Source organism: Anopheles ziemanni, chromosome 2, assembly GCF_943734765.1.
Source record: "Anopheles ziemanni chromosome 2, idAnoZiCoDA_A2_x.2, whole genome shotgun sequence".
In the NCBI taxonomy this organism is placed as follows: Eukaryota; Metazoa; Arthropoda; class Insecta; order Diptera; family Culicidae; genus Anopheles; species Anopheles ziemanni.
This window is the reverse complement of record NC_080705.1, coordinates 81,946,885-82,018,973: the sequence shown is the minus strand read 5'-3', so window position 1 is coordinate 82,018,973 and position 72,089 is coordinate 81,946,885. Positions and strand designations below refer to the sequence as shown.

Below are 72,089 nucleotides of genomic sequence, written 5' to 3'. Positions count from 1 at the left end.
TAGCAGAATCAGTTGATAAACGAGAGAGATCAAACAACAACAACCATTAATGCGCCACGGTATCGCAGGAATGTCATAATTAGCAAATAGCAATGGATGTTAAATTAATACACTATATCCTTTCAGGCCGACCTTCATTGACCGCAATATGACCTGCAATATTGCGAAGCAAATGAAGCACATTCGAGCACATTATCTTTTCGAAACACGTTTTCGAGAGCTCAATCGATTGAGGGTTGCCCAAGTAGTTTGTTGCCATCCCCCATGACCACAATTACAGGTTGGCGATGTAAAACACACACACACACGCACCACACTGACCAAGAGTGGCACATTTAATCAATTAGAAACGCAAACACTTCCAATCACACCCGGACCCGGCATGTCCAAGTAGTCCATGTTCAAGTATTCCAGTGCGTTTTCGTGTGTTCGAGCCGCCGCTGGTGGTGTCGGATGGTGTGAATAAATTTTCCCGTCTGCCGACTGCACTATCGATTATGCATCATGCAATTATGCAAGCACGATTGCTGTAACAAAATGCATCGATTTGCATCGCAATCGGGTTGGGCTCGGGGGCTGCGTTTTCACTGCACACCGGAAAGGATGCTGTAACATTATGCTGCAGTTGATCGCCCCCAGCTGCATGGTTGGATGGTGGAATCGAAAGGTTAACAAACGCCCAGCATTAGTAGCCATTCCAGGCAAGGAAAGTAGGATGGCCGGTGGTCTTATGAGGGCGTACAGGTAAAATAAGTTTTCATCAGTTTGCGTAGCTGCAATACTAATCCAACTTACTTGTACTCGGATTTAGTCTGTTTGGCAAGTTACGTTTTCTTATTGTTTGGGAACTATTCGCTTAGAAATTAAAATGAAACAAATAAAAAGAAACAATTATGGTGACAACTAAGGGATGAGAAAATAAACATTTTATTCCAACAGAGTGTACAGTCTATTTTAAATCACAGTAACTGTCAAATGCTCTAAGATCCTCAACTCAGCGCTTGTTTGCTCTAATTTGTATAGCAACCCTGTTTAGATCTTTCGTAAAAGTTATCGTTGTAATCCTGTCAGCAGTTTCCTGTCGTTGATCATATTTGGTTATGTTTTACTGCATTCGAGTTGAACTGAAGGTATTATTTTATTGCATTGGAGTTGAATTTCAATAAATTACTCCACAGTATAGTGTTGTTTTGTTTGAGAAAGTAGCGAGTCGTGTTTAAATGAGTTTAAATAAGATGTGAATGTTGAATGTTTTCAATAATCGCAATATCTAATCGTGTCAAAAATTTACTTTCGAGTATACTCGTCAAATTAGTTTATGATTGCACGATCGTCGTCCTCGAAAACATGGAGTAAATTTTCAAATAAGACCATATCACAAATGCAATAGGTTTGATAATCGATCAGATACCATTTGGAGTATTATTTTACCAATTTCATCTGCCGAGTACTGACAAATTCGATGTTTGCATAATCCATCAATTCGATGTAGCGTTTCAAGAAATTCATTTGATGATGAATAACATTTCTGTTGTTATTTTCTACAACATGGACTTGAGCAATACAAAACAAACAATCCCTTACACTAACGAAGACAGATTCAACTCTCCTGTCAACCACAAAACCCGATCCTTCATGCAAATAGGCATTTGAAACTAGTTTTTTTTTTAGGGATACAGTGATCGATCGGGCTTGCCTCATGCCATTTCGAAAAGCTAATTTTCAACTCAACTAACGGCGGGCACATGTGGTACAATCCTCTTTAAACAAAACACGTGAGTTTTGATCGATCTTTTCATGCGCGTTTTTTAAGAAAAGTAAACCTGTCCCGTCCGAATATCGGCCTTTTACGGCATCGTAAAATATGATAGATGGTACCGCATAAGTGGCCCGCGTTGGGCCCCGAGGCAGCTTTTCGGGACTCGATGCCGAGCTTTTCGGATGTGCAGCCACGGTCGAACCGTATTAAGGGTTGATTGATGGGTGAAATGTGTGATCCATCGAACCAGGAACCTGGACCGATTCATCAGAGCAGCTGCAACCCTTTTTCGCTCATTTTTTCAATGTGCTTCGCTCCATCTTCGGCATCGAACTTCGGGCCTAAAGCACACAACACACCGGCAAACAAACAAAACATTACCGCAGCGAGCGAGCTGGGCGTGGAATCCTTTTCGCACAGGTTAATCAGGGAAAGCGTGGATGCCTCCAAGGAGTCCGAGGTGGGGGCTCGGCCTGGAGTCGATGTTTAAAATGGCCGTACAAAACCAGCACCGAAAACATGCTTCCGTTGGCCGATTTACCTTTACCGTTATGGTCGTGATCGTGCTGCAACATTGCCCATAGCCTCCCAGGTTTTCTTCCGAGAAAAACTAAAGAAGGCAATAAAAGGAAACTACTACTGAATATAAATTCAGCTCGCACGGCCACACTGCGAGGAGTGGCAAAAAGTGAATTATGGTCGGCATCTTACCCAGCTCCGCTAAACGGCCGTTGGCGGAAACATGCTGCTAACTGTGGCCAAACGGTTGGCTAGCTGGCTCAGCTGGCCAACAACCAAGACGAACATCGGATTGCGGACGGCACTCGTGTCTACATTCTGTGGAGATTCCACAAGCAAAGGGAGGCCCGGGACCGTGGTTGCAGCGAGGCAAACTTAAGGCGCTTGCTCTCAAAGCAAAGAAAGAGTTATATCGGGTAATATCTTTTATGTGCTTGCTTATAAAAAATGCAACGGAAGTAACGCCGGAATCCGGGAGTGTATGAACCTGCCCCACCGATTGGCCGCACGGCGCACGATGTCGATGGTTTTTCACAAGCGGCCACCGACCGGGCTGCTGGAAACTTGCCCCATCGATGGAAAACAGCAGTGAAAATGCAGGAAAAAAAGGGGACGAACACCTCACCAGCGTGAACGTCGGACAGTGCATATTAAAAAATAAGAAGGCGCTTGATCGGGAGCGAAAGGGCGAAAGATAAAGAGAGAGCTCACGGGCAGCTTCCGGGAAAATGGCAAAGCAGGAAGGGCAGCGGTATGCCGGTGGCTGGACTCGTTACGATACCGCATGGTTGCTGTTGATTAATGGAGCTTTTATTCCCAGATGCCACATTCCGAAGCGGGCCCAAATGCGGGCACGCTCTTTGGCATTTTCCTCGGCTCGCTTTTTCCTTGCTCGCTATTAACCTACTTAGTGCCAGTCTCAGACAGCTTGATGTTTTCTTTCGGTTCGCCTTTCGGTCTATACTCGGGTTGTGGGTGAGCGGACCGAGGAAAAACCTCAAGAAAAAGCTGCCTCCGTGGTGCTTGTGGCGTGCAAAAACGGATCAAACCGGTTCGACGAGAAGGTGTTTTTTTGCTATTTCTTTGCTGTATGTATACAAATAGAAAATAAAGTTGTTTATTGATTATGGACCAGTTCATTTCGTGTTGTCTCAAGCAGATAATTAAAGTTGATAGACTGTCTTGCGCTCGAGCAAAGTATAGATGATGATTGAAATTATGCGTTGGTTGTGAGACGCAAATTTCCAGAAGCTTTTCTCATGATAATATAAATAAACCTACCTAGGCGTAGACTTTATTCCTATTATAGAAGATCAATATCTTTCGGAAAGATGAAACACAACAACGTGTGTTTATTTTCAATGTTTGTAACATATTATTTTTATTTTTGTTTTTATTTATGAATTGCTTTTAGGTAGAAAAGAATATATAATTTCAAGATTATTCTCAACTGCGCTATGACAAATAATGTTTTATTATTTATTATTATTATTACAAGTACAAGAGTACTTGCACTGGAAAATCAACTTTCATCGGCTTGTCAATTTTTCACTCCAAAAAGTAATAGTAAAAAAATTCCTTTTGCCTGTATTTAAAACGATATCATTCTACGTAGAAACATCCCGAAAGCCGTCGGTATTTATAAACGAATTGCATTGCGAAACTCCCAGTTCGGTGTTTGTACCATAAATATTCACACGTTCATTAATATTCTATATTAGCATTGCGCAGTCTTCCATTGAACATGCAACAAACCTTCACGTTCTGACGCACCATTGCTTATCCTAGCTTACCCGATATCCATCGATTTGAATTTCCGATTCACTTTGTCGAAGAAAAATAATTGTAAATAAGTGGGGGTTTGGGTTGAATTTGTTTAAATTGGTTGCCGATATTAAATGACAATCATATTTCGCTTTCGTTTCTTTGCACTATCCTTCGTTCGTTCACTTTCTCTCTTTTGTGCGTGTCATCGAGCGTTTCTGGTTCGCAAAATTTCCAATCCGAACCGAATCCAATCAGACAAGCCCGCATACAAAATGGGACGCGGCTGCTGCAGCAGCGAAACAAAAACCAATGCCCGGAATGCGATCCGCCGCATCGAATGGTTGTATGCGAAGGAAGCGGAGCGCCTAGTTTTGGTTCGCCTAATCCTCCGCAAAGCAGCAGCAACGACGCGGCCAAGCTCGCCCCGCCGCTAAAGTAAATCCCCCTTAAGCGAAGGATAATGGAACCTAATCTTCTGACGCTAATTTACTTCCAACCGCAGCGCGGACGAGAATCAATAAGTGGCCAACGAGCAGGAACCCGCAACATCATCGCCCCGTCTTTCGCTTGAGTTGTTGCCTCCGTTTGGCTTCAAATAACTTTCAACGGCCGCTTGCCGGGCATCCTCTGCGCTCCAGTGCTCCCTTTTCCTACCTCTCTCCACACACAAACGGTCTCCCGGATAGACAACAAGAGGCGATAAACTTCCGACATCGAGTCGGGCTTTCAGTCCGGCGCGGCGATGGCTTCCGCAACCCCGTTGGTTGAAGTCAACATTTGAGCACGCCATCAAAGTTCGGAAAGATTGTATATTGTTTTGGGGGCAGCACGACGGAAGAGAACGAAAACGAACAAAGCACTTTCTTCCTTGTCCTGTTTTTACTTTTTTTAGTTTTTCCTCTTTCACCGAAAAGCATGTTGTGTGTGTTTTAACGAAAATATTTGTTTTCTTAAGTTGATGGTAGGTTTTGCCGATGGCGAGCGATTTTTGTAGCTTGTTGCAATTTCGGATGGAAAACAGGAGTATATTAGCTTACGAACGATTTTTGCTTTCAAGCAGATTTAGGGTAGTTAGTCATTATTGCCAAATACCAAACAAGGCGTTCGGTTAGATGATCGCAAGATACGAAACATTCTGAAAATAGTTTGCCAAATATCAGAGATAAATTACAGTTTCGATTTAAAAAAAATAAAACCATTCGGAAAACAAAACAGTATGCTATATTGAACTTTTAAAGTAGTTGTCACTCTTTATTAAAACTGTACAGAAAACTTAATTTGTTCAAATAACATTCACTATCATGATATGATTTAAATATCGGCCCTGTTTGAGCCAAAACTCCGCTTCCTTGACGCAACACCCGGCTCCAACTGCAAACATGCGTTGACGAATATGTATCACGCATTCAAAACCTATTAGGGCGTGTACTTGCGACCTCGTTGCTTCGACGATAAATAATCAAACATCCAGTGGGCAGCAACAAAGTTTGCCCGAGCGAGCATCTTGCAGCACCGAGGCGTAGATCGCAACACACACTAATGATTCGAGAAAATGCGACAATCAAATATGAATCACACACAACTTGCGAATTGGCGTCGGTTCGCCTTGGCGACTGCTGGTATGCTAATGCCGGCTATTAATTAATTTGTTCCTTTGGGCTTGCGTTAGGCGTGTTCGAAATGACCCCGAACCGGACGACGACCGACTTCGACGACGACGGCGACGACTCTGACTTGGTGCCACCGAAGTGATTACAAATTCGATTCCAAGCACCGTTGCCATTATGCCCCGGGGGTAGAATTGATGTGGTTTCCTGATCAAAGAACTAATCGCTTTACTATTGCATTTGGCCGGTGATTGGGCAGTACTGTTGCCGCAAATGTGCATTCAATCAACACGAATTGGTGCAACTTTGGTTGGTTTTCCAATCAATCCGGGCCGAATGGGTGGAAAATGAGTATGGTTTCCAAAGTGCTTAAAACTTTTCAATTGTTTTGCCACTACAAAAGATAGCACCAAAAATATAATAATGTGAACACTAAAATACAAAAAGAGTTTTAAATGGAAATATTAACCTTTGTTAGTATTGACATTTTGTGGCGCCTGATCAAACAATAAAATGTATTCAACTAGCTTGATGGCCTGGCGATACTCAGTTATGAAAGAATGGAGAAAAAAAAGGTTTTACTCTTTGCTTGAGAGTAGTGTTTTTCAAAGTAATCCTTTGAATACTTCCAGGAAATACCGTTCGAAATCCTGTTCAGGACACAAATTTCTCTTTTGTTATATTTAGTTGTGTTGAGAGGATTAATTCAATAATTACAATTATGGCATGTTTAAAATGGTTGATATTTCATCGATTCCCTAGCTGCTGTATAACTTTCAATGAATTGGATCATATTAGTGGCCAGAAATGCATACATACGCGGTTTGAGAGTATGGCTCCAAAAACTACCGAAAGCTGTAGACAATCTTTGGTTTGTGCTACACAAATTATGATTTTGTGTATTTTTATTATAAGCTGTATTTGTTAAGTACCGTAAAGATCTATTATATTTGTGCTGTTTGTGTTAGTAAAACTGCATTTCAAATGTAAAGTTTAGATGTTTACATTAAAAAATAAAAATAACTCACACCCAAAATGTGCCCAAACATTAGTGTGTTTCCAGATTTTCTACATGATTTGGTTTCATTTTCAAGTGAAATTATGATCAACTACAATTTTAATTTATAAAAAAAATATCTGTAACATAAATGAAAAAATCCCAAATGAATGTATGACATCCTAATTGAACTGACAAAATGACTTATAATGCCTGTTAACTCAAACAACATAAATATTTGCACGACACACACCGTTGTTACCATTTTTCGGTGTCTTGTTTCCTCTTTCGCCAATCTCTACCGCTCCATTTGCATGTGATTTTCACACCCCAAACGTCACTCCCGTTAACGAGTGCTCCGGTTTATGGTTTAAACATATATTAATACCCATAAAAAAGTTCAATCTCGGCTACTATTAGCACCAGTTGATGCGGTTTCGTAACGCGACGCATGTCGGCATTTTTATGAGATGAGGAAAATAGGACTCAATTTCCGCCACCGAGTTGCACAGATGGGTGATTTAAAGCCATAAACCATCATTACATATATACCGTGGCATTCTTTATGGCCATCGTTGCCTCGTCTCACAAATCACGCAAAGTTTGGTCGAACATCAAGGACATTTGCTGGAAATTTGCATCGATCCATCTCTGTCACCGGTTGGACAATAAATCTAGAGTGAATCCACTTTCAGCGTGAAACATTCGAAGTATGCACATGTTTTTTTAAGTTTACGATAAACAGAAAAATACTTAAGTTGATGAAGAGATTATCAAATAAATCAATAAACTAACGCGTTTAAAAAAGCATAGGTATTTATATGAAATATGCTGTTTATTCCTTAAGTGAATTTTGTATTTGTTTCAACACCGAATTACATCCTTACTGCATTCTCGGACAATGAAAGCTAGCTCTACCAGATCTTTATGAACCACTTTACGTCTAATAGAGTTCCAGTGAATCCAGTGTAATACCATCACATTCCCAGTACCATTAATCAAGTAGATTTTCACCATGCGAACGTTACAGAACTGTCCGCCAAATATGATGAGCAATGCCGGATTAAGCGCCTTCATTAGATCGTGTATCGTGTCCGCTCCTATCAGGTGGCAGGGCCGATGGGTATAGTGGCGCTAATTTACCAACTCATTATTGCCCGTGATGGGTTTAATCGAAAGCTATTAGGCTCGGTTTTGAATGGCAGTTATCGCTGGACGCATCGTGCAATCGCTGCGGCAAAGCCAGCGGGTTGATGAAGCAAACTCGCCGACCGCCATCAGCTGCGTTTCGGGAAATGGTGGGCAAAATAAATCTATACTGACTACCATCGGCTCACCGGTGTGCCTAATAATCCAACTCGCCACATCCTTTGCCATTATCAGATGATCAATCTAATTAAATTTTACATTTGGCCAATCAAATCATCACTACCACACCGCTGTGCCGCTTGCTCGAGGCAATAATTTACAATTTCTGTCTACCATCGGTGTATCGGTGTTTGGAAACACCGCAATTTTTCCCGCAACGCACACGGTTCCACACCGTTCGGGCCGATCGAGGAAGTGGTCGGTGGGTTTGCCGCAGGTGAGAAATATTGGCAATGAGTTGCATTTTAGGCATTCGTTGTCCGATGACGTTGTGTAGGATATTGTGAAACCCTGTTACCTGTTTATCAATGGGTAATAAAACCGAAACGGAGCCAAGCGGATGATTATCAACCGGGAGCGGAATATCGATGTTCTAAATCGTTTACCTGACGGAAATAGGGAAACGAAAGTAATGAAAACATTGTCAATGCTTCCAGAAATAGAACATGCAACATAGAATCCGGTACGGTTTTAGGAAAAACCCTAAAATAGATTTGTATTTCTAGCCTGGCTGCATTATCGATGTGATGTGAAAATGAAAATCGCTACGTTTTACCATAGAGCCGTGTTACCATAGCTCATGAATTATTAATTTTTCAAGACAAGTAGTTTCATTATCAAATTGGTTAACCTCATGATTTTTGCCTTCTGGCTTCACAAGTTTCAAGAAAGTGCTAAAAATGGGTTTTCATTGATTTAATGTATGAGAGGGAGTTTGGCTTTTGTATGTAATTTTGGCCCTAATTGAATGATCATCAATTATCACACTGATTGCAAATAAAAGAGCGCCCTTAACTTTTTCATTGTGTTAATATCGATTAATTTTAGTTATTGTTTTTAAGCGATTGTACCAGCATTTTTCTATGAAATCGTTGAAATCTACGACGATATAAACCAGCAACTGCGTAAAAAATCTGAATAAACGAAATACTTATGCATTCTGACGATGACAGCGGATTGTGAGAGACATTTTAGGCGAAAATACAATCTTCGTTCAAAAACGCATAGGTTACTGTTAGAAAGTGTTCTAACATGTGCAAAGGAAAGATAAAATAAGAAATTTAATCGGAATTGCAGTGGAGCGGAAACCAAAAAATTAGTCTTTATTTGGTAACTGTTCCTATTTGCACAATGATCGATTGCGCCCAAACACGCCCTATATATCCTTTCTAGCGCCGATGGCCGACGCCAAGGGTCATCGATTCTCCCGACAGCCGACGCGTCAGCTGATCGACGAAGTTCCCTTTCTTATCTTAATGCTATCGGGCTGTCTGTTCTCAGCCGAATTGGCAGCTGGCGTTAGAATCAAAAGTGTTTCTAACAGTTACAATAGAAAATTAACCATTCATTTTTATTTATTTATCAATGATAAAAGTTTATAACAGTTTCATAATAATTTTAATTATTAGCTAAATCATCAAAAACATAAACGAAGTATATTTTTTTGTGTAGCCAAAACTAGTACGCAGCTGAGTCCAAAATAGAAAAGAGTAAAGCTAAAATAGCGGCTCAAAGCGTTTTGGAAATTGAAAATTTTAGAGTGGAAACATCTGATGAACTGAAATCTGTGAAATTTAATACACACTGCGTAGTGTCGAAAGTCTTACGCAATTAAGGGATTGTCAATGAAGAAAAGAATTTCTGTTTGCTATGGCAACGTAGGCATGCTTTCTAGTGTGTGCAGTGCTGTAATGTGTAGTGAGACTGAAGCTGGCTGTAGACGTCACATATTAATCTTTGCAGATCTTTGACGTCTACAGATTTCCTTTGTTCTCTCGTACCCATCGTCTGTCAAACATCCCTCCAGATATCCCGAATATCTCGAGGGATGTTGGAAATAGCTAAGGAAAGGCTGTAGACGTCAAACATCTGTGCAGATTAATATGTAACGTCTACGGCTTGCTTGAGACCCTCCCTGTACGAGAGAACATTCTATCCATGTAAAGAAAAGAAGAAGGTTAGGAAGTTCTCAACAGGTACGTTTGACCAAAGACGGCTGTTCCGCCAAAGAAGTAGTATAAGAAGACGAAAACAAACGGAAAACAAGAATTGAAAACTGTCTAGAAAGAATAAAACAATTCGTCACTACTAATTTAGTTAAATAAACCCTTACACAACTTTGAATATTGATGTTGGTTAAATGATGCTCAATTTAATATGAAGAACTAAAGTCAATGCTCTAGCACGCGTACCTCTACCAAACGCTTTAATAAACACCAATCGATCCCAAACGGTAAACTCACGTCGCATGAAAGAATTTACCAATGTTCGATATCGTGCCCAAAACTGCCACCTCCTCGTGCCGTGGCTTTCCGTGCGCTCCAAACATCGTGATGCCGGACAAAAAATGCATAATAACAACCATAACAATGATGCTTGATGGCGAAACGATTTGCTGAAGGTTTCCATTTCCTAACCCTCCGATCCTCGTTTATTTCTCTTCCTTTTCCACACTCACACATATCGCCCACCCCCAGCTCGATGTCGATCCGGGTCAGTATTTGACCGGAATGGTTCCAGCTCCTAGCAAAGGTCGATGCGAAACGATGTGACAGCTCAACGAGCGGAAAGGACTGGCCCGAAACGGGTCCAACCGTCGGGCACGGAGCGTACCCGAATCATGGATGGAATAATAAGCAATTTGTATAATTGAAATGTTCCAAGTAATTAAAATTCATTAGCGTGGAAAATGGTGGACACATTTCAAAATCGGAGTCGCGAACGAACCAAACCTCCGTTCGAGCGCGCGGTGAAGAGTGATTTTACTTTTTTTCCCAAGCCTTACGTTTACGAGACGACTTTATTGTTATCGTTATTAAAATAAGCAGCCGACCGTCGAGAAGGTAAACGATTTTGCGAAAGGAGTTCGGTTCCACTCAACGGTCGGGGATAATTGCATGGTTCGATGCAAGCAAGCTAGCGCGTTTTGGCTTGGAAAAACATGGCCAAGGCAAAAACGAGGCGTCCACAACTCAAGACACCGAAAAACAGGACGACGAAAACAAGCTGAGCGTACGCACGCTGAGCGACCTCCCGCGAGCGCTTTTGTTTTTCGCCAAATGAGTGTTTGACGGCCCGTGAAAATAATTCACCCCAAAAATCTCCGCGCCATGGAGAACTCGGGCGGGCAATATGGTTTCCGGGAAAGGAAAGGGACAGGAAAAAATGGCAACCGGAGAAAAACTGAAACACCGAATCAGTGATCTACAGTTTGCCGATGGGAGAATTGTGGCAATTGAATTTAGCTGCCATGAATAATGTATCGCCATGCGATTTGGAGTTGTTGGGCAACTGAATAAATTGTAGCGGATGTTGCAGATCCGTGAAAGAGTTCTCCTTTCCAGGAACTCGGAGGCGCAACAATAACGAAGGAAAAAGGGGGAGCTGGTTTATCCACGAGAAGGTTAATGAAATGTACACCAAGTAATTATGAGCTAATGGGTTGATGTCAATTAAAGTAGCTCAACGCTAGAAAGTCTAACATGAATGATCTCGCACTATCCGTTTTCCGAGGATCATAACGTTGTGTTGTTAAAAGGGTTTTGTTGTACAATCAAATTCATATATTCATAATTACTTCACAATTTTACTGAAAGAATCCTTTTTGTCACAAACACAAACTTTCTTTGATTATCTAAGGAATACAAGAGGTACAATTGTTATCATATTTGCTTTGGTGATAATATATTTTTTGTTTTACTTACAAAATATTTATAAAAGATAATTTTGGGCTGACATACGCAGCATCCAAACCAACATACGCGTTTCTCGGATGAAAATTATCCTTGTGATTCAAATTTTCATGAATCAAAATCGGTTAATACTATTGTACAATGTGCTTGAATTGATGTGGGGGTCCGCGACAACCGAGCGGTAGCGCCGGTTAGAAAATCGGCCCATGAGCGCCGGGGCTCAACAACTCGACGGCGTGGGTTCGAATCCCAACCGAGACCGGACCCTCCCCTGCACGAGAGGACTGACTATCCACGAACAACAGGGAAACAAGTCTCGTAAGCCCTTAACGGGGCAGGCATGACCAAGTGGTCGTTACGCCAAGAAGAAGAATGTGCTTGAAAGTGTGTTAAAAGTTGTTCAAATGCTCTTTTACAAAATCAATTTTAAATTACCAGCACATTACATCGACAACCAATCATCGGAAACAAAGACTGTCACTGAGCGAATATTATCTACCAGCGAATACAAGCAAACAAATGATCGCAAATATTTGTAACCTGTTTTAGTGCGTGTTTGAATTACAAAATCGCGCAAAAATTACATTGTAGAGTTTACTGCCCCGCGTGCACCACGCTTCATGAGCGAATAAATGTTTACTAAACTCAAACATTCCTCGAATCGAATCGGAAATGCAAGCCGGATCGGAATCGGAAAATGCAAGCCGAACCAAACGCAACGCGTCCCGGCGTGTGAATGGCGGACACAGTTTCGAAGTGCACGTTGCGCAACGAACCATGGAAAGCAAAAAATTATCGACCTGCATGGTATGGACGCAGCCCCAAACCGAAACCATGATGGCGAGCAGAAACCCCAAACGGCGAAGAAAAGTTCTTTGTCAATCAAATGCGCGGCGGATGCGTGAACGAAGGAAATGATGTGATGCGCTGCATGCGTCATCCCATTTCCATCCATTTCCGATGCAGGCAGCACCTAGGGGGGAGGGAAGGGACCATGGTTCGACCGAATGCTGCTTAGCCCGGGAGTATACATTTTGATGCAAATGCGAAAAACCCTCCCACCCCACCGGACAGCTAGTAGGGAGCGAGGAAGTGACAGCGATTTCCGTTTCCATCCCAACCGGTTCGGATTCGTTCGGGTGATTGGAACAATGTTTACATTGTGTCATTGAAGTTTGCAGAATTCGGCAACGCTGCACATCGCGCCACTGCATCGGCCACATGCAAATAGTTCCGGTGGTTCGGTTGGACAGCAACTTGTGGCAAGCACTCAGGCACGTACTGGATGCAGATCGGGAAGAAATGAAAAAGACATTCCTGTCACTGGTTTACAATGTGATCTTATGTAAATTTTAATTAGAAATTGAAAGTTATAAATGCAGAACGCAATCAAAAATAATCCTCATTGGGTCGGTAATGTTAATACGAATATTTATAGACTGAAAGAAATTTAAACGATTTAATCAATCTGAATATGTCGATCTTAGCGTACTTCCAGTTTTTCAATTAACTGACTCAAAAGACTGACTATATTAAAACTCATCCTTATGAAATCATAAATCATGTCTCCGCCTGTCATCAGCACGATAAGAAACTGCTCGGCAAACAATGACTGTGTGTGGTGTGTTTGCCTCGACCCGACGGTTCTCAAGACAGTTCCACCACCGAGCTCCGAGGAAGTACCACATCAGGGCCCCTTCCACATTGCTGCCAAACGCAGCACCTTCACACAAACACACGTATTTATTTCTCCTTTCACACCTTACGTGCCACTTCAGCACAGACATGGTAGCTCTGGCAGGAACAGATCCGATAGATTAAAATTTATCTTTGACTGTTTCCAGGTATGCCGAGGGCTTTTTGTTTTGCGTTGGTTTTTTTCCTTACTTCTTCTTGCTAAAAAGGGTACAACACTGCAGTACCGCATTAAACTCGAACACCAGGTCGAGATGCATTTCGATAAATATTTCAAATGCCTCACTCGATTACACAGAGGTTCAAGAGGAAGGCGCCCACCATCAGGCTCCAAAGGATGAACCGATTGAAACGATAGTTTGTTTGTGCTGGTTTGTGCTCAGTAGAAAAAAAACGACCAAATGGTTTGAAAAGATGCTCCGACGTTCTTGTAGAATAGCGGGGTTTCCTTAAGGGAACTAAAAGGAAAAGGGATGTAGAAACGGTAAAGAACGATTCAGTCCGGATGAGAAAAGAGCAGCATCACCAGCAAAGTTGTGAATGCACTCCCCGTTTGAACGATGCTCAGGGCAGAAAGTGTACGCGCTGCGTCTTGCCCCGGCACGGAAGCGATGGAAGTAAACTGCTACACTGTCTCTACGCGTCCTTCCAAGAGCCCTCCTCCGGTGTCCCAAGTGTAATAAAAGAAGGAAAAATAATCCCGCACCACATCCTCCGATCCTAATCGGAGTACGGGCGGGGTTTGCATCTTTGAAAGAAACCGGACGATGTTTTGAAAAGTGTATCTTCATCGTTTACAGGAAATTTATTTGCCTTTCACTGTCAGGTGCACTTCTTTCACTCCATTGGCGCCGGGCCGCTGGCCCTGTCTCGGCTCGATAAAGTTGTTTATGCAATATTTGCTAATTGAAGCGTTACCGGGTACTGCTTGGCACGGACGCTTGGGGCTGTGTTTTTGCAGCCTAGGACTGATTTCTGCAACGGAAAGATCTTTTGTTTTTATGCCTTTCCAGCCTCAGAATTTCTAGTATTTTAAGCAAATTTACAGGATGACTCACAAGATGTAAATATAAAAACTAACAAATTTGTTCAAAGTGTAGAGTCCTTTGAAGCTAAAAATATGCTCCTGAATGTATGCAACATGAATGACATGGAAGTTATGATGAAACTATCGCTGAGATTGACTTTTGAGCAGCAATTCTGACTTCTCTACCCAATTAACTATACACGAATATAATGGCCTACAGCATTTAATACTAAACATTTGTTTTATAAACTCAATTTGAAGTTTAAATTCTACGGAACGGATTCCTAAATTTACTTTTTTAAATCCTTCAGTACACTGTTTCCACAAATAAAGTTTCGTGGAAAGTAAATATTATGATATTGTAAAGTATTTTTTTCTTTAATTTCTGCCCCTTCCGATGGCTGCATGGAATGATGGATCTTTCCAATCCATTAATCTGTATCAAAAATCACAGACACGATGAGACATAAATGGAGCTCGGAGAAACCATACCAATGAGAAGTTACCGGAACACCTTTCAATGCGTTTTATAACGTGAGACCCCGTTTGTTTCGCTTCCATTCCGTGTTCTGTTTACCCTCAATCGACCCACGCCATGGGACCGACAGATCAACCTGGCAACAAACCACAGTATCACACACAAACAACCGGTATGATACGATCGCATCGTGCCAGCTCCGAAGCCCAATTCATCCATCGGAAGATTTATGGAATAATTGGCACATGAATTAACATTTGCGCTCACCCTGTGTGCACTCCATGCACATTGTTTTTCCACGTTGTTTCGGGAAAACGTTACTTTTCCAGGCCAGGGTGCACGTGTGAAATATGGAATTCGATCGGTTGTGAGTGCTGCTCCAACCGGGGGGCAAGGGGCGGTGGCAAACGAACGAAAGAAAAATCCATTTATTAACGTAGTTATACATCATCCATTTATTTTATTAACCCTTTCAACTTGCTGTCCAGACACGCCCCGCATGGATTGCATGTTTTAAGATGGATGGTCCAAAACCCCAGCTGAATGTTAAAAGGACGTAGAGGAGAACAACCTGCCAGGCAAACCGTCCCGTGGGGTGCTCGAGCTTTTGACCTCGAACGGCTCGAATCAAAAGCCAGTTCGGTACGGCGCTGTTTTTCCCGTGACCGAACGCAAAAGCCGCCGTTTGCGAACTCGAACCATTAGAGCGGCTTGCGAGAGGAAAACGGTTATTGAATGACTTTATTACCATCTTACATGATTTATTGCCATGCGGTGCCAGTAGTGGCATAAACGCGAAAAATTGTGTATGGCAAACAAAAAAAAAAAACGATATTCGTTTGACAACGCTATCGTATGTGCTCGTGTAAATTAGAAACAAACATAAATATTTCATGACATCTGTGAAACATAGAGTGCACGTGGGTTTATGATGGGGTTACTAATGTAGTATGAAATGGTTGTAAAATGTGCCACACATAAATTAAGACCAACGCTTCGGGCAACCAAACATGTTGCCGAATTTGATGGTATTGACCACGTTTGCCATTTGTGGAAATTAAAATCGTTATTTATGACAACTTCCCATTGAATAACAGCGATACTCTATGGAATAGATCAATAATTGACCGCCAATGCAAAGCAGGGTTTTCTTCGCAGCATCGATAGTGGAGGCGCCTGGTTCTTTATAGCATTGGTTCTTTTTTTATAAACCATTTCCTTATTGGTTGCAACCTCTTTCACTGGTGTTGGTGTAATAAAATTGGATCCTGCTTGCATTTGTATATCAGTTTGTGACAACTTAACTACAGTTATCATATATTTTTATTTCATTAACTAATGGAGGCGCCTGGTGCTTTGTATTTTTTCTTGGTACACGCACAGTAGACAAAATCACGGTTAGTCCCGAAAACTGCAGCAAGTTTTGAGCAGCAAGCGCCCGTAAACAAAGCTAATAAAATGCATAAATAAGCTCATTATAGCCCTTTCGTTGCTCATAGGTGTTACTGTGACCTTATTGCATCGATTCTATTATTGATTAATATATTGCTATTGCTGGTAAACAAACTCAATATTTTCGGAATTATTAAATTGCATAAAAATTATAAAATCCAGTGTGCAATCAGTTTGTAAACAGTGGAAACTGCGTGTGATCTGTTTCAATTGAAATGGAGACGCCCGGTGTTTTGTATTTCCGGGTACACTAGCGCACGGATTGGTTCATGAATAAAATTAATTATTAATTGTTTTAACAACTTTTGGAAGGGGTTCGTACATGTCATGACTATTATTTAAAATAGTTGAATTTAACATTTTGCTGCCAGAACAATTGACGCTTTAATATCATTCTGCTGCCACAGCTTTTGCTTTGTTCAATTCACCTGTTCCCATCTTTGTTTTCGTGCTTTTTTTCTTTTTCCATTCGCGAAATAACAAAAACTACGTCTTATACTTACCATATTTTATTATTAAACACAGTAAATCATCAAAATGTATACCTTACAATATAAACGCGTTACAACCAAAACCGACTATGTTTGGTCAAAACATTGACAGAAATGGCATCACTCCAACATTATGTAATCGGCTGTCAATGAACATGTTTTTGGTCTTCATAGTAAATTCTCCGGACGACAAGCGATAAGCCACACAATAAGTACATATGAATCCTATCTTTGCAAATGAAACGGTTTAGGCCTTTATTGCGTTTCCTGCTTAGCTGAATCAAAGAACAGTTTATCCTTTTTTTTGTTTATAAACAGTTCGAAATATTTTCAACCCTTTTTGGAAAAGGATGAGTCTCCCAATGCTTTGCTTTTTTCTGCTTATTTTGTTAGAAAACTTAGGGGGAACCGTGGGCCCCCCTCATACCGCACCCCTAGGTTGATTGCGTTGCCGAAATAACGGTACACTCAACGGTTCAAATACTCGTAGGTCGATATTTATGAATTGATGTACCACCTATTGCATGTACTCAGTTACATCGTCGTTTATAAGGTCGAACGCCACGAACGGAAAAACGAAGGCCGGGGCCTCATTTACTCTTTTACCAAGATACGTTTGTATATACCTTCATCAGCAATAATGGAGGCGCCTGGTACTTTGTATTTTCAGTTAATTGGTCAATTTATTTATTTATTAATTTTTCAGAAGGAACGGCCTGGCCTTACTGCTAATTAGTCAATTCAATAATTTTAGATTTGTGGTGTATAATAGTTGTTAAAATATGCAACATATGTTAAATTATCAACAAGTGCTTTTTACGTATGAAGTATTGTTTAATTTTGGAGAACTAGTACCGATCCTTGCTTTGCACGAATATAATATCCTCGGTACTGTCTATCCGATGGAGCCTTGGGAGACTATCGGTTGCCTTACGTCGTTATTATCCTGTGTCGGCTACCGATATTGACGTTGTACTAACAATTATTTCCCACCACTCAATCCACCCACCGTTCAAGGGCCATTCATCAACGGCGCACAAGGGAGTGCTTTACAATTCCTCCAAGACATGCACACATACGAGCACACTCGCACACACTTGAGTGCAGCTGGCATTTATCACCAGCGACATTCGATTATGCTCGTCTCCGGCGAACAAAGCCGCCCGGGCGAGATTGTGCCCGTCGTGCGATCGCCGAAACAAAAGGACGAAGGCCCAAAGTCGTTAGAGTCCATCGGCATCGTGGCACCATTGCGGTCTTGGGAGGTCGAACGTCGCTTTACAGGGCACAGGATTTTTGTCCCGTCCGCATGCCAGCATCCCAAAGGGCCACGGCTGGACGTTTCCACCGGTTCTAGAAATCATCTCCTAAATCCTATTTAAACTTTGCTCGCTCAGCACTTCACACTGCGCTCCACATGTCATCGTGAGTTGTCCGTGCGTCCATCGGTCTGTACGGCAAAGGGTTTACTTACGGTAGGGCAATGAAATTCACACATACACACACACAAACACACACATGAATGACCTGTCAAGAACAGCTGCATTTCGATCGGTTCACGGTAGGAGGAATCCACACGGAGGGCATTACTCTTCGTTATCGTCACATCGAGGTACCTGCGCATTGCATGGCCCTGTCCAATCCACGCAGCCTCCCTTTGGGAGGTGTGAACGGTGGCGTCGATGATGGGCAGCCTCCGATGTGATCCGATACTCCCGACCAGTATGTTGTTCTGGTGCTCCTATTGGATTTGCATACGACCAAAATTTGACGGACTCGAAGTGCGAAGGGTAGGCGAGTAAGTACGCAACATTGCTGAGCCACTTTCCCGTAACCTTTGACCCTCAACGTAACCGTTACCCATGCTAGCCCCAACTATGAAACACACAGAGATAGAGAGAAACCTTACCTTTTGGGTGGAACGGAACAGTACCAACTGCCATTTTGTGTGCACAATGCCCGCATTTGATGCATGCTTTAGTTGATTATTTCGATGTCCATTCGAGGTCTCGGCCATATTTGGTGTCGTTACCTGAGCACTATACCTTTTTCATGCCACGCCCCGCGTTTACCAAGAGTTTGTAATTGAAAACTCAATAATGGAAGCACACAGAGAGCACACCCACGTAAGAACAGAACAAAACAAGTGTGAAAAACAACTCGGGTTTTGGGAACGATTAGAGCTGACCACTCTTTCATCAGAACGCATTTATCTAGGAAAGGTTTCTGTTAACAATGTGGCACTCAAGGAAAATATTTGACTGAAAATTTAAGAACATTACGTAACACAAAGCAAAGTTGTTATATATTTTCTAACCGCTAAAAGATATGAGGATTAGTTAACCTTCGACGAAACAGCTCTGGAGTGTAATTTATGATTCTGAAACTATGAAGGAGTGTCAAATTTGCTCGATGAAAGAAAACTTTGCTTGAATATCTCATATCCAGTGATTTTTGCATGTTTGACTTTTCCTACTTCATGGAAAGAAGAGTGAGCTTGAAGTTAAACCATGTTGCTAATACTCATGCCCAATCACAGAATAATTTCACCAAAAATGAACCTATTTGCGGGAATGGTCTATAGGTATGGTATGGTAACTAATAAAGTGTAAAGTGTAGTAAATTAGTGGAATTACCGACGAAATTTGTTTTCAACACTAACATGCATATAGCGGTTATTGTGATCGCTATGCTATTGTCGATTTTAATTCCTCAAAAACAACTGATTTTTTTATTCATATGAGGCTTTTCATAAAATCCGATATTCCACCAATACCGAGAACCAAATTGTCTAGCCCTCTTTTTAACAAGGTATGACTTCAAAATTAAAAAAAACATTCATATGCACAAACGGCTAAATTTTGGTATTTAAATTGATTATTATTTGACATAGTAACATTTTCCTCCATCCATCAATTTACTACCTCAGTATTATTCGAAAATTAAAATAAAATGAAGATCGAATTTGAGTTTTTTCAACCTTTATTTTTTCAACAAGAAACGAGAATTATTTCTCGTATTAATTGATTTCGTTTCAATCGTTATGCGACTTTTTTTTTGTATTTCACATTAGAAACAAATGGCTTATTGGCTTTCATTAGAAACAAAGCTTAGAATATGCTTACTTTTTTACTTTAGTCAACTTTACGAAACCGATTGCTGATTTCGCAAGCACTTGACAGTACTATCTCTTAAAGTAATTATTTATATTTTTGAACGTTGACATTTTGCAATCTCATCTAATTTCTTTATTTCTTCTAAAAACAATTAAAGGAGTACTGAGAATACAAGTTTTGCAATTCCAAGAAAATATTATTTAAGAATTAAAAGCTAGACATGATTTGAAGTATGCATAAGACTTCAGCTACAGAGCGAAAGAAGAAAAATAAAACTATCGCACGTTAGAAACGGTAGATTAATGCTATTACTTGCAATCGATACATCTTCCTAAAATCACCACCACCTTGGTGAGCTTTCACCGCTGCTGACCTACTCACCGTAATAACCAGACACCCAAAAGTCATCCGTTTTCCCGGCGCGCCCCGCGTGTATCCGAAAAAACAAATCAGTAAGTGGTTGCGATCTCGAAAGCCATAAATATGTTGTATTTTTCCATTTCTACTCCATATTCTTGCCACAAGAACCGTTCGACAAGCGGGGCAACCGATAGCCGTAAGCCATCGCCGGCAGCTAGAAAGTGTGGAATCTCAATTCCAACTTACTCGCTCGTTCGCTGGTTCGCCCAATTTGCTTTCCACGGCCCAACACTCCGACGCCCGGGTCGATTCCAGAACGGCTGCCAACAACTAGCGCTGGTGCTCTCGGAATTAATGTTTTATTTATGTACTGTGGTTTAAGAGATTTAGATTAATGAACTCTTCACTCGTTCGGCGGCTGCCGGTTGCTCACGGGATAAAAGCTTCACTTTTTCTCGACCACCCTTTGCTTGCTTCTCTTCCCTGCCTTCGGCTCTTCGGTCCTTGTACGATTGAAAGATTGGCCATCGCCATCGCGCACCATCGGTGTCTGGCAGGAACGCTGCGCCAAACGAGGATGGTGCAACTGGAAAAGAATGAGCCCTTCCATGTGCACGGTATTCACCAGTCAGGCTAAGGGTAACGGGGCTTTTAAGAGTGATCCACATACAAAGCCACACATACACAAACGCTTTTTCGCTTTCGCACTCTAGCGGGAAGAAAATCGCTGCCAGAGAAAAACAAGCACCATCCAACTGCTTAATTATTCACCTTTAGTAAAGTAAAGTTCTCGTGTTGCCTTGCCTGCCACGGGGCACTTACTGGGAGTGGGCAGGTTTTTGAGGTGGAGGGAGGAGGGGTAAGTTTTTAAAAATGTTTTCCACCAAACTTGCCACTAAAGAGGTCGGTAATGCCGCGGCCTTGAGAGGCGCCGGCACGAGCCGTTTATTTTGAAGTTTCCCATTTGAAGCAGCGTGCCGACTTTGGATCACTTTCCGCACGGAAGCGGTGGCTTAATTTTCTCAAGTAGTTTTAACTTCATCTTCATCTTTTTATCTTTTACCAGTGTAGTCTGATGAAAATGCGATGAATAATTAAAACAAAAACACCATTTCATTCGATGATTGCTGAATGGATTCGGATCACGAGTGGAATGGTTTCTCAAGAAGTCTAAAGTAGTCAATCGATGGCATGGATTAAGCATTCAACTGCCCTGCAACTACCTCACGGTGCTTCCTGTGCGCAACCGATGCTTCCGGTCGAAGAAACTGGCATTCTCACGAGCTTGGAAAAGTTGTAATCCAATCAATAATATCTAATTAAAGTGCACTCACCCCTTCGGACACCGAAGGGCCAGTGCATTTTCGTTCACAACCATTCGACCCGTGGCGTGCCCCATTAAAGCCGCATTTCCCAGACTACCCTTGGATCGAACGAGGCTACAGGTTCAGCGTACGGGAAAATCCAGTCCGAAGAAAAATGACATGGAAATGCTTTCGGGAGATACTTTTCCACCTTCGGTACTTTGGTTGGGAAAACGGGAAAAGGCGTGTGACGCGTGTGAATCTTGGTTCGTACAGCTTTGGTTCGCTGCCAGAGCGAGCCGCCTTCTTTCCACCGGGCGTCTTTTTGCTTTTCTTCTATCTTTGCCAAATGCCAAACTTTCACTTGAAATAAACGAACCTTGAAAAACTCGTTTCACTTCGCACCTGTTTCTTGGAGGCGAATGGCATCGTAACGACCTTTGTAACAGAGTTACTCGAAAGGAAAAAAAAACAAACCCACACATACACTCACACAAACACAAACATGGCACAAGGCACAAGTGGTTTGCTTCCCCACGGCTCCGCCTTTGCATTCAATTTTCCGATCCCGGTTTCATTGTTCCGAACAGATTTGTTTTTTGATTTTACGCTGGGTTTTTTGTAGTTTTTCTTGTTGCGTACATTCGATGCATCTCTCGATGGTGGGGCTGGTGCTTGCAAAATGATGGTCGTCGTTTTCCCCTCCTTCCTCTTTACATGACTGCTGCCAATGGATTTGAATAAAAAATGGAACAGAAAGCAACGAAAACAAAATCACTGTATGATTTCGATTTAATCCAACCTCGTTATCTGACACACTATTTCCTTATTTTGTATTCCTCGGTGTTGAAATGATATTTTGAATCGTTTATTTAAATTTAATCTCCACTTGTTTGCCCCGTCCTTCAACCTACCAACGAGTGTGTAGCGTTTCGTTCCATCAATTCGGATGACCTACAGATAAAAAACACACAAATTCTCAAACTGCAAGTTCGGTAAAAAAACGCACAAACAGAACATGATTATTTTATTATGTCAAATATATTTCTAAATATCTGCAATCATTCTTGCATGGTAAGTTATGGCTGCTGACCCCTCCTGCCAAATGTCTTTTTAGTGCTTGAGCTAATTAGACAAAAAACTGTTAACATAACAAATAACCTAACAATACCGCGCAATCAGCTAGTACTTACACCCTCGGGTACAAGTTATGACATTCCCTTTATTTTATGGTCATCTTATGGTTTGTTTTCTTTTGTTTCACTTTCAATTCCGATGGTCCACTCGGCATTGCACCATGCTACTTGTTGCGCGCTGTATTTAAATCATTTGGGGCTTAAAATATTTACACATTCCACAATTTAGCGCCACGTTTTCTTTGCATTTCCATTTCGGTTGAAAAACAATTATTTTTTTACTTTCTTTCTATTTTGCTGCAGCTTGAGCTCCTCCTCCATAACGCTATGCTGCGATCAATTGACCGCCGAATAAGTGCTCTTACGCTAAAGTGTTTTGCCGTTTTTGCTCTGCTATAGTTAACAAACTCGCCATGAGTTAAGCCATGTCGCTATAATACAACGTTCGCCTACGGGTTTTGGTTTTGCTTTCTTATTTAGATTCGTGATATTTTTCCTTTCTGTTTGTAAAAGATGCGAAAATAAGCATACCATCAACTGAGTACAGGCGTAATTTACATAAATGCCTTACGGGTGCTTGACGTAAACCGTGGTTCTTACTGCTGCATCGAAATGTTTAACTACATCCATGGCGAACTATGCGCCAGACTAAAGCCTAAAATAACGCCACACGTTCAATCGTAAATGAATCTTGGCAAAACACAACCCTTTAATCAGTTTTTTTTTTTACTCCACCGTGTTCGCGCACAAAAATTGTGTATTATCGTTTATTCCCTTTCCCCCGGGCCCATCTCGCCTCTAAGCATAAACATTGTGAAATCGTGAGTTTTTTACAGGTTTCTTCAGCCTTTTGCAGCGTAACCTCGCCGGGGGCGCCCGTCCTTTGATATGAGCAACTTGACTGATATGAGCGACCTCCGCGCGGAATCAACAGTTTCGCGTCCTTTCCGAACGAAAGCGTGGAAGGTCTTCTTACGTCCATGTGGCAACAGAGTGGGAGTGGGGAGAGTGCATCTCCTAGTTTTCTTTTTATTTATTTTATTTCTTCTGCCGCTTAGTTCCGCAGAGCTATGCTTACAGCAGAAGTCGACCCTCGATGCACTGATGATACAGCACGACCAGCAACGATGGAAGGCCGGCTACGGCGAAGGAAAGCAGCGTCAGCGTACCGAAGCTCCGTTGAACATCTGCAAAACCGGGAATGTTGGTTGCATCATGGATGAAGAAAATAACGAGAGAGAGAGAGAGAGAGAGAGAGAGAGAAAGAGAAGAAAAAGAACCGTACATTAGTGGTCGCCGAGCAACGACGTCCTTTGCAACGCCTGCTGCTCAATTATTCAGATTTCAAAAGGGTAAAGTGACGTTTGCCTCAAAGGCGAGGCTGTTATCAAGGGTTCTTTGCGCAATGGTTGGGAGCGGGGGAGCATAAGGAAGGACGCTTTGGAAGGGAGCTGGGTGTTGGAAAAACGGTGTTTTCTCGTTCGTTCATAAATAAAAAAAAAACCAATAAACCAACAAGCAAAGGGATGGATGGTGCAGATGAACTAACACCAAACTTGAAGCTCGGCTAGCACAAAAACAAAAAAACCACGCACACAAACCAATTCAATCTTCCTCCACAGCCCCGAAGGGCGTAAAGTATCCACAAAGTGCAAGCGAACGAGTTGTGAGCAACTTATAACGAAAACCCCCGTCAGCGGGGGTGGGGGGGGGGGGAATTGGAGGTTGAAATTTCAACAGCGTCAAGTCAACAAAAACACACACACACACACTTTACCATTAGACACGCCGAACTCCTTCGGTGGCATATCGGTGTAGGAGAAACTTTGGCCGATAGCGAGCGATCCCTTGCGCTCGAAGGGGATCCCGTTCGGTGAGCGCTGCGCGTTGCCATCGTCGGTCTTCATCGGAAACAGGAGCTCGGGCTGGTTGGCGACCTTAATGGTTTCATTACGTGACACCACGGCCGGGACCGCTGCACGGGAGCAAAAGTTTTCGTTGGTGGCGTAAAAGAAAGTAGAAAAACAGTGAACAGGGAGGGGAATGAAAAACACGAAAACCCCGGTACAAAGTACACACTCAACTTATCGCACAAATTAATACACTGCCGAGGGTTGGTCGGGTGCGAACCGTAAATGTGTTGAAAAAGTGAGCAAGCGAAGGTGAAAAGTAGAAGAACGTTTGAAAAAAAGAAGAAAATTATAAACCAACCAAAATCAAACAGACGTAGCATAAACACGGGATCGGTTTCCGAAGGGCGCAAAGTCAACAGCAACACCGACCAACCCCGACAGGAGAAGTGCACAAACAGATCGGGCGAGAAGAAAAAACACAAAAACTAACCGGTTCGCAAGGACAAGCACACCTAAAGGCGAAGCACTTATAATTCAATCTACTTACTCTCCTTCGGTTCCATTACGTGGGTAATTTGTTTCGACGGTGTTGATGGGAGTGGAATTTCTGTGGGATGGGTAAAAAGTGGTGAGAAATTTGAAAACGATAATTAAGACCACAACACGAAAGTGTATCACATTTGATGGGGTGATTTGAAAACAAAAACACGAAAAGGTAAAAGATCAGCAGCACGATACCGTTGTAGATAAACGTCTATCGCGTGCTGGCTCCGGGGCGACCAGGTTTCACCCCGAAATATTCTAAATTAACTGCTAAATAGCTCCATTGCACCGTTAACGGTACGTAAAGCAATTAAAGCCCATCCCCGAAGGGGGCGTTTGACTTACCGTACACGCGAATGGAACCCTCCGTTTCGCCCAGGGAGTTCTTCGATATGCATCGATAGTTGCCAAAATCGCCCACCGATAAGCCCTTGATGGTGAGCTTCATGTGCGCTCTGTGGGAAAATGGGCCCCGTTTTGGGGGGAACGGTTAGTGAGCATTCGAAGGGCAGCCTGACGTGGTTCGGTGGGTTGGAATAGCTTACCGGTAGGAGTTTTCGTTGTAATCGATTATGTACTTTTTACTCGGCAGCACCATCACCGAATTGTACACCCAGTAAATGATCGCTCTGGAAGAAATGAAAGTGAAAGATATAAATAGCACACAATAGCAGTGAATGAAATAAATACTGTGTTTAAAAGATAATTTCTCCGAACTAAGTTACCACAACAACGCAATTGACTATTTTTGATATCAAAAGCAAAAACTCGTCAATACATAGAATTTTCCTCCTGTTATCTGAAGCCCATAACCATACAACCACCATCATAAAGCATATTGGTAATATGGCTTTTGAAAAGGTGATGTGTGATAGAAAACTTCAGTAACGCTATTTGATTTTCATTTTAGTTTTGAGAAATCAAAGAAATATTCAAACTCCGATGGATTAATAAATTGTTTGGAGTAATTGGATTGGATTAATAAATTGTTTGGACTTTTGCTCAGAAAATGGCTCAAATAGCCGGATATAATGCACGCCGTTGATAAATAATAAATTAGAGCTATTTATCGACACTTGATAGATTTTTTGTTTTTACAGTTTCAATTCAAAAGTAAACTATGTCAAAAAAATAAGTTAAATGTGCTTTCAACGCCAAATAAAACTTCATTTTGTTGAAATACATTTTACATCATATATTTCAATAACTAACAAACACCGATAACTAATCATGTGTACGTTATAGATGCAGAATACAACCTTGCGCTAAGTTAGTCATACAGAATAAATTTGAAAATCTTGAGCCTAACATGTGAGGATATTTTCATTTTTGTCTCCACAAGGGTTATGAATCCAATTTAGTTCAGTATTAGTTAGATAACATATTGAGGTGAATATTTGACGAGTGTCTGTTTGATTGCAATATTTTAAATTAACTCTTGCTATAGCTTATATTATCGTAGGAAAATCGTAAATGATTTCAAGCATAATTGACTATGTCCTGTTTTCTCTAATGTATTTTAATTTGAAGCCGTGAAATTAACCTAGGATGTATTAGGCACCCCAATGAACAGATTCTATTACTTCATTTTGTTTCAAATAGTTGGATTCAGCTCTAATAGTGCAGCTGCATTTTATCACCCTGGGGCGTCTTGCTACACTTTCCCTTACCTTAGTATTCTATAATACAGAAAAAATTAACTAATGCTACTATAAGGAACGAACCAAATGCCATAGACAAACATATCAATAAACATGTCAATCGAACATTTTCCCCTAATTCTCCCAACCATAGCAATTTCATTAGCACGCTGTTACTTACCTAGGGTGTGCTTCCGTGTGACAGTCGATGGTAACGTCCGTGGAAAGCGGTGCCCCGACCAACTGATTCGGCACCCATATCATCGGGGAAACTGGAACGAGCACCAAAACGGAGGATGAGTAAAAAATCACCGAACCATTCTCAGGCATCGACAGCCACCGACATGATGCTGTCAACGGTAGCATGAATCGGACGAAAGCGCTGCGTAGAAACTGACATTTCTTGCCGCCCGCAAAGCCACAACGGCGGCTCCTAGCCCCGCGGCAGGGTAATGAAATTTTCCCGTGAAACACTAGAAACCATTTGCCGGCGGGAAAGCACGGCCCACCCTGCCGTAGGGCCGAGCTGAGCTGAGCAGGCAGTTAATGGAAGATCTTTTCACGCTGTAATTGCCGCAACGGTGGTAGCGTTGGCCCGCGGGCCTAAGTTTGCCGTATGAATTTAATTTGCTAATACACTTATGAATAAATAAAAGCATACTTACACTCAACATCGAGGATAATCCGCTTAGACACCGACGGTGGCACACCATTAGTGGCAATGCAGAGATAAGCGCCCATTTCGTTGCGGCTTACCTTCGTCAGATGGAGCACCTCGCCGTCGTATACCATCACTTCCGGTGGTGTGAAGAGAAGAGAGAGAGAGAGAGCGAAAAATAGACAAACAGAGACGGAGAGAGCGAAAGAGGAAGGGAGTATGCAGAAATTAAGTTATTTAGAGATTAGGTCGTATTTTGCAGGCTTTACTTTGGGCGAGCATGGAAATGGATCGCTCGCAACAGCATCGTTGGGTGAGATGGCGGATTTATCGCGGTCGAGTTGTTTACTTCAGTTTGTGAGTGACAAACAAATCCGTTACAGCTTTTGCAAACTTATCTTTCACAAGCGTGCATCCTCTAAAAATACAGACAGTAATCCTTTCGCTACCCCGTTTTATGGTGTCCATTAGTATTCCAATCCTTCACTGTAAACGCACGCAATGACGTGAAAGTTATCTGTCAAAAGGTTCACAAATACTAAAATTCCAGGCCAACATTCCCCCGATATCGATTAGAGTGCACCAAGGAACGTAATCTCATCGCCCATCTTTCCCTCCCCCTCTCCTCCCTTCCAGCGGAAGGCCATTCCGTCAAATATCGATTGTAAAAACAATCAAAAACCCATTTATCTTTCTACCCGGGCACTTCGGTTTGCTTCGTGCCGGCAATTCTTTGTGTATGTGAGTCTGATGTCATCTTCATACCGTTCGATAAGCTTCTTAAGGTAAATGTACTGCTTTCGACAGGACCACCTCAACGACATCCTCCCCGTCTGCTCCCTTACCTTTCTTCTTTCGCTCGACGGTAATGCTCTGGCCGTCCTCGCGTCGCCAGATGATCTTGGGCGTGGGAAACCCATCGGCACGGCATGTCATGTTGATGTTTTGATTTTCTCGCACGGCCACCGACGACGGAGTGCTTTCGATGTCCAGAATGTTCGGAGGCACTGGGAGGAAGGAAGAGAGCGAAAATCGAACTGAAACGATGTATCTACAACATGTTATTTCCACACCATGGTTGTGCGGGTGGTGAGCTTTTTTCACTTTTGGAAAGAGCACTGATGTTGATTGTGCACGTTCATGTTTTGATAACGTTGTTAACAGCAAGAAGTGCAATAAGAAACAAAATGCTGAGATTTCAATTTTTATATTTTTAAAACGACCGAATGATTAAACAGATTTATTACTGACAATGTTGACTTTATCTTTACAAACGAGCGTCAAAGCTTTACTTTGTTATCATATCATTGATCCACATTCTTATGCATTCTATGTATAAACCAGCCTGATCAATCAACCCCATTGAAACATCAACTATAGCACAGTTTTCAGCGAGAAGTTTTCAAATCAAAGCATAACTATGTTCATTATACTGGGTATAATACCACCAACGGATTCAGTATCAGGAAAGCGGCTTCCAATGTGTGCTTTAATGTAATCACCTCCAATGATGGAGCACAACAAGACGAACAAATTACATCCGCTTAGAATCAAGCAGTCCCTCCCGACCATCGGGAGAATAGTGCAACTTTCCCAGCTAGTCAATGTAATCGACACGCCAGCACCGTGAGTAGTGCAATGCGCAAATATCCGTCCAATGGTGGTGCCTTGGCCAAGAAACCATAAAGCTCGTCGGGAACGGCAAAGTTTTTCACCTCCGGTACGTAACCGGCAGCTTCCGGTAGGAGGAAAAGTGATTCGGTCGGATCGGATTATGATTATGCATATCGGTACGATGCCGGGGATACGGGAAGCAGCCCATCGTGGGGCCAATTGGAGCCAATACTCACCGACAACTTGCAAGTAGCCCACTTGGCTAATCATGGGATTTGTGTTCACTTGGCACATGTAGTAGCCCCGATCGTCCTGCTGGGCCTGGCTGACGTGCAGCAGCCATGTGTTGGAATTATCGTACGTCACACTGTACCGCGGAATGCGCGATATCACATGCCGGTGTATCGTCAAAATCATCTGCCGATCGATGTGGATCCACGCGACCTGTCGGCGGATAGAGTGAAAGAACGTTATCGAGCCATGCTCCTCAGTTAGGGCAACGTAAAGGGATTAATATACGCGGTACAGGATTTTCATTCAAATGCAGAAATGCAAACCAATCGAATGAGTGCAAAAACGTGTGTAATCCACATTGTGATAATGTCATCGTTCAGTTTCGTCGTGCAGTTTCGAGAATTATTCAACATTTTATTCGTGAAGGAAGAGAATTCAGTGAGTGGATACAATTTTGAAATCATTTTCACTGGCTATAAACACCATGTAAAGGTGATTTGCCCTTAACTAACTTATTTATTTATTCTATTTTCTAAACAAATAGCTTCACATATATTTACATTTCATTTTAAATTAATGTTACATGTTACTATCTTCTGTTTTGTGACTATATTTTCTTGTCGGCAATTATTATAAATAATGAAGTAATAAAGTGCTTAATGTTTGCTCTATTTTTCTGTTCCAAGACCACATTGAATTTTTCTATGCTAAGAATTGTAGATACAACGGGAGTAAAAGGAATTTTCTAAAGAGTTTGTACTTGGATTTACTGAATTACATAGTGTAATGATAGTGTATCTTATTTAAAAAAATTAGCTTAATGATTGTTCCAAAGGTGTGTATTTTTTTAAACGATTGAAATTTAACACTCTTGAAGATTTTACAAGCATAAACACACTTTTGTTTTAAAAACAGCCCCAAATAATTTTAAGCGCTTGGTATGATAATACGAAAACCAAAGTTTATGCTTCAATAAAATTAAAAAATTAAACCTGCAAAAATATTTCAAAAGTGCATCTTTGATTTTATAATTTTATATTTATCATTTGAAATATCCTTTTTAATCTGACATTTGTGTGAAACGCATACACAGCCAGATATAAAACATGTCGAAACATTAACTATTTACTTATTTCAGTGGCAATAACTAAACTTAAACTGCTTCCGAAGCTGTCAAATAAGATATGGAAAACAAAAACGATGATATAATAATTCTGAAAAGCGAACCCTTGTTTAAGGCGCCCCGGACTTACCTTGTACGTGCCCAAATGCTCCACGACACACGGCAGGTTCGCATCGCGTCCCACGGCAACCGTTACGTTCGGGATGGGCTGCGCAAATCTTGGTTCATCCATCATCACTGCGAAGGGAGAGGAAATAGGGAGAAAAAAAAACATCAACGAACGGATAAAACCGGCCGGAACGGAAATAAATCCAACAACGCCCCGGATGAGGATGGGGTGAGAACAGCAACATATTAAAGGTCGCCGATCGTTTTCAAATTATTCGGCTTCGCCCGAAAGTTTGCCCATCGGGCCAATCGATATCGATGCGGAGGCTGTTTTATTTTGTGGATGATTTTTTTCAGCCCTCCACTTGCTTGTCATCCCCTTTGTGCAGTTGTTTCCACTTTGGTCTCGGTGGGAGGATAAAAATCCATCTGCCAAACCCGGCGGAGACAGGTAGGAAAGATAAAACATTGCCCAACCAAACAGATGGTGCTCGGGTAACGAACAGCACTAGAAATTGTTGCCATCCGGTTAGGATCAGAAATAGAACCGGGAAAGAAACGTCCATTTTGTGGAAGGAAGATGCGAAGGGGAGGGTTGTGTGCATGGAAATCGCAAGATGTCTTTTTCTACGCCTCAAGAAGGTTCTTTTCCATAACTAACAACAACGAAAACAGTTGATTCGAAGAAAGTGTTGGAATAGAACTGGGGTGTTCGGGTTCCATGTATAAACGGCGTACTGAAAGTGCTGACACCGGACAGTAACTATGTTGTATGATGGGGTTGCAGCCCGTTTCGGGCGCCTCCCGGCCTGTCATCTACACCGGCAACATTGGCCGGCTGACGGACGAACTTATGCTACTGTTTCGGGAATGATTTATTTAAAGTTGTTTTTCACTGTTCGTTCTCCACATCAAATAGTTCTCCTCGCTCGTCCAAGCCCGGCATGCCCACAGCGTTACAAGCATTTCTCCGCAAGGGGATGCCGAGCGTGCCGAACGGAGCGGGCTGCTTTTATTTAGAGGGCTTTTCCGTGCGAGTTCGTTAGGTGCATTCGAAAGTGCACTGACTGACGGTCGACAGCATCGGGAAGGGTCTTCGGGCAGGCGATGAGGAGTCGTCTCCATTTATCTTCCGCCGGAAACCAACCGATTCCTACCCCGAAACGGCACGTCGCTGTGGGGACCAGACAGACAGAAAGACAGCGCCAATGGAGCACATTGCGGGCATCAAAATGAAACAACAACCATGTCCATCGCCCATCGCCCAACCCTCCCTGGTCTTCCAGCGAAACCGATGATGCTGCAGGATAATTTCATCCGTTTATTCAGGTTTCTATCCAACCGTTTGTCAAAGCGATGTGACATATTTCGGCTTCGTTTTCCATCACGCCCGACAGTCGCTCGTGTCGGTTCGTTTGTGTTCTGTTCTTGTTTCCCCTCTTTTATTTGTTCTCTTATTTTCCTAATGTTTCAGTTTTCCGAGTATCTCAACGTTGTTTAGTTCGTACCCGCAGGGCAAAGCTTTCCCTTTTCCCAGGATGTGTTCTACAGTCTGAAGAACTGTCACATTTCAAAACGTCACCGTTTCCAGCACGGTCCCGACAAACGGTCATCTTTATATGCAAAAGGTAGAAAGTTTTCTTGGAATCATCGATTCAGCTAAAACATCCTCCATTTCGTGTTCCAACAGAATCCTTCCAGGTAGGGTTTTATGAATGTTCTGGTCATATCTAATTATTTTTTACTTTGTTTCAATTTTCGATATTACGTTACGAAAACAGATTTTCTATTTTGACCGTTTTATAGCTCAAAAGCACAAGATTTTATATTTAAATAAAATGGACCAAAACCAAAATGTGAAGCATCAGGATTTATCGTGGTTCGATAAGTTATGCATTTTTTGACAGCCTTAAGCCTTAAAAAGGCTTGTTGAAAGTGATGAAATGATACATCTTTAAACATTCTTAAACTTAAGAAGTTTTCAATCTAATATATAAGCACTTATTGTGACATTTCCAGGATAATAGTTTAATTATTTCAGTGCGTAAATGTTGTTTCATGCTATAATCTTTCATTGCAAATCTCCGGAATTTCAAGAGCTGAACAAAAAACAAACGTTTTTTATGATTCAAAATTTCAACACTACGGTGCAAATCATATAATTCATTAATTTTAATATAGGAAAGAAATTAAATTTACTTCTTTTCTAGCTTGGATATAACGGGTGTTGCCATATTTATTGCTGGCTTTTATTCCAAGATTACTCGGTTGAACGACAATTATAAACTTTAATCATACCAAACAGTTAAATTTCATGTACTTTTATTAAAGAAACCCAATTTTAATAATATTTTTCAAACATTTCTGAGCCAGTTCTGATGTTGTAAAATAATTTTGAATTATGCAAACATGGCTAACCATAAACAATAACGGTAATCTATGAAAGGATGCATCCCTGAAAGGAGCTTCTAAAAGCAGGTGGCTATCTTTTCAATCTGCGGTAATCCCTTTCGGTAATAACTCGGGGTTGAGAAATCACCGCCACATAGCCATAACAATGTCTCCCTACCGGAGCTCAAACGTACCATAAAAAGAGAAAGATCTTAATAGAAGCATGGGCGGGGGAGTTAAAGATAATTCCTACTGCTCGGAAAATGTGCATGCACGCGCCACACAAACCGACAACCGATAGCTAAGTCTCCTGAACAATTGTTCATTCGTGGAAGCTGAATCATTTACGGTTGATTTGAAATTTATTACGCTTCTTAGCTGCAAGATAAGGGACCATTTTCCGCCGCTCGCGTTGCGCCTGCAGCCTTCGGGCGGGCCGTGGCTGGAAAAACTAGCAATCGTCAGCTGCAGTGTACCGGGACATGAAAATCCAAAGCCGTGCTTTTATCCTTCGGTTGGATCTCCTATCTGCATTCTATCTGGATTTTATTTTTAATTCCCGGTAATCAAAATAGATTGCATTCCTAGCAGTTTTAGCGTAGGCTTCATGATATCATTCGCTGGCTAATTATTTAACGTGGCGTCTACAAAGTGATTATCAGAAACCGGTAAGCTGCATACCTTCAACGTCATTGCATTTCACGCTCATCCGAAACATACAGGATTCCAAAGGACCTAGTGTTGTCGGTTCAATTTAAGGTACACCCATTTTTCCCCTTATAAATTTGTGTATCACTGAAACTTTCCATGACATCCGACCAAAACTTTGGAGCGTGATATACTGTCAAACTTTTGCAGCTCCTTAACCTTATTGTTAAAATGTAGCAAAAACTTGCCACCCGCTTAACCCTTGTGGTTCATCCCCCCGAGGGGACGGGGAGGTGCAAAAACATGCACGAGAAAAAGCAAACGTGGATATAATAATCGTTCACCGGGGCCACATCTGACATCCGGTCGGGTTTTCCACCATTATCTTCTGCGTTGTTCTTCGTGCTTCGTTGCTCCCACTGCTTTTTTTTGGCGAACGCGTCTGAGGCCCACATTTAACGGCCTCCGAGCTCGGTCCCAGGCTCCAGAACCCACGGATTCCGATCGGTAGCAGCTGCTCTTTATGGAGTGTACGTGAGAACCATGCATTATTGCCGCGTTTTGGGGGCGGGTGGCACATTATATTACGGGCGCGCTCGTGTCGCACCCAAGGATTACACATTTAAATGATTATCAAAGGAAGTGAGGCGGCTGGTAGTGGTTCCGGAAGCCGATTGTCGGTGTGTCTTCTTCATACGTGCAGTGATAAAGTGTAGCCGCTAACTTCGAGCCGGGAAAACAGAGCTATTACAACGGAAAAGGAAAACAGCTCGTGTGCTTTAAGGTGGTCTTTTCTATTTCCGCTTTCCAGTTTTCTGTTTCAGAACGGTCTGTTTTAGGAATAACCTAAAAATTTGGGCACAGTGCAAATTCCCTTCAAACGAACCATACAGCCTCGGTGATCTGTGGATAAGAAATCGATAATTTCCAGAATACATTCAAACCATACCAGTAATCTACACCAATCATCAATGGTGAAGTGTGTGAATACGAGGTTCGAACCGTTGCGCTCAGTCCGGACAAGAACCGGTTTTCGATGAACAACGCATAACGTGTCAGATTACCGGAAATATATTGCATCTCGTAAAGTCAAGCTGTATGATTTATGTACTCCGATAAGGATCTGCGTCGGTTTAGCCCGCGTTGGGGCGTAAGACGCTACGAACTTGCGGAAGGCGGAAGTTCAAGGTGTCCGTAAGGGTGAAATACTCTGCTTGCAGTCAATTCCATATATTGATATTGCTTTTACGGCTGCATAAACATCGTCCTCGTCGCTTTTGGAGTCCTTTCCGCTCCCGTTTGTGAGGTACGCAAAGTGTACGGTCGTATTTATCGCACGTGGAAAAGCTGTTGGGCGATACTTCCTTCGCGCTTACATAACTTATGTGCAGCGCAGCTCGAGGCGTATTGGATTTAACACATAACACGGTTTAATGGTGTTGCATGCTTTTGAAATTGATTTTCAAGCTCCGTGTGAACTGCTCAATCATGCAACGCTTTCCAGAGTGATAATAATTAATCGTAGTTAGTTGTATGTCAAGGATAAAATGTGGTGGAATGTTTGTTGCAACGCTATTTTTTAATAATAAAATTTAAAATGTAATTTTAACAAAATAATTTACCACAAAAAAAACCATTGAATCAATGATACTCAAATATTTTCATTCTCGCTTGAAACGAGAAGGACTCTTTTGTGAATTGAAAAGATTATTTGTCGCAAACTGAGAATTTCCTCTAGATGCGCTTTTCGCCATTGACCCACTTCAGGTCGGCCACAGAAGAACCTGAAGTGAATGAAAAGGAGAAAAGAATAAAAAAACCATTCCCGTTGCACAAACATAAACGTCTTGCAAGAATGTTCATCCGTCTTTATCAAGCCGTACCGTGGGGCGTTCTTGCACTTAGCTGCACACAAAATGGCCCCCCGGCAAGTGGGCAAGAACAATGGCTCTCCTGCCTCGTGGAAATGAACAGCGCGAGAGAAAGGGAAGAAAAGTATAGCCTTCGATTGTTGCTTCCCTCCGTTTGCGCCCGTTTTGTTGAAGTGTGTGTGCGCGCCCGTCATTGTGACTGCCTGAACAATGCTCGAGCGCCTGGAAGATAGTCAAGGTAAATAAAAACCTCCGTCACGAAACGGTGGAAGGGAATGAACTGAAGAGCGAACGTTTTCTCCTGGCGGTGTTCTATTGTTGTTTATTTGGCGAAGCTTATAATCACGCTGTATAAACTTTTGTGCGTTAACACGGGTATCTTTGACAGTTGCCGGGACACCTCAACAAGTACACGAAACGACAATGGGGTGGTTGCGTTTCCCAACATGCGTTAAAAAAAGTTCGTTCTCCAACTCCAGAGATTCGTGTTCTCCATTGCAAAATGTCGCTTTCCACTACAGAAACGCATCGGCACAGCTGGGGATTTAATAATGCAAATTACCTTATTTTTTCATTCCGTTTCCCATTTGCATTCCAAGCCTGACATGTTTTCTCGCCTAGTAGAAATTAATTCATACATCAATCAGCTGCCACTTATGCGGGGCTTTCCTGTGCTTCTCCGTTCTCGTCCTGAAAAGAAACGGCTCGTTTACGCGTTCATCCGATACGATAGATCCTCTTGATCGCCCGTGTTTCGATAAGACAAGCATTACGAGTTGCGAGCTGATGCTACTAATTGCAATTTAAATTGAAAGATGCAATCAAAGGATTAATACATCAATCAATTGGTCAATGAGATTGGTTTAATGGCATGGATAAATGTACTACTTTATATAAAACCCGACGGGAAAGAACGAAAACAAGGATTTAAAAATCAAGCCAGTTGAATCCTTTTCTTAAAAGGGTTATCTGTAGTACTTGTTTTCAGCTTTTTAACTATTTTATGATACACTTTGGCTCATAACATAGATGTAAATGGTAATATTGGGTAGCTTATTATAAAAGAATGAAATAATTTATCTATATCCCATCATGTTTTTTAAATGTTATCTTATTTATTTGTGATGCTAAGTTTACATGAAGCACATAAGACTACAAATTTACGAGCAAATACAAATTATGCTGTATTTTATTACTTTTCGTTTTTTGATATTCGTTAGCCGATAAAAATAAAATCACATTCGTTGTTGATTTGCATGTTTAATTTACAGTAAAAAAAACTGCAAAGTGGTAATGTTTTCACCAAAATCTTATAAACAATTCTCTGTAAGTACTTGCACGAAGTGCGCAAACCTTTGCAATCCGTATTTATTGTCGATTAAATAGTAAACCATTATGAGAACTGTTGCAAATCGTTTAAAACATTAAAAGATAAATTTTGGTCGCTTGTGGATGCGCCACAAATTTAGTGCTTTATTCACGATTATTCGATTTACAACTTTTAAATGGGGCTTGCCTCTACAATTCTCCCGCTTATATACGCAAACCTTGGGTCGGCGTAATCCTAAATCGGTGTAATCGGTGTAACTACACCGTAGTTTGCGCCGGCTGGTCGACGAATATCAGCAGTGTCAACCCTGCCTTGTTTCCATTCGTGACATTGATGATGGTAGTGCCGGCGAGAATAACAGTTAGGATTCGGAGTCATCGCAATGCAGCATGGATCCTGTGCCGATAGTAGCAGTTGCTTTTGTTGCTGCTGCCAATGGTCATGAAAGGATGTCCAAGCCTTCACTAGTTTCGGCCGCAGGCGCCCATGGAGCTTTGAAATCAATCGCGCTGGCTGGATCGGTCGTACTGGTTGGGCTGATCGCGCTGGCAATTTTTGGTAAGTGCCAACTCTTTTGCCCGACACTCGTAGTCGTCTCTTCTTCGTCGTCTGACTGCAGTGAGATAGTGGGCTCGTACTGTCCAAGGGAAGCATCGATCTCACTAGTCGGTTTTTTGTCGCAGGAATCCACATATGCAGGCTTGGCGAAGTCGATCGCGCAGGGTCCGAACACCGTCCAACCCAATGGAGTTTGCGTCGCGATAGGTTTATCCCAGCCTCCGTCGTGGTGCAGCAAAGCCTTGCCAAGATGGCAATTATCAGCACCTTTGGTAGCGTGAACATTTGCGCCGTTTCGTGAACGCCGGAGATGCGCAAGGAAACTGCCACCGATTCCGCCTCCAACCTGGTCGTCCCTCCAGTCCAACTCAAGCAGAACGGACTAGACGCTCCGCTCAACCCCAGCCGTTCAATCAACTCCTGATCGACAAGTGTTGATGAAGCTCCTTCATCGAAGAAGGCAAAAGTGTCCACGGGTTTATCCTTACCGTGGATTGTGATAGGTACGTACCGAAGCAGCACGCCATCGTTGGCCGTCGTATGAGTGTAACAGTGTTTAGTGGGTGCGATTTGTGTGTCGATGAGTTCGCGTGTCCGTGTGCCCGTGTCGTTGATCTCACCGTGAAGAAGACATTGATGAACATCCGCGCATCCGTGTTTCGTGAGTGCTGTGATTTGCGTGCCGTCTGTGTGATGCCGGGATGCGGTCGGCGTCTTCAAACGCCAAATCGTTGCGAGGCCTCCTTCGTCTTGCTGGTGCACATCCGCCATCGCGCCTCGCTCCTCCCGGTCGTTGCACTCGGCTGGGCGATCAACCGACGCCATCGCGCTATCCTCGCTGTGGTCAACGCTCACGGTACGATCAGCTGACGCCATCGCGCTAGATGCCCCTCGGTCGACGCACCCAGTAACACCTTCGTTTGGCTCAGCGCTGCGCCACGGCGCTGGCCACCTTTGGCCATCCGTTCTGGACGACTCGCCCCTTTCCGTTGCCAACAGTCGTTCCGCCAACCGCAGCTCCCGGCGCTCCATCTCGAGCTCAAGCTCGCGACGCTCGATCCGAAATCGTCGTTTCTCGATTTCGAACTCGCGCCGGGCCAAGCTTAGCGTTGCCGCTTCGGAAGCACCATGTCCGCGGGTGCTCCGATCGCATTGTGACCCAGGCGGATGGTCGCGACAGCGCCCGCTGCTGGTTGGGGGGTTGGCAATGGGAGCGTTCTTCTGCTCTACGGTTTCCATTTGATATCGTTCCGTCGCCATCGTTTTCGCGGGGTTGCACACTCTTCGGAATTATAACAACTTCTCGCGCGAAATTTATCGATTTCTTTCCGCCGGTCCGACACTCTCCGGGATTACACGAACTTCGTACGGATTGATCGATTGAACGATTTTCGTCGCGGATTAAACACTCTCCGGGATTATATTAATTCGCGCGACTGTGACTTGTGGAACGCACAATAAATTTGTGGAAACTAAATTTGTGGAATGTTGCAAATCGTTTAAAACATTAAAAGATAAATTTTGGTCGCTTGTGGATGCGCCACAAATTTAGTGCTTTATTCACGATTATTCGATTTACAACTTTTAAATGGGGCTTGCCTCTACGATTCTCTCGCTTTTATACGCCAACCTTGGGTCGGCGTAATCCTTGGTCGGCGTAATCGATCTAATCGGCGTAGTTGGCACCGGCTTGTTGTCAAATGTCAACGGTGCCAACCCTGCCTTCCCAAGCTGCAAACGTCACTTTAAAAGACGTCTTTTAGTGGTCTTTTAATAGATTAAAAGACCGTTAAAAGACGTCTAAATAACACGGTTAAAAGACCGCATACGTCAAAAAGCGGGGATTTCGAAAATTCGAAATAAAAAATTGTCCCTCCTTTTTTCGAACACCCACGTCTCTGTCCTTCGTCATTGCTCTGCTTGCAACGTGTTGTTGTAGAGTTTCCTTTTCTGAAAGCATGTAGATTTTCATATATGTATTAGTAGATTTTTATTACATACCTGCATGTGTATCAAACCATCAACTGCATATTTCGTGTTCAGCGCTCCTAACCACTAGACCATTCGATTGGACAATTCGTTTTAGTCAGTTGCCATATATAAATGGAGCAAGTGCAATACGTAGAACATTTTATTACAATTTTTTTTCCGGTTATGTCTTTTTTAAATACATATTATAAACACTCACACAACTACAAAACAACAAATGTATCGTTTTAAACCGTAAGAACGGTGTTTAATGATTCTTCGCATAAAAATGATAATGACAAAATGAGGCTAATTCCAATACTTTCCAACAGCCGCTTTGAGAAAAGATTTTGCGGATTTTTTATTTATTTTCAATCTAGTAAAACAAGAAACACAATTGTTACATTTCGAGCAATCGAGGTGGACAAATTATTCAACATTCATATCGGCAGTCACGCATCGACATCGTTCGATTTATCCTCTGCTAAGAACGCGTTAACACCAATCATCAGGTGGTCTTGCGGTCGGCACTTCGAAGATGATTCCTTTGCTTAGCGGTCAGCCCTCATGCAAATCTTTTGTATCAAGATGTTCCACATCAAGTGTTTCATTTGATTCCCCTGCGCATGACACAGTTGGTTGAGTCCGTTCGAAACATCCTCCTGCTGGGTGGATTTTGCGCATTGTTGGGCAAATCGTCCTCACGACGGAAGGAGTTGACGGAGTGTGTTGTTGTTGAGTTGTTGTGAGCACAGCACCATTGCACAGCACACAGCCTCGCGCCGATCCCGAGGACCGTAGCCGAAGCAGCAGGCAACCGAGGAACAAGGAGGCGGGCTACTGCACCACCATCCGTTCCAGAAGTAGGAGCAGTGACGCTGTACGGGAGGTGACAGTCGACGAGACTAGCCGCAGTCCTCTGACGGCGGCGAAGGAAGCGGCCGTCTCGGAGGCCTCGACGTCGGGCCGCTAACCGGAGGTAGGTTGTTCTGTAGGTGCCAGCTGATGCGTTCAGACAGGAGCTTTCTAGCGCAAGAACTTTGCGAGAGCCAGGCGGCTTTGGGCGTCAATGCTCTTCAATGAGCCATGCCCCAACCACTGGCTCAAACCTCTTCTTTCGATCTTTCGAAGATTCCCTTGATGTTAAACAAAAAAAACACAGATTGTTATACAAACAATTATGGCTGAAGATGAAAGCGGGATCACTGCGTTGAGTTAATCTTCCGAACGATGATACGAACATTCCCTCTGCCTCAGCTGTGTTGTCTGCTGTTGCCGAACCTTTTTGCAAGTTGTTGTTTTCTTCACTGTGATTAATTTTTTCACCCTCTTCGCTCATTGTATCGATTGGTTGCTTTAAAATACACTGATCTGTGATGCTACGATAGTCAGCTGCATGAAATAAACAACCAAATATTTACGATTCTCATCGTGCCTGTTTCGCTTTGACAGAAATACAATGCAAGGAAGAAAAATAAGAACCTCCTAAACCAGATTGAAATTTACACGAAATGCACTTAAATCCCGCTTGACAGTATGTAACTACACGGACACAAGCAGAAGCCAAGTGCAGTAAAAACCATTCAAACTCCTCAACCCTGTATTGTAAATTGAGTCAATCGGTCTTTTAAGCCAGACCTTGCAGATTGGGTTGTTTCCCTTCGTGACAAGAACTAATCAATTTATTTAACTTTAAACAAAAAATGATGGATTTTATGGTTGTTTTCAGTTATATTCAAATCAATAGTGATTCCAATTATGAAGGACAGTAAATGGACATTGGAGCACATTAAGCTAATACTCATTATTGCTAATATTAAAAATCTAATGCAAATATTCTTGATAAAAGTAATGAATATTTCATTGTTAAAAATACGGTCACATTCTTGGCAAATTATATTAAAAATAATTACATGAAATAATTAAACAACCTTAGTCACTTTGTGGATATATTATTTCTCGTGTACCGTACAGTAAGCCGTGCCGTGGTAACTTCTCGTACAATGTGCCAATTGATTTTTGCAACATAATAAATGCATCAACGACCACGGGTAAGACATTCTCCAACATTTCATACAGCGCGTTGGCCCGACGACAACTTTCGACCACAAACAATCCTCCTATCTCGTTGCTAATGAAGTGCCAACCGGGTACCGGCAAGAAAGCATTCCTTCTGGCGGGCCGCAAAGTTTCATAATTGTCAAAAACCGGCAATGATGATGGCGGGCAATAAAACAGCGCGACAATCCTCTCGAGAGATCTTGCGCGAAGGCCAAATTTTCCAACTCATTTTCGTTGGCAGCTTCGAGCTGGAGGTGATAATTTTTCGAATCGTTCGACACGCCAAACCCGTACCCGGCCACCGTGAACGAGTTGGTCGCGCGGTCGACGTTGTTTGTGCAAAGGTGAAGCCGACGTACAGCAACGGTGGTGCAGCTAGGGAACATCGTCCTCCCAGCAGAAGTGATTCTGCAATCAAGGCAACAACGACAGCAGCAGCGGCAGTACGAGCAGAGAAACATTGCCAGCAGAAGTTGCACCAGCAACCAGCCGGTGTTCCTTTTGGAGTGCATATGGCCAGGCTCCGGCGTGCATTTATGTACATCTACTAAATATTCTCTTCATCATTGTGGCGGTGATAGCAAACAGGTTCGGTCCGGTGTGTCTGCAGCACCTTGCATCCCTTTGCCGGTGCGAGGCGAAAGTTCGGCATCCTGCCAACAGAAGACCGATATAGGGCAAATACCGAGGGCACTGTCAAGAACTCTCCACACGCACTCCACCTCGATTTTCCAGCTTCGAGCCCTCCAGAACCGGGCGTTCCAATGGCACGGCCCTGTTTACCTTTAAATTTTCACCTCAACGACGCCTGTATTTTCGCCCGCTTCAAGATGACGATGATGGAACGATAGCTGGAGAACGCTCGCTGCATCGTTACGAGGCCCCCGTCAAGAGTCGAGGCCCCCGTCATCCTGGGCCCGGTCTAGACCTAGCCCAAGCCAAGGGTAGTGCACCTTTGAACGATTTAATCGTCGATCTTGGCCGCTGCTACTACCGGCGCTCCCGGGTCAACCTACCTGCCGTTCGACAACAAGTGGCACAGGTCTCGTTCGGGGTTTTGGTTGTTTGCTGCTCGGCAAACATATTTCAACTCTCGACCGGGCCACTCGAGCCGGCGGTCGCTCGCTCGGCCCGGCTGAAGATAAATTATGTTTCCCTGCATTTGCATTCGACCAGAATTCATATATTTTCCACTATCTCTCCATCTGCTCGAACGAGTGTAGAGTTGGGGCGGGCCGGTCGGTTGGACATTCGTGTCATCTTCACCCACCAAACCCATCCCTTTTCCCTTCGCTTTCACATTTCTTTTGTGAAACAGTGTGAAAGGAAAATGGCTGAAGCGGTCGCTTCGCAACCAGTCGTCCTTGTTCGGAGGTTCGTTAGGATATGACTAAATGTTGCCATTCCTCAACGGGCTGGAACCTACGTTCGTGCCCGTCGCTAGCTGCTTTTGTGTTTCGTAAAGCGGAAAAGTGGTAATTCCTAGCGACCAGTTTCACCGTGGATTCTTGTACTTCGTCACACGTTGTGGGGCATTTTTTTTTTGGTTTGTGTCGTTCGTTCGTACGACACACGTTGGGCTGTTTTTTCGCCCCTTCCTGAAGCCCATTGCAGTCTTTCGAGCAAACCTTCAACACAACTGTCTTCAGTTGGTTGACCGTTTTTCCGTCGTCGGCCATCACCGGTGCTAATGAGTACATTAGTTTGCACTACAATTAAGATGATAAAGCAATGTGCATTTAGTGCTCGGGCACGTGCAAACATTCGCGGAACCTCAAATAATTGCATCTGCAAGTGACTGTTGTGAGTGGCAGAAACAGGGAAAACGGTTTCTTTCGGACGTTTCTTTTTAAATGATGTCCATGAAACGACACACTTATTTAGAAAAAGTCTAACTAAATTAACTTCCAAGTCATTTAGTTTCTTCGTGCTGTGTTTGAATTAATGTCTATTCATTTTGATTAATGAAGCAAGTTTTAAATACACTAACTTGCTGACGGATCGCCGAACCGATTGCTTCAATAAAACTGATTTGTGCTTCTCAAAAAATGTTCCTACAGGAGAACATTGTGGGCAACATATTTATATTATTCCAATATGCACACCAGAATCATCAATTCAACCAAACAGGAAAAGTAAAAATAAATTTGATCAAGTAAAATTATTTCATTCATCTTCAATTGTTACGTGCTTATTTCATTTTGAGAAAAAAAAAATAAAATATATTGTTTTGATAAAATGTTGGTCATTTTTTAATCTCAAAACTATAGCTGCTCATACTTGCAAGGTAATGTTGTATATTTGTAGGACTTTTTAACACAAATTGAACTTTTTTGTACTTTGAAATATTGCACAACGAGTTTTCAAGGAATGTATTGAACCATGTTTTAATTATTGCCTTCAGATAAAGAATCATGTACATAGTCATCCATTATATTCTTAATGTTTTTACTGTACATTCCTGGTGGATTTTCCTAACGAAGATTTCCTCCCCGGATGGAACAAAATTCATTTCCACTCGGTTACAAATATCTACAGAATGAGTTCGAGGGGCGTTTCTTCCGAAACTGCACAAAACGAAATGCACTTTGGGCAAAAAGAGCCAATTAAGCCGAACTGGTGAACAAAGAATTAATGCAGCCTGTCTAGCTGAAAATTAAATTTAGCAAAACTTTCATCTCAGGCAAAACTCCATCGGTAGAGTGGGCCCAAGACGTGCCCATCCCAGTGCGTTCTGACAGCAAACGGTGTCGGTCGGAAGGAAGAAAACCTGGTTAAGAATAGTTCCATTATGAGCTTCGCCGAATCACCGGGGCTCACTGCGATGACGGTGATACGAGAGTTGACCGTAATGATGATAGCCTTGATAATGATGATGATGTTGTAGATGAGTATATCCATGCTCGTTTCGCAGCGGAGCAGTTGCAGAACGAATCTAATTAAATCCGGTCGCTTTTGTTTCTTGGCAACTGCTACACCTACTGTCCGTGAACTTAGTCATCTTCGTTGGGCGGCGAACACCATTGGATGAATGTTGTGGTCATTCTGTCCGAGGCAGACGGGAAGAAAATTCGGTCAAAACTTTTTCCTCCTCTCAAACCAGCGGCTCGGTGCAGGCGTCCAACCAAAGGCACGGAATGCCAACAGATGGTTTTGCAGCGAGTTTGAATCCATTACAGGCGGGCGAAATAATTGGGCTTAACAGAACATTCGTTCCAACGAAACGATGTTACGGAAGGTTAGCTGTTTCGGGTCAGTGCATTTTTGCTTGCCTCCATTCTGTTCCACTGTTTTCCACAACACCTCTTCTCCCATGTGAAATCCAAGAAATAATTTAAATGAAATGTCTTAGAACAAAGACTAGAATTGCATCGCTACGGGTCGCCAAGATAATCCATTAATTAAATTTCAGGAATGTTTTAATCCTGTTCTATGCATATTGGATAATGCTTTTCATAATATTTGCCCACTTAAAAATGAGATCTTTACATAAAAAGAAGCGGAACTTACCGTGTGTGACGAGGGTGACCAAGTATATCGTAAATAACACATTCCTGTGCGTAAACCGCTTCGGGAGCAATTTGAGGGCAAACACGATCAATTTAACTGTCTGCAGGATCAACATTTTGTGCACACTAAGTCACTCCAGCACGCACACAAACAGACACATACACACGCACACACACAAGTTACACAATTCTTAGGATGTACATTAACATTGGCTCAGAAAACTCCATAGCAGAGATCACGAGCTTTCCTGTGCAGAGAACGCCTTGTGTTCGTCCATTTTGTCGTTTCTTCACAATTTAATTTCACACGAATATTTCACGATGAATAGCTGTTAGAAAATGGTTGTAATTTTTTCACTAAGTGTTAGTTTCCAATGGGGGGAAATTAAATGACAAAAGGGTTCGCTTCAGAGGAAAAAACAATATAACTCAATAAACGAATGAAATCTTGAAGCGTAACGAAGTGGTTCATTTGCAATCATGGAGCAGAAATCCGATATAAATAGATTTTAACAAAACTGCCCCCAAAAGTATTGAATATATTCATTCGCTCGCATTCGGATTCAGCAAATGGTGCAAAACTCATCTGCATTACTTTGCGCCTCCTCCAGCTTCTTCTCCCCCGTTGGCGCAAAACTTTACCCAATGAATTTGATTTTCCGAGTGGCAGCCGGAAAGGGTTTCAAATCGGAATCGATTTCCGAAGAATCGTCGGTTGAAACAAAGCGACGAAAATGAATATCTTTCACTTTCGGCGGACTTTCGTCGGACCGGGGTCCGTTCAGCAACCGGAATCGGACACGAAAACACAATTTGATTCGAACATCGGGTTTCCACGCTTACATATGTAAATGTGCAGGTTTAAATATCTCCCAGGCCGACCCCGGGATGGACGCATAAAAGCCGGAGAAAAAGCTCTCCGACCGGCGGACGTGCCCCGTCACGTGGAAACGTGGATGCCCTGCCGAACTTTATGAATATTTCATAAATCGCACGAAGTGTGTTGCCGGGTAGGGGCTATGGTTTCTTCATCTTTTTTTTTTGCCCTGGTTTCCCCCGCGCAAACCTCCCGGGAGAAGAGATGATGCGGAGCGTGAAATGGTTTCCGGCGCAAATGTGGTGCTTTCCCCGTACCTTGGGCCGATCCGGATCGATGGAGAGATATTTTTAATCAAATCACTTTAAGATGGGCTCAACAAACAACGTTCAACTCCAGCTTTCAATGAACTCGATTCGCCAGGTCCGAAAGTTATGATACGGTTCCAATTTCGAACTTTAACTTGAAACGTGAAATGGTACGTTCTTTATGTATGGATGAAAAATATTTCGTTGCGAAATCATATTTTCTGTGAAAAGTGCATCATCGAAACTGGGCTCCAACCAACAAAAGTTATGTTTATCAAAAGCAATAAAGCCCAATACATTTTAAAACGTATCACGATGATATTAAAAATACTTGGTACTTTTTCCCCATACTTCTCTGCCATTTTCTGCCTCCACACATACGGGTCCCCGTATGCATCTTCGTGCGATCTCACGCTTTCCGGGCTCATACTGTCACAAGCGAGCGCATCCTACGCTACCGGCACCGGAGCGATGGAAAACTAATTAAAAAATTCCAAACATTTTTCATTATACCGCAGAGCATTATCGACAAACACCTCGCGCTCGCCGACGATGATTGAGCCGTACACAACGAGTGTCGAAGAAATACCACAGAAAAACCCGGGACAGAATGAAAGCGGCGAGCAGCTTCTGCACCTGGATAAAAATCTACAGGGTTAAAACAAGGGAGATCAACTGTTGTTTATGGCTAGCAAATAGTTTTTAAATATATTTTTATTTTCATTTCCCCGTCGCTACGTGTTATAGCGTTTTTATGTTTGTACATTTTATTTTTGTTTTCTTCATACTATTTGAAACTCAAATTATTATTTCCAGTCTTTATTTTCCCTTTTATGTCAAATAATTTATAACATTCATGCAACATTTTCAGACCGTTTCAAAACAGCAAACTTTACAGATTGCTATTTCTATTTTTGTATCTTGCATTCTATATTTTTATTTTCGCAGATCAAACAAAACGAGCATAGTAAGAACAAACTTCAATGGAAAAACATTCTTTGAAGAAGCTCGAAAAATTATACAGTGTAAATAAACAAGTAGGTATCACTGAAGTGATACGAAAAGATTTCATCAGAATCTTTTCTCGCCACAGACGTAAACCCCTTTTCTGGCGAACTTTAGTTTGTTCCAGACCACACCAGCAAAATAAACCGAAAAAAAGCTGGCCAAGACGTAAAGAATCGCCAATCGATATTTGATGCATTAAATTTAAATTATTCATACCATGTGGAGCGGTGAGCGACCGTTTCCACACACTTCCATCTCGCATCCCACTGCTGCATTTAAACCACCCGAGATAGATGGGCGAAACAATCGACAAACAAACCATCGGAACCGAGAGGGTTGTAAAAAAAGGATACACGCCAAAACGCTAGGAAACTTGGGCGGAGGGCTACTCGAGTGCTTGGGCAGGGTTTTGCTGCGTCCGTGACCAATCAACGCCGGTCGGTTCGGTCGTTGTAACCGGTTGTCGGTTGTCTAAAATCCGTTTCTTTGTGTCCACATCAGCGGGCGATCGTTACCGGCTCGGTGTCCTCGGTTTCCACATTCGGAAGTATTTCCATCAAAATTCCGATTCACCGGGGCGGATGACTCATCCAAACACGATCGATTGCATTGGTTTAACGGTTCTCGGTTCGTCGGGCTCATCGTCGGTATCATCAACCCGTGGGACAAAGTGCCGGTTAGTGGGGAAAAGCGAGGGAACGCGCACCTGCCGATCCGGCCATAATCGGAGAGGATGTTTCATTGCAAATCGATCCTGCAATCCAAACCCATTCCTCGCAAAACCCTCCGTGTGGTGAATAGTTCAATGGAAAACAAAAGAGAAAAAGGGAAGGGCTTTATTGCCTGCCAACCGTAAAACAACCCCGCGAGCGCGATTTGACTCTGATTTTTGACTCCGGGTGCAATTTCGGGTCATCGAGTGCCATCATCCTTGACCCCCCCTCCCCGATTTCCGACCAGTGTCGGAAGCCTGGCCCGACCCGAGGCTCGATGTCGGGACCGTGCGCAACTTTTATTTACATTTATTTCTATAATTGAGGAAAGATAAAACAATAAAAACCATCCCGCGCCGCGAGGGCTCGCTATCATCGTAGGTGCAATTTAGCGATCAGCCCGCTGGCATCGGGATTTTCCACCGTGCCACGGCGAAACATCGAATTATCGTAAACCCGAATCGAGAACCCGCGAGGACACCGTTCGCGCTTGGTTTTTTGGTTCGCGCGCACAACAAGGCCCCGCGGCCTAAGCGCAGAGATGAGGTGAGTTTCCCAGCGCGGGAAGCGACCGAATGCGAACCCGGTTGCTCCCCTTTTCCCCCCGGGACACTGGTGCAATAAACGGCACCGGAGTGTATCGGAAGCATAAGCCATAAGGGGGTGGGCGAAATGTTTGCCTTTACCACCACTAATAACTGAATAAATAACGACCGACAACGAAGTGCAAACAAATTCTATTTAATTGTCTAGCAACGGGATTCCGTTGCGAGCGGCGTGGTTATGATGCTGGTTGGGGAAAATTGATCCCGCGCCCCTTCGGGTCCCCCGATGTTGTGTGTGTTGAATGTGGGGTTTTGCGGGAATCTTACATGCTGAACGCTTTTCGCCCATTTAGAGGATGTTTTTAATTTTTCCACCTTATTGAACCAACAAGCGATAGTTGTTGATGTTTAATTGCCAGTATGGATTCTAACACATCGAACAGGGATTTTTTCGATCAGAAATGCTATTTTGTTATCAATCATATGAAAGCACAAAAATTTAAAAAAAAATGTATAGAAAAATCGTAAAAAATGGGCGTATATCAACTATAGAAGCTTTTTTAGGATTCACTTAAAAACAATATGAAATGTGACAGATAAAAATTCCAAGAATCTATTTGACCAACAATTACATAGATAAAAACCAGTAATCTGTGCAACCTAATATTATTATAAAAAAATATTTTAAGTTAAATATCACAATTTATAAAAACAAAACAACAACAAAAAATATCACATCAAAAAAGATTTAAAATTTTGGCTTATATCAATCTTTCTCGGTTAAGCAATACGGCCAGGTCGTCTCTCTTGATTAAATAAAGTAATCTGTTTTGGCTATAATTTTGTACTTAGCGAACTCTTAACCTGATTTCTTACAAGTTGAACTTGTTTTGTGTTTTTACAGATCCTTTGATTTTGAAATAAAATTTAAATTATTTTGTATCCTTTTTAAAAAAATTACAAACTGGAATTAAAGTATGAACGGTGATGTAAACTTTTAAATGTTTCAAACTTTAATTTGTTTCTAAATAAGCCTCATCGGAAATAGAGTTGGAGGTTTTTAAGTCGTCAACTTGCGTCACACGTTGCCATCAATTATACTTCGCAAGCAGCAAATGCACAACTTTAAGTGCAACAAACTTCACCACAACAAAATCAACAGCTTCGCTGTTTATTCGAGTGAGCAAATTGCATGGTTCATAAATTATTCCTCAACTTCGTATTGGCTCTGCTCCGTTTGCGTTCTAGTTTTATGTTGGGAATCACTGATTTGTCGAAGTACACATTTTCCCGCTTTCAGTTTTCTTTCGCTGCAACCGTTTTCATTATACGTCTTTTTTTTCAAGCTTCAAGCAACGGTCGACGTTAGTTTCTGTAGTGGAGATCCATGCAAATATCACTCCAAATTACGAGCCGCAGTTTGCGCGGCGAAAATGAAAAACAGATCAACATTGGAAATACATTATTCGAAAGGATTTTTATCATTTTTGTCAACACCAGCGTCACAATACTCCACGGCAGAACGATCTGCGTAGATCGTGGTTTCGAGCAAACAGCATTCTGTTCAATTAAATATCACTCTAACGGTTCATCGAGGCCTTCGCACCGGGATTCGTTATCAGCCCGCCAAAGTCATCCACTGCCGGCTCGTTCCGTTGCAATTAATTTCCATCCAATCCATTAATACTTCAAGCAAACACACGGTCGAAGCGCAGAGTGGAAAAACTTTCCTGTGAAACACCCGCACACACGAACAAACACACATCCGGATACAATTATGAGTGACGGCAACGGCCAGCATCCCTCCGGCCACGTGCGTGCACACGGCAATGATTTCCACGCCGCACCTTCGAGATGCACCGCGCTTGGCACCGACATTTTCCAGCCACGAGTGCAGCGTGTTTTCTGGCGGTGTGTTTTATTTGTTTATTTCCGTTTTCACAACAGTGGCAGATAACTTTCCGGCTCCCGAAGTTTTTGAATTGCCCTTGTTCTCCGTATTCGTCCATACGATCGCACTTCCTATAGTTGTTTTTTTTCCTTTCTTTCCCGGGTCTTCAAACTTTTCCCTCCGGAAAATTGGCGTGTAGCGAAAGTGGAAAGCTTGAGAGCAAAACGGTTGCAAACAAAAATGGACCGACAAAAATCCACCCGAAAAAAGGGCCATCCGGTTAGAAGGCGGCAGAAATACTTCACACGTACAAATTCGCCCACACACACACAGACAGACACGCAAAACCGGAAAAGGACACAAACGCAAAATGCTAAAATGCACCAACAAAGGAGGCTAAACGGCAACAGTGGCAACAAATCACGGTGCCATCAGCGTAACAACCGTCGCTGCGTCGTTTATGCCGGCGCCTCGATGGAACCGTAAGGATGGGGAACACGGCAATGCATCTGCTACCCGCCGCACCCGGCCTCTCCAACCTCCTTTTCTCATGTGCGATGCATCAAAATAACGAGGATGAAAAGAGGGTGGTTAGAGAGGAATGCATGCATGATGATGGTTTTTCAGAATTCGTACGCCACGAGCGTGGATGAGAGAAGGCCACAAGAGCAATTGTTATATTCACACACCGAAACACACACACACTCCCATTCACATGCACAAAAAACCCACCAGTGACACTACGTGTGTTGGTGTTTTACGGATCTTCTTTTCCCAGCTTTGTTTGCACTCGATGCACTTTCGGTTCGAAATTGAGTGCTGGGAAAACCATGCAACGCTTCGAGGTGTTGAACTAACCGCGTGAATGTCACCGGAAAAACGCTGTCCAGGGCGCAGCAATCCGAACCGCACGATCGAACGAAACGCCACAGCCGGAGCAGCACTTGCTCACACGAAAAGCATTCCCGACAGCGGCGAGAGTTTCGAGACGACTGACGGAATTCTGGCCATCGACGATATTTACCAACATCCGACGGGACGATCCAACCGACACCAGGCGGCACTACAGCGCTGACAGCGATTACTCGACGCGACCCGTTCGGACTTCCACCGACGGGCCGACGGGCACACGAGTTTCCTTGCTCGGAAAAGGAAAAACGACAGTCGCGAAAAGGCTTGCGAGATGAAATTCAACTAGCGCGCACGAGATGTGTCGTCAACTGCTTCGTGACGAACCGGTTTAACGGACAAATTCTTCCAAAAACCTTCCGTGGTTGAAGACACGTTTTCTCCGTCGGAAAAGTTGGGGAAAACCATTGAGCGTCCAGCATCCTTCGCGCACGCGTAGGGAATAAGGGGCCACGCTGGGCATTTTGATGTTTTGCACGAGTGAACCTGTTCATTTTCCATGGGAAGTATTCACCACCTTGTTGGGAAACTCACTGGATATTTGAATCGAGACTTCTCCTTGGTAGATGCATCGACATGTAACAGGACATTCATTTGCCATGTTAGCCGTCAACAATAACGAATTATGTGACGACAAGTGATCGTTGATTTTTAAAAGAGAATATGTTTTTGTGTCAAAAACCTTAATATCCTCAGGTATGTGTGGAAGGAAACTTGACTAAATCCTTACATTTGTAGATTTTACTATATTTTTGGTTTTAGTATATACTACAACATACAACTGCACTTGTATGTACGATCATGTTCTTAGGCTTATAGTTGTTGGTGAAAATGGAACAATATGCAACTTGTTTTAATTTGTAAAGAAACTTATTTAACTAAACATGTGAGTTTTTGAGTCTACTTCCGTCGCATACATACATAGTATGTTGCTCCGACAACTAGTATTTTTATTGCAAATTTTAAATAGCGTTTTAAAAAACATACTATTATTTATGTGGACAAACAGCTCAAGTTTAATTTCGAGAAACTCAATTTGCAACCAATTTTTGTATGACTGTGGGATTAACGTTTCTATTCTCATCTTACATTCCGTTCCGAAAATATGTAATCTCAACGCATGATTTCGTTCCAATGTGGGTGACGTTTACAGTCTGCCTAAAGTTTGCTCAGTGATCGCACCTTCTTGAGCAAGAGGTGGTCTCTTTACCTTTGGAACACTCATCAAACACTGCTTGTACGCCTGTTTTTTTTTTTCTTTTATCCTTTCTTTCTCCCGAACTAGAAGTACCGTAACTAAGTGCTCGGCAATCGAATAAGTTTTGCGGTGATCAAATCACCGCATTCTCATTCTTTCGCTCGATAAAATAAAACTCAAACACACAATACACTTTCCTGCTAGGCGTCTAAAAAGCTTTAGATTCAATTTAAAACACCACCACCCCGGCCGCACCGCCAACGCCGCCCCGCCAACGTAACTAAAGCACACCGCGAAGGTTGAGGCGAAAGTTTAAAGAATAGTATAAAAAAAACAACATCACAGCTAGCAACGGAACCGGAAGAGTTTTCCTTTCCGATTGTCCGATCCGATCGGTATGGATGGTTACTTTGCCGAAGGGAGCGAAAAAGTTGCTCGAACTAAGCATTTTGGCGAATTTGTCTTGAAGAAAGTAAGGGGAAAGCCGGAAAACAACGAATATCAGCAACAATACCGGTGCGCTGTACCTCCCACACCTCATCACACTCCGGGTGCTGGAGGGAAAATTCAATTTTTCCATGTTTTTCGTTTCGCTCGCGCGGGCTCAATGGCCGTTTGCAGAGTGGACGAGGTACAGGACATAAGCAAGTAAACAAAAATGAAACCAGTAAGCGATTTATCCTATTTGGATAGGACAATCTACCAGAGGGAAAAGGGTTGCAGGAGCAGGCCCTGGACTTTTCCGAAAGCTTATGACCTTTTTGTATGACGGGAATTAAATTGCAATGATTTTTCTCATTTTCCCTTGCCTTTAGTGCGGTAATGTTGGCCTTTGTACTGAAAATTTAATCATCTTTAATACGACTTGTTTTAAACCCGTCGTTTTTATTTGTTTGTGATTATCTTTGTTTCCAATCGTTTATGTATAAGTAACAAGTTGCTCTTAAATTAACCAAAAATAAAAATTAAGTCATTATTAAACACGCATCGTGTATGTATAAGTTACAAGTTGGCCTTAAATTAAACAAAAATGAAAATTTAGCTTTTATTACAAACTGATATCCTTTATTAACTATATTATAAATTTTTTGCAATTCTTTTACTAGCAAAACGAGTGTGTGAAATTGGAAGAATTATAATAATATGGCAACCCGAGTATGATGTGAACTCGTGAAGCAGTAATTAACAGTCAGGACGCTTATTCCAACAAAATAAACTGCTGTAAATAATGAACTACTCGTTTTTTTCGAGTAAAAATATCTGTTTGCATGCCACCAACGTATCAAATGTAAATAATCATATCATTTTATTGACGCTGCTTTGTCTCGTACAGTTTGTTCCGTGCCATGCCATTTGCCTTTAATTTGAACAAACCACTCGCCCATTCCGACTCACAAGCAGTTCGATGTTCCGGAATGGTGCGACAAACACTTCAATTGAGCATTTGTCATGAGCAAAACAGGAACGCTTCAGCACACAAAAGAACGCACGTCTCGTGAGCAGTTTGCACGAAAGTGCTTCCCAGGAAGAAGTTTTCCATAATCTTTGCACGTGTTTCAAAGCCGCATCCTTTGAATCATGCACGTTTCAGCACGAACGGCGATTCGACGCTTTTGTTTACATGATGAAGGAGTATTTTTTATTTGTTTTGTGTTTTTTTTTCTTTCAACCCAACTTCTTTGCATGTAAAACACAAACAACCGATCGATTTGGCATTTAAAAATAAACAAGGTTGTTAAGATAAGTTGAAGTGCACACACCGTCAGTTTACGCTTTAAATGGTCAATTATCGTTCTCGAAGCCAAAACCTGATGGTAAATAAAACGCAAAAAAGCAATAAACAGATACCGGAGCAGTCCCGACAAAATTCGACTAGATTTAACGGAACAGGAAAAACCCCATCGCAAGGGCAGAAGCCAAAAATAAATACCGAAAACTCGCCACCCACAAAACCGACCGTTTGTGCGTGGGTTAAAATTAATACTCCTCATTTTGCACTTCATTCCAGAACTTTTCTCACCGCCCAAAGGATGGGTGATGCTTTCGAGTGGAGGACAAAACAAAAAAATAACAACACAACTTCTCACCTTCTCCAGCAATTCCAACTGCCGAAAATGGCTTCTTTTCGGCCTCCGATTCGGTGCGTACGGGGGTGTTATCCAGGGGGTCCTTCACTTCAAAAGAAGCACTTAACATAAAACTCGGCAGAAGTAACCCAATTTTTGCACCCTCACACCTCATTCCAACCCAACCTCCCCGGGGGCGATGGGGTGCGAGACTCGGCGAAACCAATGCCATCGCCACCCGCCGGTAGCTGCAGGCCAGGGAGCAGCACAAAATGAGGCAGGCTTAATTAGATTGTTCTTCATCACCATAATCATCAGCAGCATCGTCGAGGTGGCCCACCCGGCGCGAGCCACATTCCTCTCGTCCCCTCGGGCCGGTGCCGGTGCTATCATCTTCTCCATCATCGGAGAAAGCCTGCCGGAGCAAGCGATGGGCGGAGGCGGCTGGAAGGGAAAGGATGAAATACCGAGCGAGGGGTGATACCCGAGCGACGGTATCCAGTGGGCAGAATCTCTTTCACCCCCTTGCCGGGGCATTGGTGGCACCTTCCGGAACTAACTTTCCCACCGTCTCTATTTCGACAAAAGACGTAAAACTTTCGGACCGTCTCAACACCGCCACCGGAGTCTCGCCCGGGCCGGAAGCGGAAGTTGTGGGTTTTCGAGAGCTGGGCGCTGGTAGGGCCCTGCAGGGCAGGATTTTGATATTTTTGGACAAGTTTGATTTGATGGGTCCGGCGGATTTTGATGCGGAATAGCAATAGGAAGTGTAACAAAACAGAAGTTTGGCATAAAAGAGGAACTTTGGGGCTATCGTTTGCTGCTGGCAAGTTTGGAGGGGCGGTTGGGCAAACTCGGGATCAACTTTTCCGTGAGAACAAAGAACCAAGAAAGTGAGTAGGACATATTGTTTGCTTGAATGGCCACCGAAGGATTTGCTACTTTCCTCGCGCCAAACAAGCATCAATAGAATCATACCGATGCTATTGTTGCAAAAGATAAGAAAAATAAACATAACTTCAATTGATCCTATCAGATTAATCAAGTGATGTTCAAATTTGCTTTTATAATTGATCAACCACCAGCGGTTATCAATTTATACAGCACAGATTATCAATTTATTTAAGGGACCAAGGTGAATTGATACCTCTACAGTATTCCATCTCAACTCGAGAGAAAAGAGTATTTAATCTATAATGCAAAACTTGATCTTCACAAACATTACACTGCTTTCAGGGCTAATGCATTCGTGTTAACCCGTTCTTTGCCCGCGTGAAGCTCCGTTGCTAGTGCTAACTCCGATGTTGCTCTTATCATTTAATTAATCTAATTTTAGACTACTGATGTTTTAATCTTTATCTAGTTGCATCTATTCAGGTTTCATTGAGTTTCCGCACACATGATTTTTAATAGAATTCCGATTGTTCAGCATGTTATCTAACTACACAAACTATTTGTATACCCAATCCTAGACTTTTTTAAAAATGATTTCAAACTCCCGGCTCAAATTGATTTTTTTATCTTAAGGTTTCCAAAATCTTCTGGCATTTAGAAATAAATTGTAAGTGTCAAATCTCAATTCATGATAATGTATATTCCAGTCCCTCATCACCTATAAGAACCTTATAGGTGTAAAAAACGTAAAAGTAAGTAAAAGGGAGATTGAGTTTAAAATTCGCTTTACCGCTTTAGTTAATATCACAATAAAGCACGTCACCTTGAATTCCAAACACATGTGTTTTTTATACTTTCGAAACCGTAACTCTTTTCAAGTGAACTCCTCTAACCTTTGGAGATCACAGGGCGTACATTACAAAGCATTAAACCTGATGCCTACCATCACCGGGAGGAAAAAACCGTGCGTCGAGTGCTCATAAATCTGCCAACATTAATTTCGCGGCATGTTAAGCGCTCACTCATTGGCTTCAACTGCACATTGTCGCCTCATACCAACCTGAAACCCCCAGTAACGATGAGAAATCCCTGGAACTTGAAACCCCGTTACGCGGCACTAATTAACACGGGCCTGAAAATCCCTCCCATTGAGCACGAGGCCTAGTATCATATACACGATAGGGTATTCATTTCTTCCCTCATCAGCTCATTTTTATTACGCCAAGTGATTCAATTACAAACCCAATCTTCTAAGCGCCGCTAAGCCTCCGCCCATCGCATTTCTTCGCCATTTTCCACGCACGCGGAAACGCGATACAATGAGCCGGCTTCGGCTGAAACATGAACGCCAAATCTGACTCTCGCAGGAAGCGATTCTCGCGAAACGGTGATAGGATTTCGCTTACCCCGCTTACGTTCGCGGGAAATTGAGTCAAGTCATCTTAAGGGTTGAGTTGACAGACTGTCAAGAAGCGAACGCGATGCCGTCGCCGTCGTCATCGTTGTCGCCTTCATCGTTCACACCCTGCTGCTGGGGAAACCCGCGGGGCCTCAGCATACGATATCGGCTATGCTGTGTGAACGCCTCGCTCGAGTCAAAGAACGTATTACAGCGTCTTAGCCCCGCGACAGCGGGTGGATCAGAACAAGAACTGAAGGCCTGATGGGTCTATCGACGGATATGGACGTGATACGGTGAAAGCTTGACTATAGCTAATGAGATGTCATTTCAAATGTGCGCCATGCTATGTTGTAAGTGGCGCACCGTCGTATCGAGCCGGAAGTGCGATTACTAGCAACGATTATGCAGTAATAATACTCCCGCAGGCATGCTAATGACTGCTCTAGTTTCGAGGAACAGGTTTATCGTATGTTTTAAATAGCAATATTCTTAGTTCACTCTCAAACGGAATACTTTTGGAAGTATCTTTTTACCTTTTTAAACATATTATTTGCTCTATTTTTCCTGGTCTTTAGTTTGTTTGATTCTTTACAGCTGGAACTTCTTTGAAATCGTTTGAATTTTGATCTTCATAAAAATAACTAAAAAAACAAAACACCTTAAGCTTAGACTACATTTTTTATACTCAATTAGTTGCGTGAAATGCCGAACCAAAATTTATCTAATAGGTTTTATTTATCCTCAAACTACTTGTAACACATATTATTCTTTGGATGATTTCGTTTAATTATTACATCTACGAATCCTGATATTAATGATTGTCTTAAAAGGACTTTGAGAACATGAATATTTTCAAATTTTTCTATTTTGATCCTTATGTTCAATGTAAAATTATTAGTTTTTCAATTTTGAATTATAATTTTTATCTCATCTACACTTCATCATTTCTACTATTTGGAATCTATATTCTACTCTGGACATTCTATACTCAATTTCCATTTTACATATAAGCATGTTTCCATACGATCGTTCCCTATTCCCCATTCTTATTTATTGATGTACAACATTTAAACCGTATTCACAGGTTCTCGATTCACTTATCGCCTACTGTTATCCTATTTAACATAGTTTCACATCGCTAATCCGCTTTGCTACTCCGACCATTCAGCTCATTCCCTCGAGCATCTCCGTAGCCCGTGGTGGCAATTCATAAGCAGCATATTCCTCCATTTTCAACATAATAACTCCGAGGAATGGGTTTCCTCCGGCATCAAACGGCGAGTATTATGGCGGGTAAATGCAAACCAAACCCCTGGCAAAGGGGAGGTGTATTAGAAACCACGTCACAAGAGGCTATAATGTTATCACACTCCTATCCACACATACAAACATACAAACATTTGTGCGTGACTATGCGTGACTCAGAACGTAAGCAAAAATTCGCCGAATCGTTCAAATGAACGTCAAAGCCATTTCCACGGGATTGGTTCGTTCGGAACGGTTTCTTTTCACCATCAAAGGTTTACCGGGCTCCTGCTATACACAGGGTCCCCGCCTACGTGATCTCCGACCCCGCCTCCCCAGCAGCGCTGATGGTGTCATTGACGTTATTGCTACTACACCGGTGATAAACTTCGTGATCATGATTATTTTGTCGCCGTTGATGTCACGGGCGTACATCATTTTATGATTTATGCTTTGTCATCTAGAGCACATTTACGCCCCCATCCATGTGTGTATGGCCGTGTTTCGGTGGGAAGTCGCATGCAGCATCAGTAAGGGCCAGCCTCCACCTTGAGGTAACCATGTAACGGAACGGAACCTCGACACGGGGCTATAAAACGGAAGACACACTTCTTTTTTACTCGTCCGGAACAGAAGGGGAAAAAAATAATCATCTCCCCTCGTGCGAGGAGAAAATTCCACCCACTTCTGCCCTCCCTCTCTCTCTCTCTCTCCTGATAGCTACAGGAAAAGCTACAGCATCAAATAGAACGTGGGCGAAAAAGGCGAGTTCTGCTACCTTCTCCATACGGCACGAGGGAATGGGAGCATATGTTTACGTGGGCCCAATGATTGATGGTGTGTGTCAGTTTGAATGTCACGATACGTCACCTTGCGTATGATCGCGCCGGCTAGCTCCAGCGTTTTGGATTATGCGGCATTACGCTGCACTTACAAAAAACGGGAAAAACGAAAACTCGACCACTCTTTCTCACGTCCTTGTAACCATAACAAGCCGGTTTCTTAAGGGTGGGTTTGTGTAAAATGGCACCCTCTCCCGTTTGACAGGTAGAATTGTAAGAGGAATCCAATAGACTGCATGAAATACACTTTTCACGTCACGCTCTATCAAAGTTTCGTTTTGCTCCGAAATTGAGTGGTAAATTTGAAAGAAAAGTTTCGAAAACACTCGAGTTTATGAAAAACAAACAGTGCTACCTGGTATACAGGGTAATCTGTGAAGAAGATTGGCAAAAAGAGCTGTGGTTTGAGGTAGAATTTGTTTACTGGATGAATGTTTATTATCAAAACACACTTATGAGGAATGATTGAATTAATACTCTATTTAAAGCGCATTAACCGAACTCATACTACAATTGTCATATAAATGTTCTTATCAAAGTTGAAAATAATATTACATAAAAAATAGAGATGGACTTTAACCGTTTTTAAATTCATTCATCCCGCATTCAATCTGACGCACCAAGTCAACTAGTAAAAAGGAAACAAACACCAAAGAGCAAAGAGGAAAGTGATAACATAATAATGTTTTGCTACCATTATCGGATTATCGTGTTTACCCCCCCCACCAGGTTTAGCCTACCAGGGAATGTCCGCGAAAGTGTTGATGATGTAAATGTATAGATTAAATACGTGTTTAATCATTTCTGACACATGTTTATGCCCGCGTTGGCAGATAACGTAACACACATTTGGCTGAAACTGGTAACGGGTTAGCCTAATTAGCAGCCTCCGGTGTGTCGTTCCGGCGTGGTTGTCACTACCAGACAGGATACAAAATATACAAATAGAAAAACTCAAAAAGACTAATGAAAGAAGAATTAATTGAAAAAAGTTTAAAGATAAAATAAATCATATTAAAAATAAAAATTAATTATAAGAAGATAAGGAAACTCAATAAATCTAATCATTTAGGCATCAGCGAAATAAAAAGATGCAACAAAGACATTCTGATAAACCAGGTCATATAAATAGAGGTAAAGTATGTAAAAACATATCTAATCTCCTGGGCAAGGTTCTACTATTCATGAATTTAAACTAAATAAACAAAGTAAATATGATTTTGAACGATACTATTGTCCGACAAAGCTCTAAAACAATATATCTGAATTACAAGAACAATTTACTACTATTTCATCATGTTCAAACATATTGCAACTGGCCTGTGAAAAATATGTACACACCTAAACAACAAACAAATTATTTTTCGGGAGTATATTTTCTCTTGTTTGATTTAAATTTTCCTGTTATCTCTCAGTTACGCTAATCGGATGGTATTTTCTGGAAATATTACTAATAACGCTGTGAAAATTGAAACAAGCCATGCTTGAAGAAAGATAATCGTTTCATGATAATTATTCATTCGCCTCAAACAAACCGTTACCACCAGACATGATCGAAGTGTAAGCAATGAATGTAGACCATTATTTAGAATGTGATGTTCTCCATGTCTTCAGTCTGATACGTTGAGCAAAGTAAAGTTCATCCATGAAGCCATTCTAAAGATCGGACTCTCTGCACTACAACGATAAGGAAAGTACGCATTTATGAGCCGGAGTTCAGCATACTATTTATTAGGTCACAATTTATCAGCCCTCTAGAACAAACAAGGTGATTCGAGTTCGGGCCCAAATGAACTCCTTAAAATACACTCTCACACACACACACACACACACATACAAATTGCGCCAGCATTAATTCGCCATTCCCTGCACAATGTGCTACACTGGAGCAATATTTGTCATTGTGAGTGATAATCCAAGGCAAGTGGTCCTGCTGACGAGCGAACACTGCTAAGCCTAATTTATGATACCGCTAGGTGTCTACGCCGGTGCCGGGAGAACGACGCAACATTATGCTGCCAGCAGCCCTGCAGCCGATGCCCGAGCCACCGTAGTAGTAGGGACGTGCAACGCATTGCTAAAATTTATCTCACCCGATGCGATACGGATCAACCCCGGTCCGCCTCGTTGGCATCAAGCCGGTAACCGTTTGCGATTAATCTCGGCATACTCTCACTCTTTTCGTCGCTTACCTCTCCCCTACCCCTCTCTCTTTCTCTCTTCTTCGCTGACGCTGGGGAAAAAAGGTGATGAATTTATCACATAATTTTACACAAAATATTGTGACGTCTATCTTTATGATGATGATGAGCCTCATTCGGAAGATTCTGTTCTTCTCGGTGCGATGAGAAAAGCGAAGGAAAGTCCGATACTTATCGCGAACAAGCGTCTGAAAGCAGCTTTCTCTTTGACACGAATAAAAGAAAATGTGTGTGGGTGTGTTTTATACTCGCCTCTTCCGGTCTTTAGGTTGCCTTTCGGAACGGACTCCCCCGACGTTTTCGGTCCACGCCGTTTTTGATGCTGGGAAGTTGTTCGTGCCACAAACGATCTGGTGTCGGGTTTAAACATTTTCCGTAATTCCAACACGTTAGCCGACACATACACACACACACACACAACCGTGGCCACCGGAGCTGACGTGGCCAAACGTCACGCGGACAGACCACCGACTCACTTCATGTCGCAAATAATTGCACTTTGGTCGCACATTGCATCCAAACACTCACACACGCGACCATTTTAGCTCTCTTCATTTGCTCACTGCACTGACCCATCGATGACTGCGGTTCCTCAATCCTTCCAGGTTGTGCCGAATGCGGTGGGTCGGAGAGTGTGTGTGTGTGCCGTTGGAAAAGCTGTCCCAGGAAAGCGACCCGCTCGAAAACGAAACGATGGCGCTGCGCTATCCGGGTTCCCCGACGATGGCAGCATGATGCACTCCACGTGTTATCTCTTCTTTATTGCATCGATGCACTTACGACAGGATGAACATCCCGGCCGTCCCCGGTTGCAAAACACGCCAGCATTCCTCCGAACGCCAGCCCGTGTCGCGGCAATATAACGCGACGAAACAGAGTCGAGTCCTCGGACCCGCAAAAACGGGGACAACGGGGCAAAGGAGAGGGGGAAAAGTTCTGGCAACAACATTAAGGTTTATGTATCGATGGTATGGGACTACGTGTCCCGATAGTTTACTCCTGTCAGGGCTCTTAAAAACGTTAAAGTATGCACATCCCGTGCGATGGCAGTGGCGGAAGTAGAAAGCCATTGCAAACCTGGACGAAGGAAGGGGGGGGGAGGGGGAGGGGGGCCGATAAAACTTGGATCATCTCGAAACACTTTCCCGGCTCTTATCGGGCAAGCATGTAATGTTATTTGTGTGCCGTTGAAGCTGCACGACGGCAACATTATTTATGCATGTTCGAGGCCCTCGCATAACCCCGGAAGCTGGAGGAGGGAGGAGGGCAGCTTTGCAAGATGCTAGGTGGAAGGATGGACAGGAAAGCATGGTACCATGTTTCAAAAACTGCACTGCATGATAAGGGATAAAATTAAATCGCAAGTTGGCTTGTGTATGTTTCCTTTTTTTTATATGTCCCGTTGTTCTTCGCCTGTCTTTCGTGACAACAACTTCGGACAGGGTAGATGATTGTGCAGATGTAGAGCACAATCAGAGCGAACAGGTTTTCGCCTCCATCGGGATGTCACTGCTGATAAGATGAAGAGGAATTGAGATGAACAGCAAAAATAAAAAAGATGAACAAGGTGTGCGAGCAATCGAGGAAAAAGAATGTTGAAAAATGAGGAAAACCCACCGTGTCCCGCTCGTGGTTCGATCCCTCATAGACCTCAAAGTTTTTCAATCTCCTAACAGCGGTTCCCCGGCGCAGATTTGTATCATCCGGCTGGACACTTTACTAATCCCAAGATCAAACTTTCGATACGCTTTCGATCTTCTGACCCCTATCAAAATTCAATCACACAAAATCGATCCACCGAACCGGTCCGTCCCGGGTCAAACGAGACACTCCGCTCCGTTCCAATAAAACGCTTTAATATCCATTGAGCACTGAGTTCCTGCCAGCCCGGCCGCCCTTTTGCCGGGCCAACCCTTTTGACCCGCTTCGGTCGGCAGATGGTTCGAGTTTCTGCGGCGTGAAGACGCCGCGCGAAATCAATACTCTCCGGGGCCAATGTATAAATAATGATGCCTTACCGCTTCGCTCACCTGAACCAGAATAACAATCACACGGTAAACCGTCGAGATGGGACGAATGAAAATGGAAGGATTTCAACTTTTCCTGTTCAGATTCGCCTTGCCGTTTCATTCGAGCCCGAAAGCCAGACGGAACAAAGGACGACTCGAGGACAAGAGGACATGTCCCCGATCGTCCAGCCACAGGGTGAAGTGGCCCGCGAAGGAACCATTGGACCTGGTGGACAAATTGATACGATTTCGTTTCTTCTATGTTTCGCTTGTACTGGCTGTTTGGCTGTCGTGTTTTGCATCCGATGTGGTGCCTCGTATTTGTTCATACCATAGTAAAGATGCATCGAATCATCGAATGCGACATTTGTTACGTAAGTGTACGGCAAACTATTTAAAGTGTGGCATTATTTATAGGTCATCCTTGTCTCCTTGTATCCTCATTCATTTACCTCAACAACAACGTCACAATAAGTTGCAAAATGACGAATGATTTTAAATTTAAATGTGAATAATTTAAATCTGACCTATTTTTAATCAAACGAATATTTGCATTCAAGTTCGCTTTTACACAAGTGTGCTCCAATCTTTTCCATTTATCAGAAGTTTGTTAAATTTGAAATAGAACCATTGCCGATCGTGTTTCACTTAAACACTCTTATTTTGAGACTTAAAGTGCGAGCAACAATTCTCACTTTAGATATTCTTATCACAAGCATTATTTAGCAAATCTTTTGTATGGCAAATGAATCAAAATTATAAAGAAAAATAACAAGATAATTTATCTTATCAAAATCATGTAACTTCGATATTTATACTTATCAAAATCGCGTAACTTCGATAACCAGCTTGATATTTTTTTCTTTTGAATAAATAGGGAAAGCTCGCGATTCTGTTCAACAATGATAAATGCATGTGAAAAGAAATCAAAAAGTCAACCTAATCAATATATAACTATACTTCTATTGGTCACAAATAAAATTGGTCATAAATAAGGAAGGCACTTCTTTTCATCTTATTTGTTAACCAGGCAAATTTCATCTTATTTGAAATTGGTTTCATGATTATCCTCAAAAGCTTCGTGCATTGAAAACCTCATTCGAAAATTAAAAACCACAAAAAAGTTAAGTCAAGACTATACAGTTATGCAATAAGTGCAACGAATTGTAGTTTTTCAATTTGACACTAATTTCATTGGAAACACGCCTCGTAGCGGTAGCATCCTCCGGGAAAATACCAAAAATAAAAGTTTATTCATTATAGAAGCAGCAAATTTCGTGCACGTACAGCTTCCGTCCTGTTGCACGGGACCCTTAACGAACTAATCTAAACTTATAAATCACTACCACTCAAAGTCCACCGAAAAGCATCAACATTCTTTTACCCTGTTCGCGCACTTTGCCGGTAGCTCAAGGACTGCTTTGACTACCTGCAAATTGATTTCCACGCACCGCAAAAGACCGTCGCCCGTCCCGGCGTGGGACACCGCGAATGGAAAGTAAATATTTTCTCAACGACAAATTTTCCAGCCCCTTGGCGACCTTTTGTGCTCCCGAGCTGTGTACGACCGTACGACCGTTTCGCCAGCAACGCATCGAACGTGGTGGAAAGATTTCCTCCTCCCCCAACGCTGACATTGTTGATCTCGAAAGACAAACTTTAAATCGGGATGAGTTCACTGATTCGATTCGAACGTTAAAGAGCGCACGGCACCCGGTGGTGATGATGATTTTATCTTTTATCGATAAAACTCCCCAACGCAAATGGGTGACGAAATGGAAAAGTTTGGGCTTCTGCCATTTTCCGCCAGATCGATGCCCGCCTCTCACGGATGCTGGGCCGTACCCAGCCCCAACCGAACGGTGTATGGGCTCCAGGGGTTTCCAGTGTGGCAGGGCTTAACCTCACGGTACGCAACCACATAACCAGCGTCAGCCAGCGGCGTAACATAACCCTGCGGCTAGCGAGGGTGAGGGCGTGGTGGAGGGCCAAAATACTTTTCCTGATTCATGGCGCCAGATTTGGAAGCACTTTGTCACCGGGGTGTGTCGTGTCTGTTGGGTGGATCTTTTTCCCGGCATTTTCCTCGAATTAAGAAGTTTTCGTGTCTTCTGATATTTGTCTCGCGAGTTTCAACGCGTCTCCCGCGATGCTGAAATGTGGCGTCGATGGATGATAATCGAATGCGGGGAAAGACCGAAAACATGGCAAATTTGAAACAAAATCCATGAAAAATGCATTAAAGATGTGTTTGAAAGAAACCTCATGAGAATTGTAAGTGTTTCACCGTGTTGCAACGAGTTTTACATTTCGATAAAATCTCTCTTTTTTTTGCAGCTATAAACAAATGGACCGTAAATTGCGTAGTTGAAAATTCCGAATTGGGTTTGTAATTTTAAATATTCCAACAATTATTTGGCAGGCATTTCTCAAACGAAATCGAAACGCTCGAGCACATAAATATTGATATCGCCCGTGAGCGCTCCATTGTTTTCGCAAAGACGTGACTTTCACATTCGGGCCGCGCCAGTTCCGACCGATGCAGTGTTAATGCAGTGTTTCATTGTTGTTGAAACTATCGATCGGTGTTGCGGGTTTTCCCTTCATTTCACCGTCATCCGGTTTTTTCTTTGTTTAAGTTGCGCTTTTCCGCACCAGCTCCCCAAGCACCCACCCAGATGCAGCCGTGGGACTCGCGTGGGGCCATCAATAATAAATACTTCACACATTCCTTTTGTCCGAAACCACAATAAATTTCAATCAATTCACATACCGTGCCCCGTGCCGAATCCGAACCGTCCCACCCCCGACCCCCGCCATGTGCGCTGTAAACTGCGCGCGATCAGTGTGGCATATGTTGAGGTCGCAGGTGTATTGATTTCAGAACCCGTGACCGTGCCCCAGTTCGAGACGGCCACTTGACAAACCACTGAAACCAGTGCGGAACGGTAACCGACCGGCAACGGAACAAACGGACCGTGCGGGTTATTATGAGTGTTTGAATAATTAAAATAACAGTTATCGAACATGCTGTAATGGTCGCTTGTGCACGTGAATAAGTCAATCGTGGGTGGAGAGTTGGTAAAAAATCACTCGCTCACGTTATTTTTTTAAGGGATTAAATGATATTTTTAACGTCAAAACTTGTGTTTTACCTGTTGCACAACAAATAGCAGGCGTGTTTGTGTTCCGTTACAAGCCTCAACCACATGTAATTAAAGATCGATTGGAATTTTAGTACGTATGCTCATGGTTGAAATTATAACAGGATAAAACAATTGGTACAGAAATAAATGGAGGTAAATAAAAACTATAAGCTATAAATGAATGAATCAGCAGGAAAGCTGAAAAAGGATAGCAAATAACACTACTGTGATAAGTTTAACAAAATATTCACAAATAAAATGAATGAAACGGCTCATTTTGTACTTTTCAATATTTTTCTTAATGATGTTTGTAATATATTTTTATAAACGAGAAGTGATCGTTTAAACATGTAAATGATAACACTTTACTATAAACAACAGACATTTATTACCAGTTATGTAGACAACTTAATGTTTTATGCTTTTTCAACAATGGTATTATCGTACAATGACTAAATTTTAGGTATGTTAGAAAAAACATTACTGGCGTTGCTCTTAGTTTCCAGAAAGAAGTTATATAAACTGTTAAAGTACTAGTATCTCCTAGAAGACATTTTCAAACCAAAACTAGCTATTTTTCCATGAACATCACAACTACGCATTCATTTAGATCGCTTTGCCAGATGATGGTTAGTACTGTTTTGTTGATCTATGGAATAAGTTACTGACTAACCACGTTTTTATAACAAAAACTCTAAAGTTTTGTTTAAAAGTTGAACAGAGACTAGTAAATTCAAAGCTTTTCGTAAAGTTATAAATCATTTTCACTCGGGCGAATTTTTACTTGAAATCGGGAAAGTGAAGCAATTAAAAATATTTTTGGTACGTATAAAAAAACATTCTTTATAGATGACATTGTCAATGAAATATCGAATTAAATGTATAGAGCGTCGATTTTTTGCTTCACCAAATTCCATACCGGTTCCTTCTGGGCACATTTTTCCCAAGATATCTGCCCGGGCAGACTAGGTGGACATTATTCACAACTTACGCTGCACCACATCGATGCGGCTAATCCAGCCATCAAATCGGTTAATCGAATTTCGTTAGATTTACGCCAAACAAAGCCCTGGCCCGGCCGTCGGCCATAAATATCGTTGCAAATCACATTACACCTCCCCGCGCCGGAGTAAACATAATTCCGACGCCAGCACACCGGGCACCCCGCGCCGGTCTGCAGGCCTAAACTTGGGCCATCAATTTGTCATGAAAAGTGATATTTTAATCTTATCGCCCCGGGCGCACACAGCACCGACACGGGCCGACGCTCCGAGGCTCAGGCTCCGAGGCTGGCTTTACGCCACACGGTGACACAGTGTTACCCGCGCCGGCAGCTTACTCATCCAGCAGATGACAAACTTTTCTGGCCACACCATTTACATCCCGGCCGGGGAGGCAGCACTTTACCGTGCGGTGCGTGCGAAAGTGGAAGGACAAAAGCACACACATACACACTCTAGCTTGGAAAGTTCGGAAAGTGGTCACTACTGCAGCTCAAGCCGTTGTTGCAGTGTGTCCCGGGGAAGCTCCGGTGTCGCATTAAACGATACAACTTGCACACATAAATTAATAACTTACGTCAGTGTTGGCTTTCGGAAGCCCTTTCGCACTGTCAAACAAACCGGCAACCCTCTCCGATCCCCTTTCCTTCTGCCCGACGACCTGTAAGTACCGTCGCTATGCCCAGCGCCGTGGAGTCGACTTCCCCTTGTCTTGACCGCAAACATGAGGTCAACGCTGGGATGGCATACGGACTCGGGTTCGAATCTGCTGCTAAGCTTCCACTGGAAGCCGCCGCCCGGTGCGAGACCATCTTCTAGTTTTAGAGTGATAATTAAAACTGAAACACTGTCACACCGTCCTGCCAGCTTTGGCCAGTCCCACGTTCACACACACCCACACACACAATCGCACGTCACATACGGCCGACAGACCAAAGTGCCTTAATCGGATAATGCATCAGAAAGCAGTAAATGTTGATCGTTCGGCCGAGTCCCGGTCCGCTTTTGGGATTCGTTACTCGGACACCTTGGACCCGGTCCGGGACCCGGAGGTGCGGAGCGATAAAACAACCATCTACGAGTTAACTTAAAGCGTTTAGAACCTTCCCTCGGTAGTGGGCCGAGTACGGGCGTAGTACGGTGGGTTAATGGTTTTACCATAATCCCGGCTCCCGCCTTTCAAATCCATGCCAGTGACTACAAAGCACAGATTGGAAACTCCGTGCGGCTCGTTTATTGCCGTCGGTGCAAATGTGCTGTAACGACAGCGCACAATAGGGCGATAATCGAACGCCCCTGCTCGGAACTGACCTATCCGACGTTCGAATGATGTTATCTGAGACTGTGGTGAAATTTAACCATCATATATTGTAATTATTTCTTAAACTGGACACAGATAACTTGTTTTCAATACCTAACTCTTTTCACACAAACGCAGCAGTTTTAGATGTAATAACTAACATCAGGTTCATTTTTCGGGTAAAATGTTTCATGAAATCAAAAATGTTTGAACTTCAATCCAATGCAGCGTTTCTGGTATGTAAATACTTTTGATGAACCAGTTGTTGAGTATCTCTTGCAGTTTTAACTCAGTAATTTACGGTATACTAACAACATGGTACATCAAGAAGATAGCGACGAGGTATAAAAGAAATTTATTCCGATTTTTTTGAAAAGCTTTCTTTAGAAACAAATTAATTTTAGTAAAATCAAAAAAGGAAAAAAATCAAAAAGCAAAATAAAAAACTAACAACAAGTAATGCCGTAACGGTTAACAAAACCAGCACAATCGCAAAGGAAAACAATCAGTGAACCCTCTAAAACGAAACTAAAGTGTATTTTGTAATGAACTCAGTTGTAGATAAATAAAACAAATAATAATCATTAAAATAATTATGTAAAAAATAGGTAGCAAAGAGAAGTGCTTAGAGTAAAAAAGCAGAGTTAGTTTGTGAACGGGTAAGTAATAAATTACAGAGACAAAATTACATATTTTACTAACATTAAAAATAAAAATATCATTACATTTTTTATATAAACGCTTCCTCTAAGGTTATTGCTAACATTGATCTAGCTGAATCGTCACACAAAGCCCGAAGTGATATGTATTTTTCCACGCAGCTTTAAAATTTTCTGATAGCATTTTCCTAGTTGTGGAGGTAGCTGAAATGGGGTTTAAAATCTTTTACATCAATCTGAAATACGGTTCGTTTTTTATCCAAACCGTTCGGTAAATGTTGATTGCATGCTGTTTTTTAAACTCCATCCTATTAAAAAAATACACTTAAAGCCTAAATTGTGTTTAAATTTGGCCGTTTACGTTATTATGTGGCATGAAATGTTAATGTCAAAGACTTAACTTTGCTCTTTGCGGAAAATATTAAGGTTAGCTGCTTTTCTTGCCTTCAACGTTTATTCACTCAATGTAAAACTGTTAACAGTTAAATTATAATTTTACACGTTTATTTTTCACATTGTTTGTTACATGAAAAGTATACATTTCAAAATCAGCTCAAATCAAAAGAAATTCGCTGAAACGCCAGAAACAAAGAATAGAAAGATTCAATGGAAACTTCTCTCAATCGACACGCGCAACATTTCATCGCGCAAAGAAATGAATAATGGCCACGATGGTAATTGAAAATACGCTCTCCACCTGCCCGCTGAATGAAACAGTTCCAACAGTGGCATATCCTTGAAAGGATCGTGCAGACCGAACGCCTGAACCAATTGCCATCGCGCTATTTTTAGCCAATTTTCCCAAGCTATTTACCCGTTTTAAACGGCTTACGGTAGCTTTTCCATTTTGAATCCCCGTTAAAACTATTCGATTGCATTCATCACGACTGGAAAAGTTTCTCCTACGGCGTTCACCTGGTTTGCTGGCCGGTGGAAATCGCGAACACTCGGATCATGATGGAAGGATTTAGCGATCCCGGGGTTAGACCCCGTCCGTTCGTCTCCGACATGAGAATGGCCCCTAGCATCCGGCTTGTGAACCGGTTAAGCAAATTAAATCCAACGCCACCGGGCACCGGCTCGTGGGCTGCAATCGGGAAAACGCGTTCCGAAATCCTCGCGGCTGTTCGGCGGGAAAGGCCTGGTGTGTTTTTTTTTCCAGCATTTTGGAAACATCGACATCGACCTGTGCCACCACCGGTCGGTCATCAACGCCGGCTAATGATATTTACCCGTCGTAACTTTTTAATGGAACTTTAAAAGCTACACCCAAAGTGTGGTAAAAACGACGAAAAACCACCCGGCCGGACGTCGGGGTGCATGAAACGCTTGGAAACTCCCCTCCTCTTCGCCCCCACACACCGCTGGGTTCGAGGCAATTTCCGGCATTCCGACGTTGCAGGTCAAAATCTCGCGAACCGGAACGCTCTGGGCGCGCGAGCGCATTTTTCTTCCACGATCCTTTTTACCAAAACCCCTTTTTCGCTCCGAAGCTCCGGGCCGTTGCTTCTCGTCCCACACAACCGGAAAGGATTCAGTTTTCGGTATTCTCTTTGTGAAAAGTGACGCGTTAACGTTTTCACCGCGGCGCAGCATTTGCCGTATCGGCTGACGGATTAGCACTGGTTTTAATGAAATCATAATGAAATTACTGTTTCTGGTTGGCAAACGCGTTACAAGCGACTTTTACCACCGGGCGGACCAGGCGTGAATTTTCCGGACCCCACCGAACCGGTAGTGGAAGGGTGAACGTCGGTAGGGTGGCTTTGTTTGCTTGGTTTGGTTTACACTTTGCCCAAACCCGGGTAATTTGAATGGGTGCTTGGAACTGTCTTTTGTTTCACTGTTAAACGCAAGTCTCTACAAAAGATTTCTCCGTTTAGGATTTGTTGAATGTTTGCTGCTATTGATATTACAACTTAAACGCAATAGCAGTGGTTTATCATCAAAGCACGAGAATTCGAGAAATCTGTTCTAATAAATAAACTTCAGACCTAGAGATGGAATTTAATATGCACTTGAGGCGATGCTATGGAATGACCGTATGCAATCTAAAGTTAATAATTTATTTAAAAAAAAAACGAGACCGTTCGGAAGACCGATGCATTCCTTCGAGTCTAACTCGAAAGCTTTTTGTTGAAATATTCCCTTACCAGGAACACACTCCCTCCGAGCTAGCTACTGAAATGCAGATAGTATTGTCGTAAATCATTGAATCGAGATCACACTCGTCGTTACGGAGCGCCCAGCCCTTCCACGCAAAGAACCTTGACGTTATCAACTTTTCCATGTCAGGGGAGAAATGTCAGCGAGTGTCTGCAGGACGAAGGAAAAGGTCAACCGTGCCCTAAAACCCGTCAGGGCACTGTTTCACTCACTCATCCCGAACGAGTGAGAGTTCTGCCCCCCTCTGCGTCGTCTGTCCCTTCATTGCAAAATATGGGTGGCAGGGGGAAAAAACTGCACTGCTAATGCCGCTGGCAGAAGTTGCAGAACGTTAGCGGCACAGAGGGTTTCTGAGTAGACATCATTTATCACAATTTATTACCACATGTCTTCCACCCGCCCGCCGCTCAGTCAAGTGTTGAACGAAAAGGGATCGGCTCGCTGCGTGTAACTATGGCACGGTGCAATGAAAGTCGGTAAGTTCGGTAAGCGAAAGTTGGTGGACAGTTTCTAAGCTTCAGCTTTAAAGACGAATGGAAGCATAATCCAAATGATCAACAGCAGGGCAGCAAAAGAGGGAGCAGCAAAAATCAATTTCATATTTACGGAAATTTTCCTCCCGGAAAGCTCTCGCACAAAACCTTCACCGTTCCAGTGGCGAAAATAATCGCTCCACGTCGCACATGTGGAACATTCCGACGGAACAACAGCGTGCTCGTGTGCAAAATTCATGCACAATTTTCACACCGAGTTTCGAGCGCCACTCGTGGAAAATGCCCACCCGCGCCCACCATGAACCAAGCGGATTTGCTTTGTATTTGCATCCCGTGCATACGGATGCCATCATTTCCCGACGAAAGAATCGCGTGGTCGCAGATGGCCGCAGTGTTCC

At 42.7% G+C, this 72,089-nt stretch overlaps 1 protein-coding gene across 1 annotated transcript; it reads right to left on the bottom strand.

Annotated features, from left to right (window-relative positions):
* Nucleotides 1–23,842: 23,842 nt before the first annotated feature.
* On the bottom strand, nt 23,843–44,993 carry LOC131294530 (lachesin). Its single transcript, XM_058322577.1, has 11 exons — nt 44,879–44,993; nt 30,564–30,670; nt 29,313–29,520; nt 28,308–28,469; nt 27,470–27,598; nt 26,986–27,076; nt 25,710–25,793; nt 25,510–25,619; nt 25,169–25,228; nt 24,546–24,743; nt 23,843–23,955 (listed from the first exon to the last, which is right to left on the bottom strand). Exons 1-11 carry the CDS (start codon nt 44,991–44,993, stop codon nt 23,843–23,845), a joined length of 1,377 nt encoding a protein of 458 aa, XP_058178560.1.
* Nucleotides 44,994–72,089: the final 27,096 nt, after the last annotated feature.

Bases quoted from the DNA above. Each gene is read 5' to 3' on its own strand.
- LOC131294530 (XM_058322577.1), bottom strand. From the start codon at position 44,993: ATGTTGATCCTGCAGACAGTTAAATTGATCGTGTTTGCCCTCAAATTG. The intron at 25,620-25,709 runs GTAAGCTATTCC...ATTTTCCCACAG, and splicing joins TACAACGAAAACTCCTACCG to AGCGCACATGAAGCTCACCA. The intron at 25,229-25,509 runs GTAAGTCAAACG...CCCATCCCACAG, and splicing joins GGGTTCCATTCGCGTGTACG to AAATTCCACTCCCATCAACA.